The sequence below is a fragment of the Populus nigra genome, chromosome 7 (assembly GCF_951802175.1).
Source record: "Populus nigra chromosome 7, ddPopNigr1.1, whole genome shotgun sequence".
In the NCBI taxonomy this organism is placed as follows: domain Eukaryota; kingdom Viridiplantae; phylum Streptophyta; class Magnoliopsida; order Malpighiales; family Salicaceae; genus Populus; species Populus nigra.
The window spans coordinates 16,744,259-16,814,414 of NC_084858.1; the positions used below are offsets into that span (position 1 = coordinate 16,744,259).

General features: G+C 32.8%; 8 protein-coding genes and 2 pseudogenes across 9 annotated transcripts; 4 read left to right on the forward strand and 6 right to left on the reverse strand.

The window, feature by feature from the left end:
- The first annotated feature begins 2,237 nt into the window (after positions 1 to 2,237).
- On the forward strand, positions 2,238 to 6,805 carry LOC133699766 (proteinaceous RNase P 1, chloroplastic/mitochondrial-like). Its single transcript, XM_062123208.1, has 6 exons — positions 2,238 to 3,878; positions 4,260 to 4,349; positions 4,450 to 4,631; positions 5,691 to 5,811; positions 6,351 to 6,419; positions 6,519 to 6,805. Exons 1-6 carry the CDS (start codon positions 2,694 to 2,696, stop codon positions 6,615 to 6,617), a joined length of 1,746 nt encoding a protein of 581 aa, XP_061979192.1. The 5' UTR covers positions 2,238 to 2,693; the 3' UTR covers positions 6,618 to 6,805.
- An 8,838-nt stretch (positions 6,806 to 15,643) lies between these two features.
- On the reverse strand, positions 15,644 to 17,812 carry LOC133698714 (beta-carotene hydroxylase 2, chloroplastic-like). The gene is made up of 7 exons (XM_062121743.1): positions 17,325 to 17,812; positions 17,159 to 17,218; positions 16,995 to 17,066; positions 16,726 to 16,860; positions 16,366 to 16,491; positions 16,181 to 16,237; positions 15,644 to 16,078 (listed from the first exon to the last, which is right to left on the reverse strand). Exons 1-7 carry the CDS (start codon positions 17,724 to 17,726, stop codon positions 16,001 to 16,003), a joined length of 930 nt encoding a protein of 309 aa, XP_061977727.1. The 5' UTR covers positions 17,727 to 17,812; the 3' UTR covers positions 15,644 to 16,000.
- Positions 17,813 to 23,884: 6,072 nt separating this feature from the next.
- Positions 23,885 to 28,473, forward strand: LOC133700125 (probable polygalacturonase). The gene is made up of 7 exons (XM_062123680.1): positions 23,885 to 24,085; positions 24,157 to 24,273; positions 26,199 to 26,528; positions 26,901 to 27,024; positions 27,136 to 27,313; positions 27,427 to 27,497; positions 27,593 to 28,473. The coding sequence occupies exons 1-7, from the start codon at positions 23,885 to 23,887 to the stop codon at positions 28,282 to 28,284; spliced, it is 1,713 nt and encodes a 570-aa protein (XP_061979664.1). The 3' UTR covers positions 28,285 to 28,473.
- Positions 28,421 to 29,719, reverse strand: LOC133698292 (probable serine/threonine-protein kinase At1g01540; annotated as a pseudogene).
- Positions 29,592 to 30,858, reverse strand: LOC133700126 (probable serine/threonine-protein kinase At1g01540; annotated as a pseudogene).
- An 834-nt stretch (positions 30,859 to 31,692) lies between these two features.
- LOC133698568 (glutaminyl-peptide cyclotransferase-like) lies at positions 31,693 to 36,392 on the reverse strand. 2 transcript variants are annotated; one of them, XM_062121541.1, is made up of 11 exons: positions 35,965 to 36,392; positions 34,883 to 34,939; positions 34,741 to 34,776; positions 34,353 to 34,417; positions 34,077 to 34,140; positions 33,502 to 33,637; positions 33,116 to 33,213; positions 32,688 to 32,758; positions 32,524 to 32,551; positions 32,266 to 32,320; positions 31,693 to 31,988 (listed from the first exon to the last, which is right to left on the reverse strand). In XM_062121541.1, exons 1-11 carry the CDS (start codon positions 36,205 to 36,207, stop codon positions 31,882 to 31,884), a joined length of 960 nt encoding a protein of 319 aa, XP_061977525.1. In that variant the 5' UTR covers positions 36,208 to 36,392; the 3' UTR covers positions 31,693 to 31,881. The 2 variants fall into 2 exon arrangements, with proteins under 2 accessions (XP_061977525.1, XP_061977526.1); XM_062121542.1 differs by having other exon boundaries at positions 33,520 to 33,637; positions 35,965 to 36,388.
- A 7,540-nt stretch (positions 36,393 to 43,932) lies between these two features.
- LOC133698638 (heat shock protein 83-like) lies at positions 43,933 to 46,882 on the forward strand. Its single transcript, XM_062121631.1, has 4 exons — positions 43,933 to 44,231; positions 44,320 to 44,461; positions 44,700 to 44,980; positions 45,097 to 46,882. The coding sequence occupies exons 1-4, from the start codon at positions 44,094 to 44,096 to the stop codon at positions 46,645 to 46,647; spliced, it is 2,112 nt and encodes a 703-aa protein (XP_061977615.1). The 5' UTR covers positions 43,933 to 44,093; the 3' UTR covers positions 46,648 to 46,882.
- Positions 46,883 to 48,515: 1,633 nt separating this feature from the next.
- Positions 48,516 to 50,593, reverse strand: LOC133698499 (small ribosomal subunit protein eS10z-like). The gene is made up of 5 exons (XM_062121442.1): positions 50,458 to 50,593; positions 50,320 to 50,368; positions 49,141 to 49,423; positions 48,909 to 49,035; positions 48,516 to 48,800 (listed from the first exon to the last, which is right to left on the reverse strand). Exons 1-5 carry the CDS (start codon positions 50,458 to 50,460, stop codon positions 48,714 to 48,716), a joined length of 549 nt encoding a protein of 182 aa, XP_061977426.1. The 5' UTR covers positions 50,461 to 50,593; the 3' UTR covers positions 48,516 to 48,713.
- A 993-nt stretch (positions 50,594 to 51,586) lies between these two features.
- LOC133699063 (uncharacterized) lies at positions 51,587 to 55,557 on the forward strand. Its single transcript, XM_062122191.1, has 7 exons — positions 51,587 to 51,906; positions 52,378 to 52,476; positions 52,574 to 52,626; positions 53,211 to 53,470; positions 53,657 to 53,765; positions 53,905 to 54,978; positions 55,123 to 55,557. The coding sequence occupies exons 1-7, from the start codon at positions 51,839 to 51,841 to the stop codon at positions 55,248 to 55,250; spliced, it is 1,791 nt and encodes a 596-aa protein (XP_061978175.1). The 5' UTR covers positions 51,587 to 51,838; the 3' UTR covers positions 55,251 to 55,557.
- A 4,133-nt stretch (positions 55,558 to 59,690) lies between these two features.
- On the reverse strand, positions 59,691 to 63,735 carry LOC133698491 (protein REVEILLE 6-like). The gene is made up of 8 exons (XM_062121433.1): positions 63,380 to 63,735; positions 63,180 to 63,237; positions 62,426 to 62,549; positions 62,154 to 62,330; positions 61,965 to 62,069; positions 61,037 to 61,146; positions 60,861 to 60,920; positions 59,691 to 60,145 (listed from the first exon to the last, which is right to left on the reverse strand). The coding sequence occupies exons 1-8, from the start codon at positions 63,613 to 63,615 to the stop codon at positions 60,062 to 60,064; spliced, it is 954 nt and encodes a 317-aa protein (XP_061977417.1). The 5' UTR covers positions 63,616 to 63,735; the 3' UTR covers positions 59,691 to 60,061.
- Between the last annotated feature and the right edge of the window lie 6,421 nt (positions 63,736 to 70,156).

A 70,156-nucleotide genomic window follows, 5' to 3' on the forward strand; every position in this document is an offset into this window, starting at 1 on the left:
ATGATCTAGTGATCGTTCGTATGCTAACGCGAATATAGCAGTAACTGTTTTTTTAATCATGTTCAATTAATGTTAATTATAACAATGCCCTTGAGTACCCTTGCTATTTACAATAAAACCAATATAAAATGATAAAAAAACCCTTGCATAAGAATTATATTGTTTTTGTTCTTAAAGGCATCAAAGTAATTACATTATTTAAAAAAAATAAAAAAACAAAAATATCCCTGAGTATTAGCATTTTATTATTTTATTCTAGGGTTAAATAAGTAATTTAACTATAAAAATATAAAATGATTAACTTAACTCCATGCAATTTGTAAAAACACAATTGTGTTATGGTGAAATGACAACCTTACCCTTAATACATAGTTCATAGATTTTTTTTTGTTCAAGATTAATTTTATAATTATACTATTACATAGTAACAATATTTATTTTTAATTTAATTTAATTTAATAATCAAGTTTATTTCTCATATAATATCTCATATTTTAACTCAATGTTTTATAGCAAAATAAAATAAAACAAATAAACCTATATTAATAATGGATGACCTATGTCACACTCAAATATCGCGATAAATTTTAAAAATTTTCATTGAAAATGAACAAATATTTGACATCTTATTTTTTAGGAGAGAAAGTCTGGTTTAAGAAGTCATCATCTAGTATTATGGTCACTAGAAAGTAGAAACCTTAACTGGTCAATAGAGATTCTATAGTACGTCACTGGTTACATAAAATGAAAGCTATTATCACTCTTTAAATTTCTTGTCAAAGGTAGACTGTATTACTGGTTTTGTCTTAAATTGCTAAATATTTATTTTTTTTCCACTCTAATGGTCTTCCTATAATATTTTTGACTCTGATGTCAGTGAATATTTACTTATGAATATTTTCAACTCTAGTGTTGATAAATATTACGTAACCTAAAAAATACAATATTTCTAACTTTAGTTTCAGTGAATAAATCTACAAAATTTGGATTAAAAGAGAAAAAAACTAATCTTTTTACCTTTTATTATTTTAAATTGGATTGAATCCAGCTTAGCTATAGAAGTTGGCTGGACCCAACTAGCCCAACCTGATCAATGACCCGCCCGGTCAAAGTCACGGATGCATTAACCGATCACGCATGCTGTGCACAGTGCGAAGGGAATTAAAATAACCTTCGCACAGTACCCATGCAATCATAAATTGATGGGGCGGGGAGCTTACTCGGTCTGGACGAAGGCATGAAGCCGATGATGAAGGTGTGGTGGCCGGCTGTTCTCTCCTCCTCTGTTTTTTCTTGCTTTCCTCCGGTATTCCCTCCCCTCAGTTCGTCCTGTGCATGTCCCTGGTTTCTCTTTGTTTCATTCGTTTCCTGTGTGGTTGGTCCTTGTTCGTTCCCTGGTCTTCTGCTTCGTGCCCCTGTGTTCGTGCCCGTCTGTTGGTCCTGGGTTCTTCCTTTCCGTGAGCATGTGCAGGAAAGAGCTTGACAGGCTCGTCAGTAGACTTTTCCAAAAGACCATCCAGATAACATCCTTTGAAACTGAACTTCTTGAACGTTCTCTTCTTTGGCTATCCTGCTGCAGCAACACCGGTCTCAACGTCCCCATGACATGGAATAATATATACTGCTTGTGCAACATCTTCTCTTGAGAGGAATAAACCTTGAGGAGTGGGCAGGTTCTGTGAAGGATCTGGAGGCCGGGGAAGAAGAGAAGAAAAAAATAGGGAAGGGCTGATGGGGTGCGGCGGCTAGTATAGGTTTCGCCGCCCCCCTCCTTTTGTTTTAGTTAATGTTTTTTTTTTCTTTTTCTTTTTTGCAATGTCTCCCTATATATTCTTTTTGTAATTTTTTTCCTTCCCTTGGTTTTTTTTTGTTCTTTTTAATTGCCTCCCCTGTATTTATATATTAAGACATGTATTTAGTGTGAAGGAGTTCCATCGTGTAAAATAAAATTCTAAATAAATTCATTTTTTCTTTAAAATTTAAATTTGATTAAAAATTAAATTTAAAAGTGGATAATTAATCTTATTTTAATAATAAAGATAAAATGATAAAAATATATTATATTCTCTAGTTTTTATGTAAGCTGATAAATCATTATTTTTATTAAAATAAATTTTTAAATTTTAAATTTTACATTTTAAATCCTATAAAATTAAATTAAAAACTGACGGTTAAAATTGAGTTACAGCAGCATGTATAAAATCCAAAGGCAAAGGGATTATTCTTGCCTATGAAATCTCAAAAAAAAAAAAAGGGGTTAAAATGGAAAGGAACAGATACATTACCCCAGTCACCATAGTGCTCAGAGATTATCTGGCTCGAAACACTCAACCCACATTACTTGTCCTTTAGGATCCGGTTTTATCAAACAGCTGACGCAGCACCTTCTTCTTCTCCACAAATCCTAAATCCTAGGGTTTTTGGCTATGACAATCCAAATTCATGGATTTCAAAGAATCCCAGAACCTCAAGGTTTTCTCTTTCTCTCAAGTAACTGATTTTCTGATTCTGTATTGCATCAAAATTGAAACTTTAATGTTTTTCTCTGCTAAAAAATGAAGAAACTTTGCCTGCCAAAAATAATTATTTTTGGTTAATTTCTTGTAGTTTATGGTCGCTAATTTAGTTTTAATGATTGTTGCTTGGTAGAAACACAATAATTTGAAAGAGGAAATTATCAATATCTGTCTGTAATGCTGCTGTGTAGAAGCAGTACTTTTTTTGCACCTTCTTTTAATGCAAAAACCTCGCAAAATCTTTGCTCTTACTTCACTAAGAAAACCCATTTGCTTTCATTCTTTAAGAATAGCCCCAACTGCTGTAATCATAGTTATTTATTTGCAAAACACATAAAAGATTCAAACTTTATTGGAGCCCATAATTTGTTCATGAAGAAAAAGGCCACATTTTGCAACTCGGCAATCTCTGCGACATCGCAGAGTGATGAGAAAGCTGTGGGTGGGAATGTAGTTTCTAAAAGGTTGAAAAAGAAAGCGCGGCGAGATGCGCCAGAGGGAGTGCTTAGGTTTAAGCTAGATATGTGTTCGAAAGTTGGCGATGTTGTTGAAGGGCTTAGGTTGTATGATGAGGCAAGGAGGAATGGGGTTGAGCTTAATCAACACCATTATAATGTGATGCTTTATTTGTGCTCTCAAAATAGAGGTGAAAATGGAAGTGATTTGAAGTTGGCTTGTAAAAGGGGTTTCGAGATATTTCAGCAGATGATTATTGATAAAGTTCCTCCTAACGAGGCTACATTTACAAATGCGGCAAGGTTGGCTTCTGTAATGGAAGATCCAGAAATGGCTTTTGATTTGGTAAAGCAAATGAAGGGTTTTGGTATTATGCCGAAGCTGAGGTCTTATGGTCCACCTTTGTTTGGATTTTGTAAGAAAGGGATGGTTGATAAAGCTTATGAAGTTGATGCACATATGATTGAATCTGGGGTTGTGGCTGAAGAGCCTGAGCTTTCCTCTCTTTTGAAACTTAGTGCTGATGTAAACAATGCTGACAAGATGTATGAATTGCTGCATCGGTTGCGAACCTCTGTGAGGCAGGTTATGGAGTCAACTGTAGGGGTTATTGAAGATTGGTTTAAGTCTGAGCAAGCTGCAAAAATTGGGAGGGGGGATTGGGATGTGATCAAGGTGAAGGAAGGAGTTGCAAGGGGAGGGGGAGGTTGGCATGGACAAGGGTGGTTAGGGCATGGACAGTGGAGAGTGGTCAGGACTCAAATGGATAAGAAGGGTGTTTGTGGTTCTTGTGGTGAGAGACTTGCTTGTATTGATATCGATCCAAGAGAGACAGAAAACTTTGCTATCTCATTATCTAAGTTGGCTTTTGGAAGAGAGGTTAAGGCTGATTTTATTCGGTTCCAGGTATGACACCACTCCTTGTCTCTAACAAAAGGTTCAGTGAATGATTGATTAATTTAACACTTTTGGTTTCCACATCGCCACTACTTGTGCATAAAAAAGAGTTTCTATATGAGAACTTTAATCAAAATTTGCTTCATATTACAAGAATTGGCTCTATGGGTCTATGGGATCACTCTTATATCACTAGTTTGTTTATGAATAGATTCTTCTTCCCATATCAAAACGTCAACATACCACGTAAGTTGCGGTTATTGGATTTTTTTAAGAATAGTAGAATAGAAAATGATGGATGCTCACTTTGTATGTTTATTCTTAAGGGTAATAATACTTTAAAATAATTGCCAACAAGCTATAACTGATGTACGCAGTGAATTGATTCAGGAGTGGCTGCAGCAGCATGGTCCATTCGATGCAGTTGTAGATGGAGCTAATGTGAGTCTTATCAATCAACAGACTTTCAACTTTTCCCAGGTAAGTGGCATGTTGAGCAAGTTTTATGAGATTACATCTCTTATTTTTCTTCAGAGAAGGGTATGCTGTTGGGATGCTGAATGCTTCTTTTGTTTTGTAGCTTAATAATGTTGTAAATCGATTACATGATATGAGTCCATCCAAGAAATTTCCACTAGTTATTTTGCACCAAAGTCGTGTAAATGGGGGTCCAGCTCAGAGTCTTTATAACAAGAAATTGCTAGAGAGGTGGAAAAATTCTGGTGCACTTTATGCTACTCCGGCTGGTTCCAATGATGATTGGTGAGAGTGCATTTTATGAACCATATGATTTGTATTCATATGTACTTGCCTTGTTTTGCATGTTCTTTGCTATGAAGTCTGCATTGAAGACATACTAAGAACCAAAATCATAAAATAAGCGCACTCCAGTCTCTGTAAATATCAGCGAAGTAATTGCTACGAAAAGCTTCCACAAAATTACACCAAGTAAAGCAAAACAAAATTCTATTTTCTCTCATAATACATGTCTCATGCTGTGTAATTATTTAAAAGTCTTGTGTAACTCTCCATCTGGAAACACCAAAAGACTGCATATATGGCACAGTACCAGAAGTTCTTGCAATTATTTCCTCTTTCAAAACTCTCAACATATCAACAACCTGTTAGCATGAGCATTGGACGTCCAATCTCTCTCTCTCTCTGAAAACTTTATTAGCCCCAAAAAGAATGCACAATCACCTCTTAGTGAATAAATTTGGTTGCTGGAAAAAGAGAAGTAAAGCTCAACCAGAAGAATGCATCAATCTTTCTGAATAATAGCCAATGAAATACCACTCAATGCCCCTGAAGTTACAGGACAAAGACGCAAGAAACGTATCCAATCCCAAGAATATTGCCTTGGATGCGTGGAAATCCAAGAAAATTCTTCTTTCTACACTGTGTACTAGATGAATGATTTTTTATCCTCTATTATTGGAAATCTAAACTTGAATCTAGGATTTTCTGCAAGGTAATTATTTTTATTGATTGGAGTATCAAAGGATCAAATTTTGCATTAATTCATTCTGTCTAGAGGTGGGGTTTGGGTCCGTCCTAACAAGCGGAACTGCTATTTCTACTGCATGCCATAGGTTTTGGGAGATGGAAAGATAACAACTTGTTGAGTATGCAATGTTTTCTATTATTTGATATTTGAGGATTCAGGGTAGAATCTTTAAAAACCATCATCTTTCTTACCAAATTTCATGGGATAGAACTTTATAAAGTGTCACAACCAAGAGCTACGGTGCATCCTAACAATTTGTTTGGCATTATCTCCTTTGTAGTTCCTTTGCTGAATATGTCCATGTTTATTTACAGGTACTGGTTATATGCTGCTGTTAGTTGCAAGTGTTTACTGGTGACAAATGATGAAATGAGGGACCACTTGTTCCAGTTGCTAGGGACTTCCTTTTTTCCAAGATGGAAGGAAAAGCATCAGGTACTTCAACTCTCTTAGATGCATGTGACATACTTGTACCTTTTATGCTGTGCCGGTTCATAGATTTGCAAAACTAGCTTTGATCTGACTGACAAGTTGGGGAAACCTCTTCATTTCAGTTTATATGTTTGTTGCCTAAACTAGGTACCTTCTGGTGATAAACCCACGATGTTGTGCATGTTTGGCTTCCAAGTTTTCCTCTGGATCCATTTATTTTATACAGTCTTGTGTTGCTTGATCTGTTGGTTCATTGCATTCGGCTTCTTGTGGGGATACAAGTATTCCTCTTATTTTACAGCATTTCCCCCTCACATTTCTTAAGACAGCTACTGAAATTAATATAAACTAATACATGTATTCCATAAAAGACACTACAGATTGTGCCGAAGTTTACTTGGAGTTCAGAGTGTCCAGTTTGAGCCCTCCCAGGACTGTGACTAATTGAAGTTCATCAATAAAAACATGTTCTACTATAATTGGTTGTAGAATTGATAATGCCATGCATTATAGAAACTCATCTTTCTTTGAAAATTTTGCAGGTTCGGCTCTCGGTATCGCGATCTGGAATTGCTCTGCACATGCCCCCGCCGTATTCAAATGTTATTCAGGTGAGATGTTCATCCTGCAGTGTGCAATTTCAGTAATCTTTTGTATCAAAACACGGAATTTCTAAGAGATTTTGGTATATGATGGTATTGTTAATGCAGGAATCAGAAAATGGTGGTTGGCATGTCCCAACAACCACAGGCGATGATCTTGAGACTCCAAGACAGTGGTTGTGTGCCACCCGACCTGTCAAAAAATGATTCATGGTTATGCTCATCAGCAGGGACGGGTTCCATTCCTGGCAAGTATTTTTGCATGAACGAGCATGTATTCGCATCAGAGAGAGGGATTGAGAGATTTGTATCATACATTTTCACTCTTTTGTAATTTTTCGATCATTATATATACCATGTGGAATCAATAAGATTGCTTCTTGCCGTTTTATTTATGAATGTTATGTTCCCTCCGTTTAATAATGAGGAAATAAGAGACAATGGTAGGACGATGAGCACCCGGTAGTCAAATTGGTTCATGAAGATTTTCACTCTGCTTTGTCGAATATCCAGATGTCGACTCTTCCATGGGAGAGTGTGAAAGCAATGCAAGTAGATGTCGTGCTTTATTTTATAATAAATGAAATTAAATGAATTTAAAGTAACTTGCAAACCCTTCCTGGAGTCTGCAGTTTGTTCACGAATTATTAATAATGATAATATTTTAAACTACTAATCTATACTTTCCAGGCTATGTTGCAATTAACACACACACACACACACACACTACTAATTCTAGAATCAAACAGACAAAATAATGAAAGTAAGATTGCAACTAAAAGAGAGCTAGCATTTACTAATGAAAATTTATGTTTACAGCCTTAGACTCTCCCTCCAAATGTGATTTTTACGCAGAAATTTAGTACCAGAGGATCATTTAGAGCTTACAGATACTAATTGGATTATAAAGTAGAACCAAATAACCAAACTAACAGCCTCTAAATCTATCTATCAGCCTCTGATGTTACTGTTAAATTATTGTCTAGCAAGCTTGATTTGAGAGAAATAGCTCCGAAAGATGTAGTTCGCAAATTTGAGTGTTGATTGCTATTTTTCTTTTTTTCTTTTTTGTTATAGTTTGTACTCAATTTGTTGCTGCACTCTGTTGCGGGTCGGAAAAAAAAATTAACGTAAAAAAAGAATGTCAAGAAAAAAAAAATTGAGATCCAAATCATTGGTTTAATTAGTAAATTAAATAATATGATTTTAAAAAAAATACAACAACAATATATAAACTAACAAAAAAAATATGACAACAAAAAAAACCTAGAAAAACTGAGTTAACTTGCAAATTTCACAACCATAAATATAAGATTGAGATAATCTCATAGAAAAAAACACAGGAAAAAAGTTCAAAGACTAATTCATAATAAATCAAATGAGAACATGATAACTCCATAAAAATAAAAATTAAAAGAAAAAAGTTTAAGCTCAATCTCTAATAAATAAAATGTTGAATGATGAAAATTAAGAAAAAAAATAAAATTAATAAAAGGTTAAAAAAACTCGATCAGAGTCTACTCGGGTCAAGAAGCAAAATCTCTGACCTAGTCGTGATACTAGGGTGACTACGTTCAAAAGCAAATTAAATAAAATCATTAAGCTCAATCACTAAACAATGTTAAAAGACAAAAAAAAAGAAATTTAATTTAAAAAAGCAATGGAAAAAAATATGAGTCAACCTCGATTAACTCGCAAACCTTACAACCATGAGTATAGGATCAAGATAACACAATAGAAATTAAAGGAAAAATAAAGGTAGGAAGATCGATTTCCAATAAAATAAATGTTGAAGGATAAAATTTAAATAAATTAATTTTTTAAAAAAGAACTAAAAAAAATAAAAAGTCAACTCATGTTAACCTTTGAAACTAGTGATTTTGGTCATGAATCCGAGACTAATCCCATAGAAGGTAGACCATAAAAAAAAAGGGCAAAACTCTAAAAAAGAGAAGAAAAAATAATTAGTTTTTTTTTTTATAAAAAAACCAAGTAAACCCGGGAAAACTTCCTAAACATAGTCTAATATCTAAAACTTGCAACTTGTGAAATCCTGGATCTAAGTTCAATCAAGAAGCTTAAACCCTAACCAATTTAATTTTGAAGGATGAAATCGTGAAAAAAATATCAATTTAAAAAATTTATCAAAGTAAAAAAGATATCAATAACAAGAATGAAAATCAAATTTGATAGAAAAAAAACATATAAAGGATGAAATTGTAAAAAATAGAACAATAAAAAAATGATCCAAAAAAAAAAAATAGCAATAAAATAAATGAAGACCAAATTTGAAAGATTAAAAAAGATGAAAGAATAGTGAAATAGAAAAACAAATGCAATTTTATAGGTTATTTAAAAAAAGGTAATCAGAAGGAAATTGACCAACTATGAAGGAAAAAGAAATTGAAGAGACTGGTTTGGAATCTTAAAAGAGCCAACACTAAATTCAAGAAGGAAAGAGAGAAGAAAAAAAAGAAAAGAAAAACAAATGATAACCGATGTCAAATTAGAGGCTCGTCTTATCCATGCACCACCCCATTGCATAGGGGATGCCGAGATATTCCAAATGCTACCCCAAAAGATAACGATTGGTGGTCGGACGACCATGTACGCATTGTCCAAACAACATAGGAGTCGACCACATGCACCCCTAATTTTTTTAATAATATTTAATATATGTCAATCACAATAATATCTCTGAGTAACCTTTAAATTTATAATAAAACCAATGTAAAATGAAAAAAAAAATCGTAGTGAGAGAATTCTATTGATTTTGTCTTTAAGAGCATTAAAGTAATTACACTATTTTTAAAAATTAAAAAGACGAGAACACCCCTAAGTAATAGACATTATATATTTTTTTATTTTAGGTTTAAATTGTTAATTTTATTGTAAAATAAAATATAAAATAACCAATCTAATCCTATACAATTTATAAAAAATAATTACATCATGATAAAAATACCACCTTGCCTCCAATACCTAGTTTAAAAGTTTTTTAAGCCACAGACTATTTTGTTAAATCACTATTCTAATAAATAGTGGGCCAAAGAAAATTTCATCAAATCACTATTCTAATAAATAGTGATATCTTCCTAGAGCTACAATAGTTTCCCTTCTAGCTTTAGATTTTTTGTAATTTATGATTTATAGTCCTTTACGATACATGTCCCTCGCAATGCATCAAGTTGTGTTGTAACTGCCCACAATTATGCTTGATGGTGTTAAAAGTAATTTCAAGTTATAGTATTTATATTTTGATATTTAATAATTTTATGCTCACCACATTAAAAGAAACTCAAAGGACTTGTGCTTTTATTATTGCACAATTATTCTTCATTGTCTAACATCACTAAAGATTGGAGTAGTGATTTTTTTTTCAAACTTTTAATTTGATCATTGAAATTTATTTTGTATAATTGAGCCATTTTAAGCTCAAATTAGCACTCAAATGGATTATTTTTTGGGAGGAAGGGTTGAGTTGAAAGGTAAAGAACTAGATTTGAAAAAACAGGGAACATAAATGGCTACTTTGAAATTTATTTGAAAAATTCATTTTAGTACCCTATAATTTTTTAACTATTAAATGACATGTCCATTTAATTTTATAAGAAATTTTTTTTTGATATCAAACTTTATTTTTCTTATTTCTCAGTTCTTTTTATATGGGAGGAGAGAGGGGTTTACTGGATTCCGTGTAAAGAGAAAAAGTTGTTGCAATGATTTCAATCATCAAATGATTGATTTTTTTATCAAATAGTTCCATATAACGAGAGGAATTCAAATTAAGTGTTTTTTTTTTATTTTTATCTTGAACATGCTTTAAAATCCATATCTTAGCTTGTGAAAATTTTTAGTTTCGAGTTTATTTTAGGGTTTGAGGTGGCTTGTTTGTATTTTTGGATGTCATTGATTGATTTAACAAGGTTTTTAGGATGTATTTTAGATATTTTGGGTTAAAATGAATTTTTAGAAGAAAAAACAGTAACCCTGTTTTTTCGGCCACTGAAGTGGTTGGAATTTAGGGAGTTTTAGACGACACATCGTCTATTGTTTTCAAAATAAATTATGGTGGAAAAAATTATTTTCTTTTTTTATTTTGATTTTTTTAATTAAGACTTTTTAAAACAATTTTTAAGTTTGTATTTTACTTCTGTGATTTTTTCCCTTTTATTTAGCCTTTTTTAAATAGTGATTATTTTTTAATTATATTGGATGTGTTGAATTTTTTAAGTGGTTAGTGTGATTCATCTGTAATTTCTTATTATATTTTATATAGATTAAGTTTATTTTTAAAAATAAGAAATGTTTATTTTTTGTAATATTTTTAATATGTGCAGCCTTGAAAAATATTTTTTTTTCATTTTATTTTATTCAATAAATCTTATGTGTATGTCAATTTCTATTACAAATTGATTTTAATAAACAAATCACAACCAGATAAATAACTCCTGTTGTGATATTAAATATCTTGATGTACATTTGTCTCTCAGTTTTTTCAATTTTGTTTTAATTTATTGTTAATGACCTTTTTCTCATTTTTTACACAATGGTTCTTAATTTATTTAATTAGATGTGTGCATAAGTTTTTTGATTTACATTTAGAATTTTTTAATGTAAAAAACCGCGTTGAAAAATTCTACATGTTCAGTTTTTTTTATCATATATTGATGTTTTCAATTTGATCCTTAGTCTTTGGATTTTTGATTTTTTTTCCTTGACTTTTTTATAAAATTTTTATTGTTTTTAATTTTACAATTCAATCAATGTTTATAGTGTATTTTTCTTTTCATTTGGTTCTCATTCTTTTGATTTTTTTAAAATTTTTTTTATTGTTTTCAATTTAACTCTCAAATTAAAAATTTATTGTTATCCTTTAATTTATTTTTTATTTTGATTTTAACTCTGATTCTTTTAATTGCTATTTTTTATTTTTTAATTTATTTTGTGTATTTTTTTCGATTTCATCCTTCAATATTTCATTTCCTAAGAATTGACTTTCATTATTTTTCATGTATAGTGCTTATGGTCTGATGACTCAATTCATGGGTTTGAAAAGCTAATAGGAGCTGACTTTTTTTTGCTTTATTTTTGTTTTTGATATCATTGTTCGACAATGTTTTTTTGTTTTTTTTTCAAATCCTTTTTTACAATTGATTTTTGATTGTATCATCCATCTATAGAGTTATCCCGATCTCAAGTGCCAGGTCACAGGTTTCGCATGTTACCCTGCTTTTTCCAGGGAAATATTTCTTTTTTTTTAATAATTTTTTTGTTGTTGCCTTTTTTTTTATATCATATTATCAAATTAATCCCAAATTAACCCTATTATTGCATTTCTCTTAGTTTTTAAAAACATAATTCTCTTAAACATTTTTTTTCGAGTTAAGAAAAAATTATTCTAGCCCGTGGCATTGAACGAGCCACCATTCTAGTATTCAAACTCAATTAAAGTTTTGTTTATTTTAAAAAATCAAGAACACCATAATAGTAAAAAAAATTAAAATCTTTCTATTTCTTTTATTTAAAAAAAAGACATGAAAGTTTCTTATATTAATTAACATAATACAAAAACATTGTTTTAATTTAATTATAACTATATATACCGATAGATAAATTAGTAATTTTTTTTTAACCTCTTTTGGAAGACTCAAATCAGAATAAAATGATGTATTCATATTTGATATGACATGAGAGGATATCAATCCATAAATATCATGACTTCTGCTGAAGATTACGAGTAAGGATGGATTCAGGAGATTTTCCATGTAAGTGGATGCGACAAATATATATGGGGAGACAATATTCTTGCTTTGCAACCATCCAAATTTCGTTCATGGAGTCAACCAGCATCATAATTAACTTTCTGTTCATGCAAATATCCAACACGCCTCGACAAAGTCTTTCGGCATCGACAATTAACTTTCTCCAAAAGAAAAAAGAGCAAACCACTTAACCTTTCCTAGATTAATTCTAGTTTACAGCCCTGCACTGGGTTATAGTATATAGTTCGGATAAAAGAAATTTAAATGTAAAAAATAAATATTTAAATGATAGAGTGTGATCTGGTATAGTCATTAAACTTGGTATATATGTATGGTAAATCAATTAATCTTAAAATCTTTTGATCTGGTATAGCCTCGATCTACTTGGCTGACCCGAATGATCATTAGGAAAAATTTGAGGATGAAATTGATAAAACAAATGATGAAAGTTAAAGAAAAAAAATATTCCAACATAACTCTTTATCTGACTCGAGTTTAAAATTAAATATGTAAAATTTATCTCGATGTAATCCAATCGACTTGGATAGCTCAAAAACAACTTAGATGATCGGTAAAAAATATTTGAAGATGAAATTGAAAGAATAAACCTTTTGATGCAACTCTTTTGCTAACCTCAGATTAAAATTAAATATGTAAAATTTGTCATGATCAGTTATCTTTTAAATAATAGGTAAAAAAAATTAAGAATTTTTTTATTGAAAAAAAGGATGAAATCAGGGGGGGATGCCCAAGGTTTTTTTAGCATGTACGTGAGTGTTTATCCGAACTGATCAATTTAATATATTAATATTTAAAATAAATAAAAAACATCATTTTAATATAATTTATAATTAAAAACCACCGTATACCACAATACCTATTATAACATTACTACTGTTTAGAGAGCAACATGATTGATCAAATTGGAGGGTCATTGTTGGGCACCATCTTTAGGTGCATCTTTTCAGGCTAAGGTAAAAAATCAAAGTAAAAGTTGAAGAAAAGGTTATCGACCAAGGTAAACTAATCAACTTTGATGTCGGAACCAAATAATTTATAATTACATTGCTAATCAAACTGGTTATGGTTTGATCCAAAGAAGATATTGTTTTTTAATTACATTGCTAATCAAACTGGTTATGGTTTGATCCAAAGAAGATATTGTTTTTTTTTTTTTAACCTATATGATGTGGTGCTAATCCTCACAAACACTTGACAGGTATAAGATGATGCTGTCGTCGATGCATAGAAAATTTACGAGTCTCCACTCTCCACTAGCTACAAAGTGAAGCACTGCATGGGCCACTAATTAAGATTACATTTCTCGTATAGATATTGGCTGGAAATGTAGGGTTTGCAAGATGGGGCATCGGCGTGTGCTACTGCAGAGTTAACACGTAGCTTTGGAACCCCATTATTGGAGAAGAAAGGTCATACAATAATCATCAATGGAGGGGTTGAGTCATCGCCACACCAAAGCTTCGTGGGGGCATTACTTTACCCTAGTTTTGGATTCATGCCATTGTTTGCTTTCTTCTTCTTTTGAGATTGACATGAACAGATTCAAAAAAAAAAAAAAAAGTGATTGGATATCGTATATTTATTATTATGCAAGCCGTTAATGACAGGTATCAATGACCTCGGTGGTTTATTTATTTATTTATTAATTGTCGTGTTTAACCCCGTGGTTTAGAAGAATATTATAGCTAGCGAGTTCATGGTTTTGAGATGTTTTATAGGATGGAAATCTTTTGAATTCAACTTCAATTAATAAGAAAAATTAAACATTGATACAAGTTATAAGGAAAATAAAATACTATAAAAATCGTATAAGAGTTGGGCTAATCATTTTTAATAGAAATGAAATCTATTGGTATTCTTGTTTAAATGTAATAAAAACAATACAAATAAACATACTTATAATAAATTCCAATATGATAATATAATCAAATAATCAAGATCAATTACATAAGAATAATTGAGAAATCAAAATTGTTTCACCCTTGCAACACAAAACCATACACAAAATCAAAAGAAACAACTTCCCATTGAAGTCTATGGTATTAGATGTTTCTAAGTTTGTAGAAGTATAATAATAATTATTTTTCAAAGTATTTTTTACTTCGAAATGCATTAAAATAATATTTTTTTAATTTTAAAAAAATTATTTTTAAAATCAACACATCAAAACGATCTATAAATAAAAAAATAAATTTTTTTTCAAAAAACTTTTAAAATACAAAAACAAACAAGTCATGTCATAGTTATTTTTACAATATGTATTCTAGGTATATCATGTCTATCTAGATCCTATGAATTTCTTGCAGTGGTTCGTGACCTAAAAATCTCTAGCAGTTGACACCTGAGAATATTGAGATCAATAATGGAGTTGTGTCTCCTCCCACAAACAAACACTCATGCCCCATGGGGAAATCCCTTTACCCTATTTTTGGACATATGTCACCGTTCACTTTCCCCTTTTAAGACAATAAATAAATAAATAAATAAATAAATAAATAAATAAAAGGAGGACATCATCTGTAAGGAAATTCAAAAGAATGTGACAGGACATCATCATCTTTTATAATGTAAATAGTTCAAGAAAGTTTATCTGTGTTCTTGTAACTAATTACTCTTTTAGGTCAAAGATTTGATAGTGAAACATACTCGTCTGCAGTTGTATACACTGATTTTTCTAGTTTTTGTGCATGTTGGAGGTGGACGAATGAGACTCGAAGGGAGTTGGCATATGGGCCTACCCTATTTTTTTATTTTTTTTAAAACACAAAATTATTGTTTTTAAATTATTTTAATATATTAATATAAAAATATTTTTTTAAATTAAAAATAACTTAACCCATAGCTAACACAGATGTGAGTGAACGAGTCAAGCAAGAACCTTAACTCAATTATACGTACTAATATCAAAAATATTAGTAACAAATTTTTATTTATAAAAAACCATTATAATCTCAGCATTTAAAAAGAATTTCATTCAATATTTCTCATACCACGTTTACATTTCTTTTATATATATATATATATATATATATATATATATATATATATATATATATAGTAATACATGTGTGTTTGGAAATACGAACCAACTTGTATTTAAAAAAAAATTAATTTTTTTATATATTTTAAATTGTTTTGATATGCAAATTTTAAAAATAATTTTATTTAAAAAAAATATAATTTTAATTTATTTTAATATAAAAATACTTTAAAAAACAACGCAAGGGACTTCATAACTTGTCATCATTTTAGGCAAGATAACTTCATAACTTGTCATCATTTTAGGCAAGATAGAGCTGCAGGTAAAGTATTTGGTAAAGATGGAATTGAATGGTAGTTTTTTTTTTATTTTTTTTTTGGAGAATTAGGAATTGATCTTTGAGTTCCTTTTACTGCTACTTGGACAAAGAAAAACACAGTGGCAAGGTCAAGATTGGGTACTATAAATTAAGGACAACAGGAGCTATTCTCTCGTTTATTTCATTACAATATAGGATATTTGTACAAATTACACACAATTACAAGCTTAAGATATGTAAGCAGCAATGCTCAAAATCATTTTAGGTTCAAACATCTGAGGGGTGCTATAACAGTATGAGACATGCAATCTTTGCAATAATTTTTTTTTTTTAGTATATAGTCCCCCACATTCAATAGAGTCATCATCCTACATATCTAATTTCTTCCGGTGGGGTATGGAACTAGCAATCAAACTGAAAATATTTTCTCATATTATTGACTTGGCTGTGGCTCTAACATTGAGAATTGATCCAAAATTTTTCCCAATTTGGCAGATTTAACTAATCATAACCCCTTGGATGATTTGGTTCTCCTGTTGATCTCCCTTTCCAATTCTTCTTGGCCTCCAACTTCCTCAATTTCCTGCTCCACACACAAAAAAAAGTTTCAATTTTTCACGATTATTGGGGGTAAACCGCAACACAAAACGTAGCCTAAGCCTAGGCGAGGGTCCTAGAAACTCACCTTATGCCCTAGAAACAACCCATATGGGACGCCATTGAATTTATCTGAGTGGTGGATCTAAACCCAACGTCAAAATCACAACAAAGAAGGTATGATGATGGTCAAATTTTGGGAACACGTCAATCAAAGAATGGCACCATATGATGATCAAATAACAGTGACTGGTGTGCACATTATAAATTTACCTGGTGAGCTGCTGCTACCCTGGTGAAATATGGGACGTCTGCAATGGGCCCTACTGGAAATCTCTTGTGAACAAGACCATCATGGACAAACATATAGGCCATGCCGAACACTGTAATTCCTAGACCCTGATCAAAAAAGTCAACAGGAATAAAGGGTAAATTTGAGAATTAGGAAGTTGAATTTCTAGTCAACAGGAACAAAGGAAAAATTTGAGAATTAGGAAGTTGAATTTCTAGTCAACAGTCATACAATTAGAGAATTAGTTAGGTCCATTCGTTAGGAAGGAATGGAAATAAATTAATGATAATGTAGCAGACCAAGAAAGATTGGAGGGAGGAAGGAAAGACAGTGAGACTTACAGCACCGAAACAAAGACCAGGTACAAGGCCCTCATTAAAGAAACCATAAGCGACAAGGGAAATTGCCGGGACTGCATTGATTATGGCAAACACATCGTTTAGCTCAAATGGCCCATCTCTTGGTCTATGGTGAGACTGCAAGATAACATAAAAAACAAATCATTCAGAAAAGGAACTGAACCTGATTGCTTCTTGTATTAAGAAAACTGATCTTTATTGCATTTTCATGGAGACGAGACTGGCTGGGAGTTGGATGGCTTTAGCATTACCTCATGCATGTTCCACAAAGAAGCATGCCAAAGTTCTTTATGAGCCCATCTTGCCCAAAATTCCATCCCCACCTAAAAATAACAAAAAAAAACCTCAAATTGAGCCTCAAAAAACAAAAAGAAGGAAACCCAGTAAATAATTGAGAAAAGAAATTGATACTTACAGCAGCACCCACTGAAAGGGCAAATGTACCAAACATTTCAGGCCAAGACACTTTCCCTCCCTGTTACCACACACAAACAAGTTCTAGAGTCTATGGACATATACGAAAGACGGTCTAAGGATAATACAGGATTTGAAACGAGAGAACAAGGAGAAAAAAAAAGTACCTCGAGCCAATAAAACCTATAATAAACAGCCAAGACGGCCGTGGAAGTAATCCCCAAACTAGACATAACAGCTGCAATCAAATAAGTATCTCTTTCTCTTTGCTTTCTTGCCAATCTTTCAGCCACGCGAGGCGTCAAGATCTGGTTCTTGTTAACATCTTTAGGCTCTTCTTCTTGTTGATTCTCGAGATGGGCACTAATTGGTTTCGTTTGATCTTCAACTACAAAACAAACAGCAAAGCTTGTTTTTCTTGGAACTTTGAATCCATAGTGTAGAAGGTTTTGGTGTCGGATAAAAGGAAGGGAAAGTGAGGTTGTTGTTATTGGTTTTTGAAGGAGATGAGAGGTGAAGCTGTACCCGGAGGGCTTGGATACGGTGGCAGCGGTGATTCCTGACGCCATAATTGGTGGCTGGTGGTGTTAAGGTTTGGAGAGGGGGGGAAAGAAGGGGATTGTGGGTGGTCTAACGAAGGTGGAAATGGGGTTTAAATGGAAGACCATAAATAACTTTTTGTGCTTTTGTGGCTTTTTTTTTTGGAGTAAAATAAAATCTACAAGGTTAGATTTGCTACCATTTTTGTACTCACTAATTAGATGTTTTTTTTACTATTCATGTTTCAAGTTTTATTATTAATTTCAAATTCAATTAAACCATGTAAAAAATTAAAATAATAATTAATTAAATCATTATTATTTTATTTTTATTGAATACTAAATCATATACATTTAATTTGTTTTAATAAATATGATAAAATATACAGATTAAAATACAATAGTATAACAATTTAAATAAAATATCTAGAGTATTTGAATTTAAACATGATCAAAAGGATTTTAATATGTATAAAATGAAATTTCTTTGTATTTGATAATTTATTTTACTATGCTTATTTATTCTAAATGTAATGCTATTTTCTACAAGTATATTTCTTTCGAGTGTAAAAATATCAATTGGTCTACTATACACTAAATCTGTCTCCATCTTCCTTTTTTTATATATAAAATCTTTATGAAAACTTAATAATATAATTATATAAAATAACAATTATTTAATACACACACGCGCGCACTGATAAGAAAAAAATTTAAAAATGAAAGCTAAAAATATAAAACGTAATTTCGAGAGAAAGAAAAGGGTAAATGATAAGGAAGTGGAGGTTAAAATGTGGACATGAGGAAGATGACAGATGTCGGAATCAAACAGGAGAATACGAGGTCCTTGAACCGCCTCTGGATTGTCTCGGAAGCGACAGCGAATCACATGGGACTTATAATGGACTTCGCTCGCTTTTTATTCTGCCACGTAGCATCCAGTATCATCCCTAACCGCCACCCCCTTTTTGGGATGCTCTTGTCTGCTACTTGGCAAGTTTCAATTGGATACTTTTAGATACACATGTTCATTTTCTAGTCGTTTGTTGTTGAAACTTGAAACCTGGCATTTTATCTTCGACATAACCTGATAATTGCTCGCATTATGATGTGTTATGATAGGAGTGAGATATTTTTTTAATTTTTTTTTAAAAAATTAGGTGTGGGTTGTGAATGAGGTGTTTTTTAAAGAATAATATACTTGATGAACAATGATAGCAAACTCAGAATTTTTTTTTTAATAAATCCGACAAAGTAAAATTAAAAAAAAAGGTAAAAGTAAGAATGATTAGAATTAAAAAAAATCATATATCCCTACTATTATATGAAATTTTTTTTTATGTCATTATATATCTTAATAAGACTACTCAAAGATTACAATGAATGCAAGTTGTTTTGTTCTCTACGATGAACCTTCTATTTATGAAAAGAAAACATCTGAACTTGAGGATCCCAACGATACCAAAAGAGATGCATATTACTTTATAGAAAAGATAAAAAGTGTCTCATTTATTATAAACATAGTTTTTTTTTTCAAAATCTTCAAGTATAATATCCAAAAATTAAGAGGGTTATCGATGAATCAACATTTATTATTTTTTATTTGTTTGTTTGTTTGAAATTGTTCTCCAAAGAGCTGACCATGAGAAGGTTAAGATCCTTTATTCTTGGGCTTAATAGTCTGGCAAGCTGCCAGATCCATCGTTTCTAAGTTCAGCTAAGCATTAAGTCTAGATGTATGTGAGTTTGACGAGCTGCTAAACCTGTCGTTCTTAGACTCAATTAGATGTTGAGCTTAGACGCTTGTGGTTTCGGCGAGCTTCCAGGCCTATCGTTCCCGAGCACAGTCAAACGTTGAGTCCAAACCCTCCTGATGGATCAAAGATATTTTATTCTAATGAGATCATAAATCAAATATATTTTATTTTGATTGAACAAGCCAATCTTACCCTTACAAGAAAGAGAAGCACCCAGGGGCTATAAAGAAGGAAACAAAGATAATTACCTCAAGTTTAGTTTTTCTCTTTAATTACAAGGATCGATGAATCTTAAAAGTTTTTTCTAAAAATTATAATCAATTTCTCTCTAAACCAACACTATTTTAATTATTGAAGAGTCTAAATAGATAAAAGAGAGCTTTTATAGGTAATAACAGTGATCTACTTGCATCTTTAATGTGAAAAGAGTGAATTAAATTGTCAAAACCAAGACATTAATGATTTTATCCGAGTAAAGTATCGAACTTCAAGCTTACAAGATAAAACTGGACGTAATCAAATAACATTAAACTTTTTGATGCAATCTCTACACTATATTTGATCATAAATATAAAATAACCTTTTTTTTCTGTAAAGATTCTTATATATTATGGCTACGGAGTAATTGATAGCAATAGCTTTAGGTGGCCAAACCGGTTACAAGGAGCACAGGCCAGTGTTCCATAATTTTGCCCATTCCTTGATTAATTATTAAGATAGCCTTTATTGCCATTTCAAGATAAAAAAAAATAAGGATATTGGAAATAAAAAGAATAATTTTTTGTATATTTTATTTTAAAAATATAAAAAATTACATAAAAATTGTTATAAAAACAAATTAATTTATATTTCTGTTTCTATTTTTTCAATAAAATTTGTTTTTGCTTCTTTTATATTTATTTTTTTATCCTGAAAAATATCAACTAAACACAATTTAAAATCCCATTAATTCATTAGTCATTACTCGGTCCATTCTCAATGAATTATTATGTATACTGATAATTATAATTTTGCATTCTTTTGAATTTACTTGGAAATTAATTTAATTTCTTGATCGTGACTCATTAAGATTTCATGGATATAATTCTAATTCCACCGTGACAAACCAAGGAAAGAAAGAAAGAAAGAAACTTGTGGAGCTAGCATGTAGTTCAAAGATGCAGCTGATCTCTTAAAAAGCCAGGAATAAAATAAAATAAAATATAGGTTTTGTTCATATAAAGCTAATTTCATTCTTCTTACCAACAAATACTAAGAATAATACAAATAAAGTTAATTACATGAATTATCATACATAATCAAATGAACAAATGAAATGTTAATTAGTCTAGTGGTTAATTATACACTGTTATATCTCTGCAAAAACAAGAACACAAGTTCGATTTTTAGAAATTGCACTTATTGCAAAGGACAACCACAAATCTTGAACGAGACTAGTCTCATCCTTTAAAAAGGTGTGAGAATGTTCAGGTAAGAAAAAAAACATAATAAAATAAAAAATTGTGTTAATTAGCATCATACATGGATTCTACATGTTACTTATAAAATATTATTTTAACCAAATCAAATGTATAAATAAAAGGATGATTAAATTAATTAGATCACATTGCAATGAGATATGCTGACAACTAAGTTTCTAATAATAATTTTCTTTTTTAGAATAAATAGAGATATATTGGTTGTCTACGTAATTCTTTATAACGGTCCACGTACATTTTACTGTTTATCAAGGTAGTATCTCTTAATACAAGTGCCAACCACGTATATATTCCTCCACCATTGTGGAACCGAGTTTCTCAACAAATTAATAAGTTTAAAACATTATATTAATAAAATAATTGGAGACCCTCCTTCCTATAAATAAAATAAACCTACCTCCCCGTTAATGCTAGCCTAACCCATTAGCAACCAACAGTTATCAAACATTTTCTTCAGAAAAGTAAGGGGAAACAATTTTCACTTGTATATTATAACAAGATTCCATTTCCATCTATGAGAATATCGTTACCCCATGCATTTTTTCATATATAATAAGGTTTTTTTTTATAAAAAAATCATTAAACAAATTTTAACTTAGTAAGCCCTTTCAAAATCTAATTCAGTCAAGTTAAAATATTATATAGAAATTGACTAATTTGTAATTTAATGAAAATTAATTTGATTTTTTTTAAATTTAAACTTTTAAAAAGAAACATTTTGAAAATAATGACAACACATATATCGTACCTTGCACCTGATCTCGTGTGATGACTTCTTCTAGACTTGGACCAATATCGGCGTGACATCTATTCTAACATGGAGGGAATCAATCATGTAAATTTTAGTTCTCAACTCTGACTTGGGTTCGATAGAATACATGTTTTCTTAATCATTTATCATTGTTAACAATAAGCTAGTTGCCATTTTTCTCAAATAAATAAAATAAAAATCATAGATTAAAATGGAAATAACATTAAAACCAAAATGGGCCAACGGAAATTTCATTTCAAATTATATTTTATTGCAGAAAATAAATAAATAAATAGAAAGAAAGAAAAAAAACTAAGAAAAATAGACCCGCCATGCATGCATGCAAACGTGCATGACATCACCACTATACTAAATGGAACCTTTTCCTTAAAACTTCATCATAATTTAAATTCATACATTATTTGGTACCTTAAAAAGGTTTGACTGAATTTCCTGCATTGATTTTTAAGGAATTTCGTCTGGATTTCATCCTTAATTAATATTCATTATACTCAAAGTTCTCTCTGTCTATATAATAATAATAATTAAAGATTACAAATGGGAATTTATATACGAGGGAAATATATATATATATATATATATATATATATATATATATATATATATATATATATATATATATATTTCATCCTTCCTCTTTGTGCAAGAAAATTTTTATTTCACATTCCCTTCAGACATGGAGTTAGAGTTATGCCCTAAATCCAAAAAAATCTCATGTAATCTCTCTCTCTCTCTTTATTTTTCCCTCATAAATTCCCATTTGTAATATTTAATTATTATTATTATTGTTGTTGTTATTATTGTTATTATTATTATTATTATCAAGCTTTGATTTTCTTCTTTAACTTTTCTTTAAAAGTGAATCAAGATCTAAACTACTAACCAGGTTTAATTGCCGTACTGCCACCATGGACTTAAAGTTACTGATATAGTTGGTATTTTTAGAGGATAGAAAAAAAAACAAAAAAATCTTTCCATGGTAATTGCTCAAATTGTTCCATGGAGTGATTTTATTTTTCCTTAATATTCATTCAAACAAAACTGTATAAATGCTCTCCATTTTTTAACTAAAAAATGAATTAGTCTTCTCTTTTAACAAAATGGAGTTATGTCCTAGATGGAGACAGGATTTCCAGGTAGTCTCTAGTCTGTCTCTACACATATTCTCTAAAACCATATTTAATTTATTTCAAGAGAAACAATCAATTGCTCTTCCTCTTCCTTTCCTATTCTTTTCATTTCATTGTCATCTTTTCTTTTCTTGACGGGAGCAAGGGAAGGGAGATTATAACTCAGCGGTAGAGTGTAACCTTGACGATGGGCTACCTAATACCTGATGATTTATTGAATTTCGTTATAGACCATTTTCGTTCCTTATTATGATAATATTGAGATTAATTATGTAAATTTATTTGATGTTTTACAGTATGGGAGATAATTATATCGTTAGTTTTGATATTGGGATCACTTGGTTCAACACTAGCAGGCACTGGCGCCATAGAGTACCAAGCGATAAATTGTCGGAAGCACAGTGCAGTTTTGACAGATTTTGGAGGAGTTGATGATGGAAAAACATCCAACACAAAGGCTTTTTTAAAAAAATCAAGAAACTAAGCAAGTATGCACCAGATGGTGGAGCACAACTGATTGTGCCACCAGGAAAATATGGTTAACTGGGAGCTTTAATCTCACTAGCCATTTCACTCTTTTCCTACACAAGGATGCAGTCCTTCTTGCTTCTCGGGTATGACTCTTCAACCCCTATTAATCTAGAGCTTCAAGAAGTAATGGAGGAAAACTGATTGATGATCTTGACAAGCAGTTTTTGAGCGGTCATGGACGGTTTTGAAACAGTTCTTATACGTGGGGGGACATCAAAGTATGATCAGATCCTCTAGTGGTGCTAGAAATGTACACTTGGATTTTTCTTCTTGTTTTTTGGGTGTGAATATATTAATATATCTTGAGTCGTTGCACCTAGTTTTACACGGGAGTGAAGCCCTTAATCATATGTATATTGGCATCATCAAATTAGATTGAAAATTCTTGTTATTTCTCATGTATATGTATCTATAGGGTTTTTTCCTTGTGTATATATATGCACATCTACATGATTATATTGCCAGGATGAGTCAGAATGGCCAGCTTTCCGTCCATTGCCCTCCTATGGGGTAGGTAGAGATGAACCTGCAGGAAGACAATGAAGTATGCCTTTTGATGACAGGCTCTTATGGGTCACATCATGACGAGGGGTATGATCCGAAAGCATTGCCTGAGATCAAAGGAATAAACTACAAAGATATATTGGCTGACAATATCACCTATTCGGCAAGACCTGAAGGAATTCAGAATGATCCTTTTACAGGAACTTGCATCTCTAATGTAAGAATAAGTTTGACTGAGAAACCTAAGGAACTACAATGGAACTACAATGGAACTGTAATGACATACAGGGAATTTCTAGCAAAGTAACTCCACAGCCATGCGCTGCATTTCCGGAGAAAGGTATCGAGTGTCCTTTCCCTGAAGATAGACTGCCAAGTGAGGATGTTCAGCTCAAAACTTGTTCCGTTAGTAGCTAAAAATATACCACCATCAAGCAATGATGGTGATATTTCTCTTCGAGTAACAAATATAATTAACAGGCTGATGATCCTAAACTGTAGAAATGGATTTAGCATAGAATTCGTTAGTTACCACAAGTCACAAGGAAAAGGTTGATTGGTGAAAATTTTCTATCTTTCCTTTTTCCATTGATTTACCTACTGCTTTAAATGATTGTTTTAAATCCATAAATTAAAGTGCAAGAAACAAATTGATTGTAAAGCAAAACCAATGATTCAAAATTATGTAGCTATATATGACTCAATAGCCTCTCTACAATCTCTCTGGTAAGTATTCACCAGCGTGCTAGCTGCTGCAATGAACAACACTGTAATCTGATTCGCCTCATGTATCAGGAACCACAGAAGAGTACTTAGCAACAGACCCCAAATCAGCTAAACCAACACGTACAGCAACACTGCATTGAGTTGTGATCCCATTAGTCATAGTAGACTACCTGTCAGTTAACACCTCCTGATGATGGTCTAACTTTGAAAAATTCATTTTAAACTCTGATAGTACTAAATTTAACGGTTTTATAAATAAAATTTTTTTTGTCCATGTTTATACTAATATTTCATCTATGATTATTTTACTAACAGAATTATGAATAGAAACTGTCAATTTAAAAAATGCTCATCAATGATTTTTGGTTAGTTGATAAGTCTATTGTTAATAATTTTATTGATAGTTTTATAGACAGAATATGGATGCTCAAAAAAAATTTTCAGCTTCAATTTATCGGTATATTCACGACCGAATTGTACCGTAAGTAACCGCGTCTATAAAAGCTTTTATGTCATCTAATTGTTTGACTCTTTTTTTTATTTTTTTTATTCTGACTAGGATTTTTTAAGTATATACCGACGATATATTTCTGTCAATATTTATTAATAGATTTAGCAATTAAAAAATTCAGTCGGTAAATATCCTTGTAATGTACTAATAAAAAAAATCAGTTGATATTTCTATTTATATTTGCTAATATTATATAGTTCGTAATTTAAATATTCTGAAAGTAAGAGTAATGCTATACGAACAAACTGCTCACACAAACACACATGACAGTTAATATTTTTCAATATGGAGGATGAACCGTTTATCATTCAGTTCATGGGATCCATATATACTTCACCACTTATCAATGGACAAATCAATTTGTATGAAATTTTTGTACCTTAATGTAAAAAAACTACAATAATCTTCTTTGATGTCATTGAAATCAACTCGGGAGCTCGCTCCAGGATGGCGCAGGTCGACGGAGATTCGATGGCATCGCTCCGGTGGCAATTTTTTTTTCCTTTCTTTTCTTCCATCTCTTCTCTCTCATTGCCTCCATTTCCACACCAGAGCTGGAAAAAATAAAAATTTGTTGCCATCCTACGGGAGACAGGCCACGATGTTTTCACCATGCCATTTAGTTTTTTTTTTTTCCTTGTTAATGTTATATCCCATAACCGTATGACGAAAAATGAGATGTTACTGCTCTATTTGGAATCTTAAAGGATTAAAAAAAGGCAATTCCATCTTGATTACTCTCATCCACAAATATCCCAGAAACTCTCGGGGTAATTATTATCCTTAACATTCTTTCAAAAGGATCTCTATAAATTCTCTCCATTTTTGTACTGAAAGATGAATCCCATCTCTCACTTACATACACAAAATGGAGTTTTGTTCTAAGTACAGAAAGTACCAGGTAGTTTGTCTGAAGCTAGAGACAACATTTTCTCCTCTCCTCTCCTCTTTTTCTTTCCATTTTCTTGTATGACATGTAACATCTATTACCTCGGATCTGGTTTAATGCAGCGATTATCAAATTGTGATACACAATTTTCGTCCCTTGTTGGGAAAGGAAATGATAGAATTTTATGACCTTGATGATTTACAGGTTTTGCAGATTATTATCTCAACCGTTTTCATATTGGGATCATCACTAGCTTGTTCAACACTCGCAGAATACCACCAAAATACGGTAGAGTACAAAGCGATAAATTGTCGAAAGCACAGTGCAGTTTTGACAGATTTTGGAGCAGTTGGCGATGGAAAAACATCCAACACAAAGGCTTTTGAAGAAGCAATTAAGATACTAAGCAAGTATGCACCAGATGGCGGAGCACAACTTATTGTACCCGCAGGAAAATGGTTAACTGGGAGTTTTAATCTCACCAGCCATTTCACTCTTTTTCTCCATAAGGATGCTGTTCTTCTTGCTTCTCAGGTGTGGATCTTTCCTACTTAATTTTCAAAAAGAATTTATTGCATGAGGCCTTCTACGTACCATGACACCTTGCTCATAAAAGTGATGGATCCCACATAATTTAGCAAGGCTCCGGCTAACCTAACATCTAAATGTGTTCTCTATAGAGCAATATAATATTGATCTCATATTTAAAGAGAGGAATGCTTTGCAAAGTCAAGCTATGAACATGTTAGCCTGTACATTCACTTGTGTTCTTGTCGAACGTGAATGGCTGCGATTCTATGTTCATTTCCATCACAGCTGTTTAAAGCATTTCTCTCCTGTAATATGATTAATTCTTTGTAGCTATAAATCACTACATTTTGTATATTTACATGATCATATTGGCAGGATGAGGATGAATGGCCACTTCTCACTCCATTGCCCTCTTACGGAGGAGTAAGAGAAAACGCTGTTTTTGGAAGACCTGGTGGTCTCATTTTTGCTTCAAACGTAACCGACGTCATAATTACTGGTAATCAATATTCTTAAGGCATTGGTTTTAGATAAATTATGAAATATTATGCATAATTTTTTTTAATTTTTTTTCTCTAAACAATGGGTTCTCATGTACCGTTCTTGTTAGGCAACAATGGCACGGTTGATGGCCAGGGTGCAGTATGGTGGGAAAAGTTCAACGAGAAAAAACTGAAAAAGCTGGAGAGGCCTTATCTGATCGAGATCATGTACTCTGATCAGGTTCAAATATCGAATATAACCTTGATTAACTCTCCGCAATGGCATGTTCATCCTATTTATAGCAGGTTTGACCATTTTAATGTGCTAAACCTTGTGTAGAAGTTATGATAGTTTGAGCAGCATATTATGAAAGCAGATTGCATATAATTGTGTGGTTTAATGTTTTTGAAAAATGCAGCAATCTGTGGATTCAGGGGGTGACTATTCTGGCACCGGTTGATGTTCCCAATACAGATGGGATTAACCCAGGTGTGTGCTATTTTCGTATAGCAACATAGATTTTACTTGATGTTTGATGTAATCTTTCGGATTTATCGATGATGGCTTCTCTCGTTTTGTTTTAGATTCATGCACTAATGTTATAATCGAAGATTGCTACATCGTATCTGGGGATGACTGCATCGCAGTCAAGAGTGGATTGGATCAATATGGAATCAAAGTTGGGATGCCTATGAAGCAACTAGTCATAAGAAGGATAACATGCATTTCCCCTAAGAGTGCTGCCATTGCTCTTGGAAGTGAAATGTCCGGTGGAATCGAGGATGTTAGAGTTGAAGATATTACAGCCATTAACACTGAATCAGCTGTTCGAGTCAAAACCGCTGTAGGAAGAGGAGGTTATGTAAAAGACATTTTTGTGAGAAGAATGACCCTAAAAACAATGAAGTATGTCTTTTGGATGATAGGCTCTTATTCGTCACACGCTGATGAGGGATATGATCCAAAAGCACTGCCTGAGATCACAAATATAAATTTCAGAGATATAGTAGCTGACAATGTAACGATTCCGGGGAAACTAGAAGGACTCAGCGAGGGAAATCCTTTTACAGGGATTTGCATTTCTAATGTAACAATGACCTTGTCTGAGAAACATAAAGAACCAGCATGGAACTGCACTGATGTATCGGGAGTTTCAAGCAATGTGACTCCCATGCCATGTGCTGCGTTGCCGAAGAAAAGCATGGATTGTCCCTTCCCAGAAGACAAACTTCCGATTGAGAAAGTTAGGCTCCAAACTTGTTCTGCCACTAGCTAGATCATGCCCCATCCAGCCATTGCGGTTCTCCTAGAGATGAATAAAATAGGTTGAAGTTACTAGACGTTAACGAATTGCAGAATATTGTTTGTATTTTGTAAGCCCAAATAAGAGAAATGTGTAAAACAAATAAAAAGACTTGCAACTTTTGTGCAGTTCATCAGCTTAATATATTTTATTGATCAAGAAGGATGGATTGAATGGACAAAATTATTGATTTAACTCATGATGAAAGTGACTACAGATGAACAGAAAGTTCATAGCTTCATCTCTACAGATGAATAAAAGATGTCTACAACCTCTCAGAAGTCAGATTATCCATGATCTGTTAGGAACAAAATCTTCTTACACCGGCATGATTTTCTGGTGGAGATTAATCTTTCTTTCTTTCTTTCTCATGTGTACTAAAATCACCTTCACCAAATTTGGCAACAGTGTGACTCGCTGCTTTTTTCGACGAGATGAGCCATCTCTCCTTTTCGACGATCCTGCATCATATAATCGGACTAATAAACCCAACTGAAGTTTTAAGAAGACAATATTCTTATTTCTTACATCATCAAGCAATAAGTCGCGAGGCTCATGCATGTGGATCACATCTCCCATTGCAGGCCTCTGCTTTATATCACGATCAACACACAGCGAAGAGCGAGCAAAAGCATTCGTTTTAGTTCCTTGGAAGGTGGCATATCTGGCAATTTAGGATCCACCACAAGCGCAATTTGTTTATTTGCAATCATGGAAGTTAACCAGTCAACCAAATAAACCTGCAATGAATGACTAATTTCTATGATCAACGAAACATTTTTTTTATATACGGAGAGTAAAGTAAAACTAGCATCTTGAAGATAAGAAATCTGTACTTGAGGCCGATTGTGATCTACAGGAACTCTAGCACATATGATCTCCATGACAAGTATTCCAAAGCTGTAAACATCGCTCTTTTCACTCAGAACTCCAGCAGATTTGTCTGCTTGAGCTAGATAACTGCAAACACATCCTCCTTGACATAGTCAGAGCAAATTATCAAGTTCACTTACAGTAACCAGGGCAAGATTCCTATGTGGTAAGCAAGCTGATTCGAAGAAACTCACCCCGATGTTTCCATTGAGTGAATTGTTAGTGATCCCAAAATCATTTATCTTAGGATTCCACTGGCGATCAAGCAATATGTTGCTAGATTTTAGGTTCTGATGAATAATCTTTGGCTCGATATCTTCGGGAAGGTAGGCTAATCTTCAGAAGCAAAAGTACATATTATGAGCATGAACTAATAGAAGAGTATAAACATCTGAAGATCACAGAACTTACCCTTTAGCTATTCCTCGGATGATGTTCATCCGTATAGCCCATTGTAGAGGGCTGACTTGTTCAGAAAATCCATAAAGCCATTGATGCAGATTACCATTATCAACATACTCACTCACAAGAATTCTAAAAGAAGGGAGAAGCAAGCAGAAGATTGAGATAAATAACAATTTAGTATAGATTCTGAAAAGGAACTTATCAGGCATTCGGAAAAAAAGAAACGAAAAGTTCATCTCGTGCGACCTTGCTGTGAAGTCCTCAGCTTGGCAACTGATGATTAATCATTAGTTCATCAACAAACTACTCAAAATTCTGAAATGCACAATTTCTTTGTTTTCAGTAATCTAGCATGCATGATTTGATGTACTCAATAAATCATATATCTTCTAACAGAGATTCAAAATTAAGCACCTGTTACTCAGTAGCCTTTTTACAGCCACTCTGGTAGCATCCAACATCACGCCGCGATACACAACACCACAATTTCCACTTCCAATCAGATTCTTATCAGCAAAACCATCCGCAACAACCTCAATCTCCTTCAAAGCAATCCGGTCTCCCCTCCATGTATCAGGAACCACAGAAGAGTGACTAGAAACAGACTCCAAATAAGCTACATTACCACTCCATTGAGTTGTGATCGCAGTACTACTCGTATTAGACCATTGTTCAGATGACATCACCAGTTGACGGTCTAACTTTGCATTCTTCATTTCAACCTCCGAGATTCGATGCGACAAAAACCTTTTATCCATGGAAGGAGTAGCGCAAGAATTTTTAAAGTCTTTCATCGAAAGGGGGTTCGATAAGCGAAAATGGGGCTTGAAAGGTTTTCATTTTCGGCGACAGAGATAGATGATCCAAGCAACGATGATGACCAAAAAGAGAACAGTAAGGACAACAATCAAAGCAAGTATTAGAATCCATAATCTTATGCCAAAATATGAGGTGTGCTTTGATATCTTGTTGTTAACAGATGATGTGTTGCATGCCATGATTAGAGATTGAGAGTGAAGCTAAAGAGTGAAGTCCGTGCAGATAGAAAAGAAGCTGTTCTTGTTTTTGATATTTTTAGGACCAAAAATTAAGATTAAAATTAAAAAAAGAACAAAAAAACAAAGATAATGTAGGAGTTTGAGATTAGCTACATGAAATTGTATTTCAAATATTTGAAATATATTTGATCAACTAATCAAAATTTTTTTTTTTGAATAGCTGACTTTTAAATTAAACTTGCCACTTCAAAGAAAATCTTCATTATTTTTCATTTAATGCCAGGATAATATTAAACAAGTCATCTATACTATAATAATTAATTTGAGAGATCATTTGGTGAATAGAGTTGAAAATGTTAAAATTAAATGAAGGAATTGAAGCAGGGTAATGATTTATTTATTTTATCATGGCATTTTTTATGGTGCTTATATGAATATTCATATGAATGAATAGTGAAGGTTTTTTTTTTAATCACCGCTTTTGACTTGTATTAAATCAAGAAATTGGTTTGATTGTATAATTTTTTATATAATATAAATAAATAATTTTTCATTAATAGAAATACTCCAACACTCCATCTCTATCATATATATTTCATATATTGTATTTATATTTGTCAATTTAATTGAATGATTTTTTTATGTTAATTTTTGTTTTTTCAATTTTATCCTCAAATATTTTTTATCAAACAATTAGATTGTTTTTAGATTAATCAAGTAGAATAGATGATCACAAAACAATTATTTTTATATGATTTAATTTTAAACTCACTACATAAAAATTTAAATAAAAAAGTTTCATGATTCACATATTTTAAACCGGGATTTATAACAATATTAAAAAATTCTTTATCCAACATATTTTTATTTTTTATGTTATATCTTACTCGCAACTGATAACTCATTGTGTCGGACTCAAACCCAACAATTTAAAGGTGTTGTGGCAATCCAACCTCCAAGGACCATGGTGAGCACTAATTTACCACATCCAATAATATCACATCCCAATCTGCCTCCTACTATTCCCTCATTTGGAAATTAATGGCTTCTTGTAAAGTTACAGATTTATATGCATCATACCGTGTAGCTCCTAAGGTAACTCAAATGATATAATTCATAACAATTTCATAAAAAATCCCAGGAAGCAGAAGTGTTAGTCTCCAATTTGTGTATTTCCTGTGTGCCAGCCAAACTTTATTTCGAACCTCAAGTTCCTTTTCCTTTCAATAATCATACCAAAAGTTTAAAAATATGCTTTATGAGCACATCCAATTCAGTATTACTGTCTGAAATGTTATGATCTTGATGGGATGCAAAGCTGCACAATCACTCCAGTATCAAAATGTTTCTTTACTGGATGCAACTTGATTTCGTAGAGCTTTGGCCATAATTTTCCAGTAACTGCAAAGAAGTTTTGAACATGGAAACTAAAAGTTATATTATAAAACAAGAAATCTGCTACAATATGATTTCTTGTGGAAAACATGATTCAACATGATGAAGGTAATATAAGACATGCAGAAAAAAGGCATAAAATTGCATTTGGAAATGCAGACACTTCAGCAGTTAACTCCACCAGTTAGCTACAGCATTTATGTGTTCAAAATATGGACCACATAAAACATGTCAATGGGATTTCAAGAGAAACGGAAGAGAAAAAACATCTGCAGCAGCTTACCAAAAAGGCGGTTGTCATTGTCATCCCAAGCTATGCCATTTAAAACATCAATGCCCTATAATTCAGTGAAAAATCCAATACATGATTAGGAAATGAAAAGACTTCTGCAAACCCACAATCTATACAAGAAAAAGGAAGAGAAAATAATTGGAAATGCAGTTCCTTTTAAGTATTTCTTCCTTTCCATTTACTAAGGAAACAAACAGAGAGTGCTTTATATCACAAACTGATTTTAGAAATTATTTGACTATTGCTTACATTGTGTCCAGCTGCTATCAAGCCTTTCCTGTAAAACAGAAAAGAAAATGAATGATTCTGAAACCGTTGAGCAACATCACAGGGTATTAATTATCTCATGATCGGATTAGAACAAATATCAGAAACTAATAAACTATACTATGGAAAGCAAATTGAAAAAGGACCTTAAATTTGGAAGGAGAATCCATCCAAGCACTGCACCATCTTCCAGTGAGATTCTTGCAATGCAATCGGTCTGCACATAGAGAATAGAAGGTTTAGGCAACATTTGGAAGGAGAGTCTTCGCTAGCTTGCTTGGTAAAGTCTTTGCCATTTGTTTAAGATACAAATGCCTGCATTTGAAAAGTTCTTTGCTATCCTGTAGCTCAATCACTAAACTTCAGCCCAAAAACAGGGGGGTTGGGATAGAAGATATCCAAGGCAAAAAAAGAACCATTTAAATCTTAAATCACTTATGTTTAGTAAAGCAATAAATCCCTCCGTAGGGGAACTACAATATCAATGCCCTCACTGAAATGCCAGAAAGTAACTATTAATGGAAAATTATCCAATCAGTAACCAAATGAACACAATGAAGATCCAAGAACACACCTGCCAAACATTAGCCCAAATTTCATCATTCACGAACTCTAGTTCATTGAGATAGTGTACTTCGTGTCCATTATATCTGACAATTTGTTTGCTAATGACTGCAATAGAAAAGCCGAAACAAATCAGTGATAAATAATGTGAAATTTAAAAGGAACTTAAAAAATCAAGTTCATACATCAGAATTGGAGTTAGCACAAAGCATACCAAGGAAAAATGGCACAGCTAAGATAGGAAAGAAACAGGACACTATTATGAGCAACTACAACAATTGAGGTTTATGTGAACATCGATATTCTTGGGGGAAAACACCGTTGAAAATTGTTCAAAAGAAGAAGGAATTAAGAAATGGAACAACAAAAAACCACATAATTTTCAGAAACTGACACACTGTTTTATGCAAGAACCTTTCAATGTTTGAGGGTCAAGCTGATATAATGCTGAAGTCCCATCACTGCCGAACAAAACTTTTCCATTGGTAGCCAGTCCCCAACCATCTTCCATCCCATGAGTGAATTTCCCAATCTGCACTAAATAAAAATTAAATTACGAAATATCCAAAACTACAACCTTCAAGTCACCCCAAAAAACTGATGTGCGTGAGCAGGAAAGTAAATTATAAGCAAAAATAATGCACAAGCAATCAAGTATGGAAAATGCAGCATGATCGTTTTACTACAAGGTAAAGTTTGGTCTGCAGAGCAGTTTTACATGCAGTAACTAATCACAATTGTAAAAGCAACAACCCAAGATTGTAGGCATTTTGACAAGCAAACAATTTTAAGAATCAAAATTTAGAGCAAGACATTTCTACAGCATATTACCATAAAAATGTGGTTTGGTGATACCCAAATGAAAAACTAGAGAAAAATCTCAAAGATTCCAATACATAAATGTGTAAAAGTACCTATCGACCTTAATAAATAAATTTGTATATATCAAAAGTAAACAGTGAAGCACATACTTTGCTTAAATTATTTGGGTCATATATGAAACCGGTTTTCGTCAACCAAGTTACTTGGAACAACCTACAAAAGAAAATAAAAATAAGTGTATTAGCAATTTAGCATAATATTTTTTATTTTGACTACATAGAACTGAATATGCAAATAAATTAAATGGGAGGCTAAGCATGTATCGTCATTATGAATGCAAGTGAAAAAGCCAACCTTTGGCATATTTTAATTCAAATATATATTTGCTGAATCAACAAGAAAAAAATTGCAGCTGAATCACAAACCTTTGCTCAAAATAGGTTAAACCTTCCCCAAAATAAGAATCATCCATCTTCTGGAGAGCCTCAACCTGTACACAAAAAATAAAGCTTAAGGCCTAAATTAAAATATATGCCTTGTTATATAATTTAGGTATTGCTTATTTGTTGAATTAAATGTCACTGCTACCTCTGCCAACTATTCATATAAAGAATAAAAAATCACCAGTATTTTTTCTCTTGTTAAATACAATTTATCAGTCCACTTGCAGCACTAATAGCTAACTTCAAATAATTAACTCTCTTCTAACGCAGGCATATATGTTCAGCAGTTTCAGTTCAAAATGAAAAACCATGGAAAATGATTGTGAAAACATCTGACAATAAATGAGAAACCAAATATTAGAGCTCGTACCTTTCCAGTATGAAGAGCTACTCTGCGTACAGATGACTGAAATGATAAAGTTAAATAGACTGATCAGTAGTGAATTGCATCTAACATAAGTGTAATTGACAAGAAAAGAAAAGACACCGTGCAAAGTATGCAGCAAATTTACCTTCCCATAAAGGCCAGTTGATTCATATAGTGTATCATTTCCAGCATAAAGAAGACCCTGAAACCAGGAATGATGCAGTCAATAACCTGGTAATAAAGCACAGGCAATTCATACTCAAAGAAGAGAAGTCTCAATAATTTGGAATGGCTTTCTGAAATGTGTGCTTAGGGATCTCAATCGAATTGTTAAGGGAACAAAAAAATAAAAAATGAAATGAAACGCATGAACAAGACTTTGCTACATGAATGGCATCAACTCTTTCATGCCAAGTACATAAAAATGACAGCCCATTCACAGAAAGTCCCACAAGTTAACAGTCAACAAAAACTTCTGGTAGTGCCATCACCAACTGGAATCCCAACATGTGTTGGATCCTGCAATCCACCTAATTCCGGTCAAACAATGACAAAAACAAATCCTTAATACCTCACTCAAAAATGAATGACTGGTCTCCAATTTTGCTTGATGTAGCTCCGGCATAAATTTAAATTAACTATAACAAGACGAAAAACATATTTGAAATTATGATAATGATTGTGTTTTAAAATATTTTTTATTTAAAAATATATTAAAATAATTTTTTAAAATCAAAACATAAAAATAATTTAAAAACATAAAAAAATTAATTTTAAATAAAAAAAAATCAAAATTTTCCGCCATCCCCACTTGTATCGCAATACCAAACGGGGCGAGATAAAACATTTCAAACGAAGATCAAGATGATCAAATAAGGGACTCCGTTGCTCTTATATGAAACAAAGAGACGGCCCAAGAAAGAGTCACCTCAGTGAAAGCTTTTGGATCAGAGGGAACTCATTGAGTACTTGAATTGAATAGATTTTTGGAGAGTGATCAACACATGCAAAACTGATCAATATGTTCAAGGAAATCCCCAGGATAAAAATAACAGTTATACACATGACTGCTTGAACAGACAGACTTTTGGTGATAAAAGGAAAAGTTTGATCTAAGAAGAGACGATGGAAATATTGAGTAGGTTGTTAGCTCCCTTCTCATTCCAAAAATATTGATGGCAAAAATAAATGAAATCTTTGATTTCTTTAAGCCATAAAAGTACTTACCTGAGTGAAGGCACTGGGATCATGAGGGAACTCATTGATAACCTGAACCGAGTATAATTTAGGAACAGAGGCAACGCCACTCAAAATGTTCGATGAAATGCCCAACAGAAAAATAACACCAAAAATCATGACTAATGAAACAAAGACTGAAACTTTCTTGTAACTAAAAGTAAAAGACGGAGAGGGCATGGAAATATTGTTGGGCTTTTTATATGGTTTCTTTCTACGAGGTTTCGAAGCCATGGAAAGGTGAATTCATGGGGACCGACCAAGAGGACTTTTACGCTAGAAAAATGCGTTTGGTTTGGTTATAGAGTTGGTGAGTCTTCGCTTTGACGGTAACAATTTTGAAGTTTCTTAGTTAGGCCAAGTAGCTGACTCCTCAGATGGCAGATTCTTTCTTTTCGTGTGGTGATTGTATGATTGATAAAGTACATTTTGGTGCTTATAGTTTATCAAATGTTTTCATATTCAATTCATTTACTTATAAATTATATTTTCCTTGGCTTATTATATCTTTCTGGATAGCTGTTTTGTTAAATTTATACGAGTGCTCTTCATGGAAGCTAGGAGGGTTGCTAATAAAGCCTACTTGAGCCATTGGTGTGCTCAAGCTTGATTCGAAAGCTCATTTACTGATGGTTTTGGTTGTTTCTGCATTTGATTTCTTCAGAAGGGCCATGGACAGCGAGCCCGTTATCTTCGTTCCCCGGAGCCATCCATTTTCATCGAATGTGCTCCTGAAGACGACAGACTTGTTATTCAGTTTTACACTAAAAAGAAACAAAGTTTTGTTTTCCTTCATATCCATCCACTATTGACAAAAACCTGTAAATTATACCCTCACTAAAATAATGGTGGATTAACACAATGAAATGATTATTTTGTTCCAAAAAAATTAAGCCTTCTATTAAGGGTATGACAATCTTTTTCTTATAGCCTAAAAGTCGTTTTTGAATTGAATGTGCATGGATACCTTTCCATATTTTTTTTCATAAAAGTAAAATCACTCGATTATTTTTAATTTTTTTTTTTACTTGGCTTTAGGGTTTTTTTAATTCTTTTTTTAAAAAAAACTTTAAAATGATTCATTTACCTTTAAAAACATTTGTTTTGAACTGACATGAGATTTTGAGTCTTTTCTTCATGGTTTTTTTTAATAAACAAGTTGATAAAGGGATATTACGATAATTGAATAAAGATAAATATTTTTATAAAAAAATAATTCAATGTGCATTGCACAAGTCAACGTCTAAGTTAAGATATAAGGATTGTTTCAAAGGCCAAACGGTTGCCTCCCCAACAGCTTTTGAGCCATCTTGGTGCCTCCTGATCACAAGATGGTGTGTGTGATTAACTGACGACTAGATTGACGTCAATTATTTTTTTTTTTTCTTTTCCTTTTCTCTCCCCCATCGATTTTGGCACCCGCCCCTATAATTTTTCAAAGTAATCCTTCAATTTTCTTCCCTTCAAATTTCATCCTTATTCTCTTGATTACTATTTATTTTATTTGAAATAATTTATAAAATTCAAAATGTTTTTCAATTTCATTATTTTTAATTTTTTCTATTTATCATATTTGGTCTTTATTTTTTTAATTACTATATTTTTTTAATCTTTATCTTGATTTATTTTATTTTTTTAGTTTTATTCCTTATTGTTTTATTTCATTTAATTTTTAAACTAGATTTGGTCTTCATTCTTGTAATTATTATTTCTTTTGATCATTTTTTTATTTTATTTTTATTTTTCAATCTCATCTCTCGTTGTTTTATTTCATATAATTTTTATATCACATAGGGTAACCTAATCTCGTGACGTGAGTTATAAGTTTTGAAAATTAGCTCGATTTGACATTGGTTTTTTTAGGTTTTAAAAAAAATTGATTTTTTTTTCATTCTCATCCTTCGATATTAAGTTATTAAGCTTTCAATTTTGTGATTCTTGCCACTTTTCTTTCTACGGCATTATCTCAATCTCATATCTCGGGTTGCGGATTGTTGAGTTTACCTGGATTGACTTGAGTTTTTTTTTCAATGTTTTTTTAATAGATTTTTTTAAAAAAATTCCTTTCATTGTTTTATTCAATTTTTTTTATACAAAGTTATCTCAATTTACAATATCACGAAGATCTAATCTCTATCATGAAATAATTTCCAATATTAAATATGTCAGGACTTTTATGTAAATCAGTTTGAAACTTATATTATTCTTTACTTACTTGAATTTGTTTTATGATCTAAACATGTAAATTATAAACTCAACATACAAAAAAGCTCATATGAATCAGACATTCTAGTGTGAGAAGATATGGGAAGGAGATCTACATGCTTCCTAGGTTTGTAAATATGAACATTATATGATTAAGATGGTGGAATGAAACAAATACTATCCAAAACCTGATTTGATAAAAATTGGACACAACTTAGTAAATTATAATTATATTCATCTTTCTCGTAATGTGTAAAGGGTAAGGGATCAATGAGCTCAACATGTTGCTTAAAATCTATTACGTTATATATGTCAATCATATGAGATAATGAATTAGGGAGTTCACGAGGAAAAATATCTACAAAATCTTTTAACACTACACTTATCTCTTCAAGCAATTTCACTAAAGAGTTTCCTGAAACTTCCTCTACAACTAACACATACACAATATACTTTTCATTAATCTCCTTTCCAAACTCATTTGAACTTATTGTTCCAAGTCTATCTTCTTTCACATCCTCTTTATCTAAGTCATTAAGATCCTCAAGATTGGGTTCGTATATTTGATGACTATAGTCTTTCTCTCTACCTAGATATTTATGTTCCTTGATGACAATGGGTTTAGTGGTACAATGAGGTGCAATATAATCAAAACCTTGACATTTAGCACACTAAGAGAGTGTTTGTCTACGTTATTGCGTCTGCGTTTTGCTTAAAACGCAGATGCAACAATGTTTGGTAAAAAAAAACGTAAAATACTATTCATGGGTCCCACCCAATTTCACGTTTGAAACGCTGAAAAATAAAAGCAGGTTCTACGTGCTTCTTGCTGCTGCACCATACAACATCCCTCCACATTGTTCACTTTAGTGAACAATGCGCGTGCACTGTTCACTAAAGTGAACAGTGTTTGTTTTTTAAATCCTTTTTTTAAAAAAATCAGCATCCCTCCACACTGTTCACTTTTAGTGAACAGTGTAGAGGGATGCTGATTTTTTGAACAGTTGTTTTTTTAAAAATCTTTTTTTTAAAAAAAATCAGTTAACATTTTTCTTTTTCAAAAAATAATAAATTTTTTTTTAAAAAAATTAGTTTAAGGTGAATTAAATTTATTCGTACTGTAATCTCAGTTTTATTCCTGATAATATTTTACCTCATTTTATTGCACGCTCAAAAAATCATGGAAACTGTAGTTTTTGTTAGATGAATTTTATATGTAATAGAATTGTAGATAGTTTAATGGAACAATAATTTTTTATATATAAAAAGTATGATTTATTTCACGATGTAATAGCAATAGTTAAATCTACAATATTTAAATTAAAAACCATAAATATTAATATATATATATTTTTTAAATTATTTTATAACCTCAATTTCAAAAGCACTCTTAACCAAACACATTAAACTACTTTTTGTTTAACCTCAATTTCAACCACAGTTTTAACCAAACACCTATTTTTTTAAAACCAACGTCAACTAAAAGTACTTTTTATAAAATAATTTTTTTCAACCCACAATCACAACAGCTACCGCAATACCAAACACACTCTAAATCTTTTGACTCATCCTAGACACTTCATCAATGACTCGTTTATTGTTATCTTTTTTATAAAGTTGGGCACTACTAGGAATGACTCTATCAAGTGAGACACTTAATAAAGAACTAATATTTCCAAACTGATATCTAAACGGGGTACTACAAGGTCTTGATGTTTTGTCTATTCAAACCTTTATAAAACCTATTTAGAGTTATGGTTTCTTCCTCTTTAACTGAACATTTCATCTTATTCTCATTAAATCGCACTATATATTCACTAACAGACTTGTTCTCTTATCTAAGATGATTTTATTGGTCTAAAAGATTTGTTCTATAAGATTGAGGTGAGCACTTCTCTTGTAACTCTTGCATCATCTCAATCCAGTTAGTAACAAGAGGGTCACCTCTCTTGACCAAATAATCTTTAACACTTTTCTAGTAAAGTTAAGTGGCATCACTAAATTTTATGTGACCATTAAAAGTGGAAGTCTTTATTTATTAGGTCTCATAATTCTCTCATCAGAGTTATCATGGTTAGAGTAACCCAAATAGTAATTATATTGGTGATGGTCATGATAAACTTGCATATAATGGTTATTGTTGTAATTTTTACTTGTATTAAGGTGTCTTGTTTGAAAAATCACTAATAATTTAACTCTTTTAGACAAGTTGATCATCTAGGTTCACATAAGCTATATTTTCCCTTGAATGACTCTAAAAGTATCTAATAATCGAGTTTATGGTAATTGTAAACTTAGGATTGGATATTATAGGACCACTATGCAAATGAGTGTAAAGAAGTCTAATTGAGATCACTACAATTCTTGCAAGTAAAAATATAATAAACAAAATAAAGCTATTTTTTTTATTATGAAAGATAATTAGAATATACTAAGAAAATTTCAAGCTTGCAATGTAGATCTTCTAAGTGTAAGTTATTAATCAAACAAAAGTCACAATATTTTACCATTTTCAATAAGCTTCACAAATAATAAAAATGACTAATAATTAAATTTGAATGGCAAAAATATAAGAGTGTAATGTAATATAATATTTTTTTTCCAAGCACATAAGATATTATAAATGATAATTTAAATAACAAATGAAATATTGAAAAATTAAAATTCAATAAACTGAAGAGTTGAGTGATTTATCAATCAAAATACTTAATTATGGTAATAAACCACTTGGATCACACAAAATATTATTGATCTAATACATATGATATGGTGTTGTATTTGCTGACTTGTTGATGATATTATTTTTTTACTATTTACTTTTATTTTTTAAAATCAATTTAAACTTATAACCCACTAAATAATAAAATTTCAATGAAAAAACATAAATTAAAATACAATAATAAAACGAAATAAAATTTAATAACAAAGGTTTGAACATGTTAAATCTCTCAACTAAAAAGTAGCAAGCTGGGCTACCAGCGTGACATGTCATGATCTTGGTGGGATGCAAAGCTTCTCAGGAACTCCTATATCAAAAGGTTTCTTCGCTGGATACAACTTGATTTCGTAGAGCTATGGCCAAAATTTTCCGGTGACTGCAAAGAAAATTGAAGATGGAAAATAAAAGTTGTCATATAACAAGAAATCTGCTACAATACGATTTCTTGTGGAAAACATGATTCAACATAACAGAAGTAGTTTATGAGATGCAGGAAAAAAAAATTGCTTTCGGAAATGCAGACACTTCAGTAGTTAACTCCACCAGCAAGCACAGCAATTTGTATGCAGAAAATCTTCTCACAGAACGATGAGATTTTTGGGTCATAATGTCAATAAAGCATATGAAAAATATGGACCACATAAAACATGTCAATGGGATTTCAAGAGAAACAGAAGAGAGCAACCATCTGCAGCAGCTTACCAAAAAGGCGGTTGTCATTGCCATCCCATGCTATGCCATTTAGAACATCAATGCCCTATAATGCAGGGAAAAATCCAGACACATGAATTAGGAAAAGAAAAGACTTCTGTGAACACACAATCTATACAAGAAAAACGAGAGAGGACGAGAAAGTAATTGGAAATGCACACCCCAAAAGAGGGTTTGGTGCCTCAAGTCCGGAAGGGACCGCTGAGCACACCGACCCAGGGTCTGCATGCCTCCCATTTGGAGGGGGATCACTACGGGAACTGCAAACCTTTCTAAAACTAAGGAATGCAGCCTGTGTGGTCCTGTGGCAGGTTCGAGTCATGCGGGGTCCGGTCTCGACCCTCGTGACAAGGAGATGGGTTGCCAAGCCCAAGCTCCAGAGTTCATGGCCCGCCCTGCTTTGTGCTTGTGCTGGTGCATGAACGCGGGCCTACCCTATCCCGCGACCAAAAGAGCCTTAGAGTTTGTATAGATATTTCGGCTTAAGGGTAGAGTAGGACGTATGTTCTAGACTCGAACATTGTGTGTGATATTCAGAAGTCCCAGAGCAGAAAGAGAGACATTTTTAATAGAAGAAGCAAGCAAGATGGGAAATTCCAGCAGGACAGGACAACATTACTCGTGATAATTCTGCAAACCCAGTCTATACAAGAAAAATGAGAGAGGAAGGGAAAATAATAGGAAACAAAGAAAGAGTGCAGTATATCACAATCTGCTTTCATAAATTATTTTTTATAATGCTTACATGATGTCCAGCTGCTATCAAGCCTTCCCTGTAAAACAGTGAAGAAAATGAATGATTCTGAAACCCTTTAGCAACATCACAGGGAATTGATTATCGCGTGATCAGATTAGAACACATACCAGAAACTAATAAACTATACATAAGGAAAGCAAATGAAAAACAGAACCTTAAATTTGGAAGGAGAATCCATCCAAGCACAGAACCATCTTTCTGTGAGATTCTTGCGATGCAATATGTCTGCACATTGAGAATAAAAGGTTCAGGCAGCATTTGGAAGGAGAGTCTTCCCTAGCTTGCTTGGTGAAGTCTTTAACATTTGTTTAAAATACAAATGCCTGCACTGGTTTAAAGGGATACAAGGGAAGGAGAAAAGTAATTGCTGTCCTGTAGCTCAATCACTAAACTTAGCCCAAAAACTAACAACGGGAAATTATCCAATCTGTAACCAAATGAATATAATGAAGATCCAAGAACACACCTGCCAAACATTAGCCCAAACTTCGTCATTCACGAACTCTAGTTCATTGAGATTATGCACTTCATGTCCATTATATCTGACAGTTTGTTTTCCAATGACTGCAATAGAAAAGCAAAAAAAATCAGCAACAATGCAAGGTTTAAAAGGATAAAAAATTGAGTTCGTGCATCGAAATAAGAATCTTCTGGAACAAAATTATTATCTTGTTTTTCTTTTTTTCGGTTAAATTTTTTTTAAAAAAAGAAGTCAGCAATTTATTGAAATTTTAGACATTCTAGAACTAAAAAGAAGCCATCTCAAAACATTGAGTACCAAAAATACCCAAGTAAAAGAATAGGTTCACGTTCCACAGTCCATGTTTCTTCAATTATTTTTATTAAAATTGTTTTTCTTATTATTTTTTAGAGTTAAGTTAATGCTGGGTTAATTTAGTAAAAATAAATTAAATTAATTTTTTTAATTTAAAATTCAATTTATATAGGGCTCGGAATTGTAGTGCAAAATGTTTTTTAAAAATATTTTTTTAAAAAAAATATATTAAAATAAAAATTTTCAGATTTTTTTTATTTTTATATTAGTATATCAACACAACATTAAAAAAAAATATCAATTTAATAATTTTTTCTAAATTAAAAATACTTTTGAAAAAAACCTACAAGCAGAAACAAAAATTATATCACTTCTAAAAACTTGTTTGATATTGTGATAATAGTTATTTTTTAATGTGTTTTTTATTTTAAAATATATTAAAATAAAAATTTTTATTTTTTTAAAAAATATTTTTTATACCAACTCCTAAAAAGAATCTAAATAAACAAAAAAAAATTAAATAGAAAAAAATCTTCTTCGTTTTTTCTTCCCTAAAATCGCTTTTGCACCTAACAAAAAAACTATGCCTTAAAATCACAAGTTACCGCCTGCGAAAGTTGCCTGATTAACAAGCGTGAATATTACAAAAAAGCGTGAATAAAAGAAAAAAGAACCTTCCGGTCCAGACTTCCTTAACCAACCAGAACCTTCTCAATTCCCTCCAAAACCATCCAATCCTTCCTTTTACGCCGTCGTTACCTAGAACAATCCAGACCCTTTCAGCTTCCACGTTAGAAGAAGAATAACCTAGAAGAACCCCATGAACCAGTATAAAAACCCGAACCAAGCAGCACTCACATGTCGAGAAAATACCATAATCAAAAATCTTTCTCTAGCTTCGTTTCTGGCTTTCTTGCTTTCTTGCTAGCTTTGTCTGTGTGCGTGTGAAGATAATGGCAGACGTAAAAATGGGAGAAGCAGAGACCTTTGCATTCCAAGCAGAGATCAACCAGCTCTTGAGCTTGATCATCAACACATTCTATTCCAACAAGGAAATCTTTCTTCGTGAACTTATCAGCAATGCCTCTGATGTACGTTCTTTCTGTTTCATTTTTGGAGTTCTTGGTTTGGTTTCTTGATTTTGATGGTACTAATGGTGGTGATTTGGGGTTTGTGTAGGCGTTGGATAAGATTAGATTTGAGAGCTTGACGGACAAGAGCAAGCTTGATGCACAACCTGAGTTGTTCATCAGGCTCGTACCTGATAAAACTAACAACACTTTGTCCATCATTGATAGTGGTGTTGGCATGACCAAAGCAGGTCGCTATAAAATCCTTCTGACCAAGTTTTTTCTTTGAAAACTATGATCTGGGCAAATGAAAATTTCGTTTCATGATTTTGATTATGAGTTTTGGGACTTGATTCTGAAGCTGATTAAAATTTAGAGTTAAGAGTGAAATGTGGTTTCTTGGTATGGTTAGTGGTAGTATTAGAGATATTTGATTTTGATTGATATGAATTGGGGAGACTTATTTTTTGAGTTTGTGAAATATTGTAGATTTGGTGAATAATTTGGGAACAATTGCAAGATCGGGGACGAAGGAATTTATGGAGGCATTGCAGGCAGGGGCTGATGTGAGTATGATTGGACAATTTGGTGTGGGGTTCTATTCTGCTTACCTTGTTGCAGAGAGGGTTGTGGTGACTACTAAACATAATGATGATGAGCAATATGTTTGGGAGTCACAAGCTGGTGGTTCTTTCACTGTTACAAGGGATGTTAATGGAGAGCAACTTGGTAGGGGTACTAAGATTACCCTCTTCCTTAAAGAGGATCAGGTAAACAAAGCATCCTAATTTAATTGATCAAATTTTTTTGTGGATTGATGCTGTTGTTGGCTTGTTTGTGTTTGATTTGATGTGCGGTTCTGACTTTTTGATGATGGTTTTCGTAGCTTGAGTACTTGGAGGAGAGGAAGATCAAGGATCTTGTGAAGAAGCATTCTGAGTTCATCAGCTATCCTATCTATTTGTGGACCGAGAAAACGACTGAGAAGGAGATTAGTGATGATGACGATGATGAACCAAAGAAGGAAGAGGAGGGAGATATTGAGGAAGTTGATGAGGAGAAGGAGAGTAAATCCAAGAAGAAGAAGATTAAGGAGGTTTCCCATGAGTGGCAGCTCATTAACAAGCAAAAACCTATCTGGCTGCGCAAGCCAGAGGAGATCACCAAGGAGGAGTATGCCGCTTTCTACAAGAGCTTGACCAATGATTGGGAGGATCATTTGGCTGTCAAGCACTTCTCTGTTGAGGGTCAGCTTGAATTTAAGGCTATCCTCTTTGTGCCGAAGAGAGCTCCATTCGATTTGTTTGATACTCGCAAGAAGATGAACAACATCAAGCTTTATGTCAGGAGGGTCTTCATTATGGACAATTGTGAGGAGCTTATCCCTGAATACCTTGGATTTATCAAGGGTGTTGTTGATTCTGATGATTTGCCACTAAACATCTCTCGTGAGATGCTTCAACAGAATAAGATTCTCAAGGTTATCAGGAAGAACCTTGTGAAGAAGTGCATTGAGATGTTCAGCGAGATTGCAGAGAACAAGGAGGATTACCAGAAGTTCTATGATGCTTTTTCAAAGAACTTGAAATTGGGTATCCATGAGGACAGCCAGAACAGAGCCAAATTGGCTGATTTGCTCCGCTACCATTCAACTAAGAGTGGTGATGAGATGACAAGCTTGAAGGACTATGTCACCAGAATGAAAGAGGGGCAGAAGGACATTTACTATATTACTGGTGAAAGCAAGAAGGCAGTGGAGAACTCTCCATTCCTCGAGAAGCTCAAAAAGAGGGGCTATGAAGTGCTATTCATGGTTGATGCTATCGATGAGTATGCTGTAGGCCAATTGAAGGAATATGACGGCAAGAAGCTGGTTTCTGCTACAAAGGAAGGGTTGAAACTTGACGATGAGACAGAAGAAGAGAGAAAGAAAAAGGAAGAAAAAAGGAAGTCCTTCGAGAACCTCTGCAAGACCATCAAGGACATTTTGGGAGACAGAGTTGAGAAGGTGGTTGTCTCTGACAGGATTGTTGACTCTCCATGCTGTTTAGTGACTGGAGAGTATGGCTGGACAGCCAACATGGAGAGGATCATGAAGGCTCAAGCATTAAGGGACAGCAGCATGAGCTCTTACATGTCAAGCAAGAAGACTATGGAAATCAATCCTGACAATGGCATCATGGAGGAGTTGAGAAAGCGAGCTGAAGCTGACAAGAATGACAAATCTGTCAAGGACCTTGTGCTGCTGCTGTTTGAGACTGCTTTGTTAACCTCTGGCTTCAGCCTTGATGATCCAAACACTTTCGCTGCTAGGATTCACAGGATGTTGAAACTGGGTCTTAGCATTGATGAGGATGAGGCTGCTGGTGATGATACGGACATGCCTGCTTTGGAGGAAGATGGTGCTGAGGAGAGCAAGATGGAGGAGGTGGACTGAGCTCCTAAATCGTTGGTTTATTCTTGCTGTTGACAGTACCTTTTGATGGGTCTGGTTGTAGATACGAGGCAAGCGTCTGTGATGTTACTTGAGAGAAATGGTCCCTTTCTAGTGTCTTTGCAAGCGTCTTAGAGTATCGTGTCTGTTTTGAGGTCATATGGGGTGTCTGCAAATAGTTTCCACCCATCTGTACTGTTGTTACAGCATGAATAGATTCTGCTACTTTCTCCAAAAATATTTTTATTTAAATTCTTATCTATTAAATTGTCTACGCCTACCCCAGCAGGGGCATGGTCTTATTATTGTACCAGTCTATTGTTGGTGTATTGTACTCCATTGACATGCATGATGCATCTGTTCCATCAATTTCATGAAGGATGTTACAAGGATAGCCTGGAACCCGTATAGCATAATCGTTTCTTGAGTCAAGGTCACCTGATGGGTCGGTCATTAGCATCACAGATTACGCGAAAGATACAAATGCAATTAAGCCCTTGTATGCAACTGGCATACAGGCGGTAGCATGAGTATTCTTTATATTAAATAGTGAAGATGCTTGTATGATGCTGCAGCCTGCAGATATAACAATGGACTTTGATTAGAGACCTACCCGTCAAGTTGAGTCTTTTGGTGCGGATATTCAAAACAAGGCCCCTGTTTAACTAAGCTGACTATACGATCTCAGGTTCGACAGTCTAAGTCAAGTCAAGGTTGTCAATTCCGTTTCGGTAGGTGTTTCGTTTTTTCAATTGAAACGGAATGTTTCAGTTTCAGAGTGTTTCAACGTGCCGTTTCGGGGTTATACTGTATATATATATATATATATATATATATATATATATATATATATATATATATATATATTCAACAAACATAATTCAAATTTAAGATAAATTAATTATAAATTATACAATACAAACACAATGCCGAACAAATATAATTTCAAAATTTAAAATATTTTTAAATAGTCAAGATTAAATAGATCTTTAACTTAAAGTAATTCAACTTAAACAAAATATCAAAATATTATGAAAGTAAAATGTTTTAACACAAATATTTTAAATATAAAGTTAGATCAATGTTATTAAGGCTAATGAAATCTAAAGCATCCCTTGTTTTGCTCAAATTCCTACAAAGTATAAACATGAAAAAAACAACATGAATATAAACCATATATATTAGTGATAAATCTAATTTTAAAAAATTAATATCATTGTTAATGAAAATAGTAATAATAATTTTCAATGTTATTATTAATATCATTGTTATAGAAAATAGTAATAAAAAAGAGCTTTTTATAATTGGGTGGTTTAATTAATTAAATTGAATAAGGTTCAATTTGATTCAATGGCTTTTCAAGAGCAGAACGGAACATGTGGAATGGAACCAAAACGTTTCGGGCGGAATTTAGCCGAAAAATCCGGAACGGACCGAGATTTAAAATGAGATGAAATTTATTCCGTTTTGTTCCGTTTTTTGAATTGGTATAGAATGTTTCGGCCATTCCGGACGGAACGGAACAGAATTGACAACCTTGGTCTAAGTTTCGCGGGCTTTGTTGACATTCTGGAAGCTAGAGCTCGGGTGTAGACGAGATCTCTTATGATAAGCTTCATGTTAATCGGCTAATCGAATAGGCAGTTTCGACTCTAAAGTTATAAGATGATCTGCTGATTAGCACCACCAGGGCACAAGAACAAGCTGACTCTTTTTACTGGTTTTACAAGAACGCTATAGCAGAGTTTTTGTACCCAAAAATGCAGTAACATAACCCCCGAAGTTATTCTGTGTACCTTAGGCAAATAACACTAGTAACTCATGCCCACGGTAAGAAAACAGCCACGATATAGTAAGCAATGAAATGATGGTAAAGCAGAAAAATCTCTGTTCCATTTCATCAAATAGCAAACTTTATGCAAGATTACTCGAAAACAAACAGCCTTGGTATTCTAGTCTCAAGGTTGCAGATTGCTAAGAGAGCTGATAGAGAGCACAAAATAAATTCCTCAACTCTGAACCGATACATTTGGTAAAGACAACAAAACTGTAAGAGACATGCTATGCCTTCAAGCAAAACCAGGAGAACTAGATTGAGCAGCACCATAACCTCCTCCTCCACGTCCAAAGCCAGGCCTTCCACCAGAGCCAGAGCCCTGCAAGTTCCAAGCATGAAATGGAATTATAAAGAAATACAGCTATTCTGGTAATCGTCCCTAATGGATATTAGGGATTTAGGGTAAATGGTATTAAATTGAAATTACCCTAAATGCAGGCTGGTAATCTGCCGGAGCTCCTCCCTTCTCACCACCTTCACCCCCTCGAGGACCCCCACGATAACCATCACGGTCACCAAATCTAGGACGGTCTCCTTCAAAGCGAGGTGGACCTCTAGAAACCCAAACAAACACCACATTTCAATTAGTATATTCAGAAAAAAATGAAAGGGTGAGAAGAAGACTCCAATCAGCAAATTTTCAGAATAGTCTAAATTACCGGGGACGGTCACCAGGTGGGCCTCCAAATGGGCGACCGCCAGCAGGCTTTGCCTGTTTCTTCAAGGTAGCAGGAACAATTTCTGATGGAAGATTCAGGTAAGTCCTCAAAAACTCAATCCCATCATTGGTAAGATACCAGTAGTAGTACATCCATGCAAATGTCTCACGTACATATTCCTTGGATTTGAAGCTCTGCATGAGCTTAATAACCTGGAGATTGGGAACATCAATCTCTGGGTGCTTTGCAAGGTTGAAATCTTTTTTCGCATAGCAAACTCCCTCTACAGATTCAAGAGAAAATCAAGGTAAGTGCATGCAGGTATATCATACAATATGTGATTACGATAAACCTCATTAGTCCCATTAAGTTAACTAGAAAAAATAACAAAACTTCATTATTCAAATTAACTGATTATGTCCAAAATAAACATAACAGGTAAAGGTGCAACAAATAAAATTGACAAAGATACTCAGCATAGTCTAATTTTATATTCCAGCTATTGCAAACAAAAACCATAACAGCAAGAAACAAAGCTGCAGTTTTCACTTAACCAGAACAACAATCCCTCTAGTAAAATTCCCCTAATTTCAGCAGATCACTAGTGGCCAGGGTGTATTTTATATCCTCCATGAAACAGATCAAAATGCTTCTACTTGTCTTTCCATTTCAATGGTTTGACGACACTAACACAAGCTCTAGCAAAAACCATTAAAACCTACAACCCTAAAAGAGAGAATTAGCTCAAGGATGAGATACTGGTTGCGTTTTAGTTAAACTGTCAGTGCTATAAGACCAGGGAGAACAAAAGACTAAACAAGATGTACCCTACAACAAGCACTCCCAAAAAAAGAGTCCATCTTATATTTTCTAATCAAGTTGTCATCCATTTTAGAACCATTGCAGAGCTCAATGTTTTAACTTCAAGCTTTACCAAAAAGCCCAATACACACGCACACGCACACAAGATGCATCCACAAATCATTTTTGTAGATTCACAAACTGTAAGAAACTGACTGAAACTATTTGTAACCCTAGTTGTCTAAAGCCACAACTAGAGCTAGACATCCAAAAACCTGAAAAATAACAAAATATCTTTCATGGGTTTTCTTTCTTGGTGACTAAATTTGGATCTAAATCATAAAAAGCAAACAAAAAAGGTAATAAAAACAAAAATACCTTGAAAGAGGTACTTGGAGATCTCTCTTCTGTTCTTCTCTGGGATAATCTGAAAAGAGTGAAAGACAGCATCAAAACAGTCAGTACCTTAAAGTCTAGATATTGAAAAGAGAAGACACGGGGAGACAAGGGCATTACCATGGTTGCTAAACTGTAAGCCCCTTTTGTTTTTTGCTGCGGAGACGATGGAAGCTCTCTTCTTTTGATAGAATGCAAGGGGACTTCGAAACCCTAGAGCCAACGATTGTGTTTTTTATATGGGTTTGGTTCTGGGCTGGGTAAGCGGGTAACCCGGATTCTATTTGAGATTAATTTTGATATGGGCCTTTAATTGGCTTTTTAGAAGTCCAATTTTAATTTATAACCTTTTTTTTTTATTTCTTTCTTAATTATTAGCGTATTTTTTGGAATTGCATTTATGTTTCTTGTTAGTCTGTGATCTAATTATTTAATCACCGAATATTTATTTTGAAAGCTTATACTATAAGTTTTAATATGAGCTTATACTTTGAATATTTTTATAAATAGTTTTAAAATAAATTTATTTATTTCAAATCATAAATGACACCAAGACCTATCCTATATTTCATTGATATTTGTTTTTTTATTTTATTTTATTATCTCTTGAGATGTTAACTAAAAATTACCTTATTACTAACATAATTAATATCATCATTAATTTTATCTCAATCACTTAGGTTTTGTTTCAGTGCAATCTAGTTTTACCATAAAAAAATATTGTTTTTATGTTTTTTCATCCGAAACACAGGTTATTGGTGGACTCTTTGCCAATTGGCTTTTAGATAGTGTTTGAAATACAGTTTAAATATTGTTTAATAAAAATTTAAATTGTTTTTGTTTAAAACTAATTTTTTTTATTTTTTTATTATTTTGATGTAATGATGTTAAAAATAAAATTTAAAAAATAAAAAATATATATTATTATATTAAAATATTTCTAAATAAAAAATATTTTAAAAACAATTATTATTACAATAACAACCGTTAGCTTAATAAACATTTATCCCTATTTAAAAAATAAATGGTCGGCATATTTGTCCTTAAATTCATGTATAATCCACGTGTTTTCATGTTAAATTAACAAAACCCTCATTTCTTGCTTCCTTAATCTTTCTCCCTTTCCTTGTACTGACTTCACATTCTGTACCTACATCCACCGAATCAAAATCTGACACGTCACTTATTTCAATAATACTCTGTTACAACAGACTGGCACTGTGTCGGTGTCAGTCTGAGTACTTGGGCTGCAAGTTTTCTTCCTTCTCAGATTTTCCTTCATGAATTTTTTTCTGCATCCAAACACACTTTTCATGCTTTGAAAAACAATCCAATTTTCAAAGAAAATCTCATTTTTGGTCTTCAATCTTAAAATTACTGGCTTCAGTGTGTTGATAAAATGGAGCACATAATAAAAATAAAAATAAAAAAACAAGAAAGAAAAATGATTTTTTAAGGATTTGAAGTCACATTTTATAGTTTATAGTTTTTTTTTTAGAAAATGAGTACAGAGATTGAAGACGTTGCAAAATCAACATCAGATGATGATACAATTCAAGAGTTCCACAAGTAATTTTAGTTCCTCTTTTTTTTTTAAAAAAAAAAAGTTATTTAAATGCTGTTCGGTTGCTGAGAAAATGAAAGAGAAGCAGAGGAAAATGTTTTTGTTTCGTTTTGTTTCTCTGTATTGTTAGCAGTGACAAAAAAGAGTGGTGTTATTTGTGTGGTAAGAGTTTATGAAGCAGTGTTAATTTGTGTTTGGTTGCTGAGAAAATTAAAGAAAATTAGAAGAAAATTAACTTTTGTTAGTGTTTTACGAAATTATTATTAGTGGTAGTGTTTGTATTTGGTTGCTTAGAAACTGAAAGAAAATTTGAGGAAAATGAACTTTTGTTAGTGTTTTATGAAATTGTTAGTAATAAAATGGAATTTATGTAGTGTATGTGTTTGGTTTATGAGAAAGTGAAAAAAAAATGGAAGAATTCTAATGAGTTGTTTCATATAAATGATATGTTGTGTTTGTGATTTTTTGTGGAACAGAGAGACAAGATATGCATATAAGAAAGGGTTTCTTTTATCATTAGCTGAAATTGATGAATGCAAGAGGTTACCAAGTGGGTTTGATTCATCAATTTTATGGTATGTTAGCATAATTTGATCTTCTTGCTTGTCTCTGGTTTTATTGCTCTTAATTAACTTGATTTGATTGTTGATTCCCCGTGTTTCTGTCTCACAGTGAACTCAATGCTGCAGCAACTACTAGATCAACATATCTGCTTTATGATTCGGGTACGTGATTAGAGATGATTTGTTGTGTTTTAATGGTAATTATGTTTTTGTGTAATGTGGGATTTAATTACTTGGACTGATTTAGGTATACCACAGCCCTTTATCTTGTGATATGTAATGCATGTATGGATGAAAGTGATTTCTAGTGATATGTAATGAATTTATGTACGCTGTTAATAACTTCACAAAAAAGATGATCAAATTATGCTAACATGCCGTAAAAGCAATGCGTGATGATATCTGTTTGAGACCAAAGGTATGTTTGTTAAGGTTCATTTATGTAGTCTGGATTACGATTTATTCTAATAATGGGTGAAGATTAATGATTGCTTGATGCTTTAATTGATGTGGAGTCTTTTCAAATTCAAGTTGGAGTCCTGATTCATTCATCAGAGAAAGAATGGGGTTCCTTACTTGTCAAGGTTCAAGGGAGTTCTATGTTTGGTCAGCCATATATCTGCATCGATCTTTTTTATGGGTGTCATTGAATTTAATTGCCTGTTTTGTGGGTGGCTGCTAAATGAAAGCTGAGGTTGAGTTGAATTTGGTGCAATGTTGAATGATTGGTATCATACATAATGCAGGCCGAAGGGATGGCATCCAATCTCTCGATTCATGGCTGAATCCTGCTAATGGACTGCCACAACAGAATCCTGCTAATGATCATTCACAGCAGTATCCTGTTTATGGACATCCACAGCAGAATCCTGCGAATGGACTTCTGGGAAACAGGTATCTTCTTAGAGCACCTGTATGTGTAGCTGGGTCATCCGCTCAAAATGTTCGAAGTTTTAATCTGCTCAACAAAAGTATTGCACCATATCGGCCTCCACACCTTTATAAGGTATGCTTTGGTCTGTACATTTTTATTCAGTGCTGATGTAGAAGGGCATTTGATAGCTCAACATCACTTCCTAATTACGGAAATGGATATAATGCTAATTGCATTTTAATTTTATGGTTCAAAAGATTAATAAATTGAAAGAGCGATGTCTGGGATCTAGTGAAAATCATGTGTGTTCTCTTTCAGATGAACCTTCTTTCTGGGAGAGAGAGTAAAGATGAAAAAAATGGGGAAACATTTGGTTTTACGGAGTGTCCAAGACTTGAGAGTGCAGAAGGTGAAAGGAGGGGAAGAGGTAAATTGTTCTCCTTAAGCTTTTCCATGCAGTGGATTTCCTTCTTTTCATTTTATAATTGTGGTTTCTTCCCATAAAAGTTTACGAATAAGCCCTATAAATTCTAATGTACCTTTTTCGGAGTCACCTGAATGGACAGGGAAGGAACATAAAAATGGTGTTCAAGAGAACCGAAAGAATATTTCAGATGAGCACAAGGAAAACTTGGACCCAGATGTTGCCACTCTCCTGGATGATTTCAGAACCGAGAAGAGGCTTTTCAACAAGTGCACTCAATCAGAGGAATGTGCGCTATCATCAACACCAAGTGATGCAAGCCCTTGTTCTTCCACACCAAGAACTATAATCAGCAAACTATTACCCCATGAGATGATGAGCAAGTGCAACGAATCAGAGGAATGCTTGGTGTCGTCAAATAAATATGATGCAAGGCCCTATTATTCCATGCAAAGTTCTATTCTCAGCAAACTGTTACCCCATGAGCTGATGAGCAAGTCTCCTGAGCAAAGTCTTGAAACAAAATCCAACAAAAAGGCTAAACAACACGAGGTCACAAGTCTTCAGTTAGTCTCTGATGAAATTTGTTTGCCTGATGAGGACAGTTTGATTACTTCTGATGACTTCAAACTACCAATGGACTTGGTGTTATTACCTGAAAGTAACGTGACTGAAACCGATTTGTTTGCTTCTAGTTCAAGAATGCCGGGAAATGTTTCTCAGATGCTAGCTGCTTTAAATGTCCCATTGGATGAAAGATCTCAATCCAGCTTGGAAGTTCCTCCTACCTGTTCTGGTTCTGACAATATAAATGGCTTAGATACTTCTCATGGAAATCTGCGTGCCAGGCAAGAATTCCCACAATCCCATCATTCTCAGACAAACCAAAGCAGCGCTTTGTTCTGTCCTTCAGACTCTCAAAGAGCTCGTAGGAATAAATTCGAGCCCCATTTGAAGAACCTTTCTTATAACCATCCTCCTATCAGCTATATTCCTTTATATGTGCTTCCCCTAGACCCATATGATGCATCAACCAGCTTTGACATTCCTACTATGCAACCTTTGCCCCAGCAGATCCTAGTTCCTGCTGAATTTCCTCACCAAGTAAATGGATTACCAAGGGGACTATCTTATCCCCCCATCAACGGAATGGCTTCTTATTCTCCTCTGAACTATTGTCATCAAACTTATAGGGGCCCTACAACGACAAGTCCAGGTAAAGCACACGCCTCTTCTTAATCATATCAACTTCAAACAAACTCCTATTTTGTTTTATACATGATTGTAAAACATGGAAATCACTTTGGACAGTGATGTGTTCTATTTCCATTGCTATGTTGATAGTGTCTTTTGTTTTCAGGTTCTCATGTAGTTGCAAACAGTGATCAAGCTGCCATCAACAACAGGCTTCCAGAGATGGAACATATAACCAACCAGATGCATCCTGGTTGGCCATGGACAGGGAGTGTTCAACAATTCAGCCGATAGTTACTGGAAAGCATCTTCTCATACATGTATCTCAAGCCATGGTATGAGAAACTCGTACTTGTAAGAAGATTTCTTTAGGAATAGATTGATCCGTAGGTATGATTCCATTTTGAGCCAGTATTTGAGGAAGACACCAGATTTAGTACTACGTCCTGAAACATAAGAGGGTACATATTTCAGAAACAGAAGGGTAGGTGAATATACAGATACAATTAGCTCGCTTTAACATGCTTGTTAATCGTGAAGACATTTGCATGCTCCAGGTCACTGCAGACTCGAATTCGAGTCTAATACTCATTATCATCAACTATGCCTTCCTTCTGCTGTTACATTCAACACAAAAACCTTGAGAAGATCGAACTTGTAGCTCCAGCATTAACCTTAAACCTAAGTCTGTGCATCTCAGTTACCGATCGATCAGCCAAAACTTTATCTGTATGGTATGTGCTTGATAGGATGGGGGCATGATTTTCATGAGATAGATACTTAAGCCCCATAAGAAAGCCATATGAGGCCCTGAATTAATAAAGGCAAAGGTGCATATGACATCTATCAAAGATGCTCGGAGGCCAAATTTGGGGGACCTTCAAGGCTGATCAAGGGAGTCATGTTACCCAACACATTTCCCTCAATAAATCCAATATCTGCAACCTAAAAGTTCTGCTGCTAATCTAGATTTATGTTTGTAAACCAATGGTTTACTTGTCATTCTTGTTTAATCAATCACTATATTCTATATGGAGCCCATGAGCGCTTAGCCGACAACCCTAACCTGGCCAAGAGAAGGAAAGCTTCATGGGGTCAGCACTTCTCATCATTAATTACACCCCTCTCCTTCACACGAATGAGAGGACACAAATGTAAGGAAGGAGAAGTACCATCTTGAGGTGCGAAGAACAGTGGGAACACGGGTGAGATGAAAGAGTTGAAGAATTCCATTTCAAATGAACAAGTGAAAAAGAAAAATTTCGATCCTTCAAGTATTGGACTACAACTTCATAAAAAGACCATGCATGTAGCCAAATAATATACATATACCCTACTGAGCAAGAGACAGTAGAGTTTCAAAGATAGTGTTGTACCCTCGTATTGCGAGGGTGCGAAGTCACAGCAGCTATCTTTTTCAGACGAGGGTCTGAAAGGTTTTTTTAATTAATTGATTGAGGAGTTATTATCTAGTATTACAGTTACTGAAACCTAACTATTTTCTTTTTTTTTTTGAGATTTTAGCTTGTAGACTAATTATGTAAAAAAAAAATATTAACATCGACAGAAACGGGAGGCCCTGCAAGAAAATATTTTTTTCAGCCTCTCCTTTAACGATGTTTATAATTTTAGTAGTAAAATAACTTAAATTTTAGCCTTTTAGAATACTTCTTTTAATTTAACCCCTCTTAATTTTATTTTTTTGCTCTACCCCTGTCCATAACACATCTTACATAAGTCCATAATACATCTTACATAAGATAAACTATATTTTTTTTTTTTTATTGTTTGTTATGGTCTGATGATATCTATTTCTACTTACTTACTATGACGGATTTGCTACGATGAATAAACCCTAGTTTTCTGGGTCAAGGACTCAGTTTAGAAAAGTGAAATATCCTCAATTATTGTTGAGGCATCTTTCGAGGTGAAACTAGAATTTTTGCTACTGCATCATTCCAAATAATATTTCAAATGAAATTCCTTGTAAATTTTATTCTTATGTTAGAAGTGAATGAATTGTATTATTCATAATAATATTCTGGATATTAACCTCATACAATTTTTTTTATCCTTGTATTAAACTGAGTAATAAAAATATTATCCCTAATAATATTGATAATATTTTGGATATTAATCATTTTTAAGTTTTTTTTATCCTTATATTAAAAGTGAATAATATTTATTATCCCTAATAATATTTTGGATATTGATCTCTTTTAGGTTTTAAATCATTATATTAATAGTGAATAATATTTTCTTACTAAAAATAATTTTTTTTAATATTTTTTAAATATAGGTCAAATTCCTTTGGAGTTTTACAAACTTATTGTAAAATTCATGCATTTTTTTTAAACATGCAAACATATTTTAAATTTTCTTAAAAAAAATACTCAAATAACTTTAGGATTTTTTGGCCATGTGCAAGAAAAAAAAAATTTATTTTTTCTTAGGCTTTGTTTGACAAAAATCTATTTTTTCTTGTAATAAAACTACCTAAAATAAGCTTAATAAGTGTTTGTCAAACACATCCTTAACTAAAAGACCCTTTAACAAAAACATGGCAAACCAAACAGGTTATTAAAACCGTTTGACCCCAGATATTTTTTTTCCAGGTTGACCCGACCGAGTTGATCCGATCGGGTTGACCTGAAATTTTTGGTTTAACCATAAACCGATCTAAAAATCTTGTTTGACCCGAAAACAAGCCAAAAACAAAACCAAAGTAAAAAAAAAAAAAAAACAGACTAAACACCCAAAAAAACATAAAAACCAAAAAATTCTTGAACAAAATAAATAAAACACCATACAAAAATGAAGAACATCAAAAACAAACATGAACCTAGCAACTTGAGTTCCAAAACAAACCAGATTTGGTAAAAAAGAAGGCACATACATGTTGGAAATCATACAAGGATCAATAATCTAAAATCAATTCACTTCGATTTTAACTTAAACATCACAATTTTTTCAAAATGAGTTTCGGTTTAAAACTAAAATCGTAGGATTAAAAACCATAAAAAAAAGTGTTATTGATGACAATAAACCCTAGATTATCTAATAATCATGCATAAGAAATGAACTGAAATTGGTCTAAATCAAAGGTCTAAGACAATGTTCTTCCTAATAGTACGAAGAACATTGTCTAAAAACCCAGAAAAAATACAGTCATAAGGCAGCCATTACCAAGCCCAAAAATGGGCATTTTTTGCATCTAAAGTATGCTTTCTTTATCCTAATAAGTCACAATATCAGACACAAACATATTTGGATAAAAAAAAACATCAAAACATCAAAACATCAAAATCAAGCATGAGATACCACATCCAAAAACTAACAACCTATAACAACCTACATGTTCATGCAACATGGATTCTAAATTAGTTTTCTGAACCCATTTTGTATATGAACAAGCTTAACAAGTTAAGGATAAACACTCTTACTTTAACATGCATTATTTAAGTCAAACAAAAACTAAAACAACATTATATGTTAAAAGGAACTTTAAAATAAGTTCATTAAATAAAAATCACATCAACAAAGAAGTGAATGCCACATTGTTTATTGAGCATTCAAACCATTTTTCTATGCTTATAAACATAAATATAAAACAAAAAACAACAAAAGCAGGCCACTAAGGACCTACTTTTGGATCATAAAAGTATACCTCGAATAGCTTCTTCTTTTTTCTTCCTCTCCTTCTCTATAAGCTTAGGGGTATTTATAGGGTTTTGCAAAGATTTAGAAAGGTTTTGAATATATTTTTGACCTTTTGATCTTAAGGAAAGTATTGTAAACCCTTGATAAGGACTCATTTCATTTACATCCAATCTTACTTAATTTGAAGGTTTCTAGCTCTATATTTATGCATTTGAAATTGTCAACTCAATCAGCTAAAATTGTAAAAAATAGAGGCTAATCGACCGAACGATGTGTCACTTACCTTCTCTTCTTTAAATCTGAATGACGCGTTGTTTATGGTTTTTGATTTGGGATTGATAAATTTCAATTGAATTCCTATTCTTTCAATTTTTTTAAATGTACCCATAGTTATATTCAGAATTTTAAATTCATGCAAATTTCACCCTAACAAACTAAATTATCAGCCCCTAAGTTAATCTTCTTTTTCATTTTGATCTTTAGTTCTGAATTTATTTATTTTGACTCTCAATTAACCAACAAACTTTCAATTTCTTCAATCTACCCCTTGATTTGATTAAATTCAACCCTACATTCACATGTCTTTTATTTGGTCATTGGTTTTGAATTTTTTTAATCAAGTTTTTGATTGTCCATCAAACTTCAATATTTATCAATTCAACTCTTGATTTGACCAAATTAACTCCTAAAAATTATAATTCAACCCCCAAACTTCAATTTCTTTCAATTAGAGCCTAAATTAATTTTAAAAATCATTTTTTTTATAATTAAACCCCCATTAAATTCAAATAAACCTTATAAAAATTCTAATTGAATCCCTGCATTCAATTTTGAATTTTTCTCCTCAAATTAATTTTTTTTTGCCAATAAAACATTCATCAATTGAAAATATGCTGTCAAATTTTTCAATCTCATATATTTAATCTTCCTTAACCAGTCTTCATCAATTTCTTGAGCATTCTAGTATGTTTTTCTCACTGAAATATTTTTATTTTCTTCCAATTTTTTTTTATTTTTTTTCTCTTTATTTTTTTTATTGTTTGTATTGTGCCCTAAAATGAGTAACAACAGATAGGATGAATGTTGCTTACATGGTGACAGTCAAAACTTGTGATTTGGCACTTTACATGCTGGCCATGAGATCACTATACACTCTTGAACTATTTATTATACATTATTATGGATTTTTCCTTTCCCATATATACATAGGAGTAGGACAACAGTTACTACTTACAAACTCTGCAATTGATGGCCTAACAAACAGGTCAAGCTGGTGACAGAAAAACTGAAGCAGATGCCTTTAATAGCTGGCATTAAAGCTTTCCGATCGCTATCTTTTTCCTGGCATACCAGCTAATAAACGTCGGTAATAGTTGTCTGAAAAACAAACATGAAGCACATGCAACAACGCTGAAATATTGTTTGATCTTGTTTCCCCACCAAAATTAAGCAACATTCATTGATTGGTCAGCATTACTGTTCGCACCAATGGTTTCTGAGTCGATCTCGTGGGAAGAGAGCAAGGTTCTCTGCATTAATAGGATAGAGCACGTCAAAATACAAGATTCAATTAGCTGGTTTGGATACAACAGTATTTTTGGAGAACTACATTCGGGGACAAAAGATACTAGTGATAAAACAGGCCATGGGCATTTGAAAAAAATCAGTTGGCCATCTATCTGAACAGCTAGACCCCACCTGTGGCAAATGAAGGAAATAGAATGGATGGAGAGGCCCATTGACTGATCATGGCCTACAAACCCATGGTCGGTTATACGTACTAACTAGTTTCTTTCTTCGACATGATTTATCTTGTGAGCTATTTAGGTTCCGGTAGGTCCTACAGAGATGAAAACAGGAAAGGCCAGTTTGCTATCTGATGCACGACACAAGGTCTAAACTCTCAAGTACACTTGGTGTAATTGCAACAGATAACATTGCCCCATTGAGCACAAGATATTTTTCATATGGTGCCATGTTTCATTATTAAGTGCATGCACAGACACGAATACATGATATTATAACTGATGCACGACACAAGGAGTGTCTAAACTCTCAAGTACACTTGATGTGATTGCAAAAGAGAACATTGCCTCATTGAGCACAAGATATTTTTCATATGGTGCCATGTATGTTTCATTATTAAGTGCATGCACAGACACGAATACATGATATTATTAAAACTTGAGCCGACGAAACAGCAGTAAGCAATAAACAGAATTACTTTTTTGAAAGGGCACTTACATGTTCCTCAAAACTTGGGCTGGTAAGATTGAGTGAGAGGTTTCTCATCAGCAATAGCACCTGCAAAGAAACCACGAAGAAAAATAAATGAACTTTTAAACAGTGAGAGATGTGTAGTGCACAATAACCTTATAACAATAGAAAAACAAAATGGTAGAGGTTGGGCACAAACATACCGTTTCAACATCTATAGGGTCCATTTTCTTAAGATTCTGCAATTGATCAGTAACATTCGGATCGAAAACACTGCCGATGAAGCCATATACCTGAGAAAAGTCTGGCAAAACTGCAAACAAAGGGACAGTGTGAGTGATAAAGACTGCGCAAATGAAATACAAAATTAAAAACTAGCATAAAGAGAGAAACTCATCAAGGCTCTCTATGTAAAAAAAAAAGGGTAAAGAGGAAAAGGTAAAACAAAAGGAGAACATAGATGTAAAAATGCAAAAACATCTGTCTTATGCAGAAAGGTCTATCTTCATGGTAACTACTTAAACATTCTAACTGAATGACAGAACACAATTAGACTGCATCCATCTATATAACCCTCTAATAAGATGCGCTGATGCACCCTGTGTAAGGGAGCAACCTAACAGTGGCAATCTGATAAAACATTTGGCATGACAGGAATAGTATATAACTTTCAGTCATCAATGAGAAGATACAGGAAAAATTTCAAGCAACCAAGTATTTGTCACCATCCAGCTCTATGACCGGTGATCATTTCAAACTTGAATGCATGGTAAAAGTTCAGAATGCTGCAAGGAGATCATTTACCATAAAAGGAAAAAATATCCTTATCAATGATCTCTACAAAAGAAAAGTATGAATGGTCACATAAAGTCAGCAGAGACAGACATCAACAGTATAATATCAACATGCATGTTTGTGCATGCACACACTTAAGTTTGGAGAGCTGTCATATTTAACACCATATCTATTTCTTTAAGCTTTTGACCTTTATCCACAAAAACTGCATTTTGCATTTTAGCCTAACTTCAGAAATTGGACATGAATCTAGTATTTACAGTGTCGAATATCATTACTGCATTAAATTGGTAGTACACAGATTATGGTGTTGAAGAAATGAAACGAAACCCTCACCTCTCATTGAATGACCATGATTCCCTTGCTCAGCTGTTTTCCCAATTGGTTTTGTTCTTGGAGTACTCTCAGTGCTGCTGCAACAATTATTAGCCGCTACTGGTCCTGCAAAGTAATGAGGAAACAAATATGACCATGACTTAATTTAACAACTATGCCAGCAATGTTTATAAGGTTGATGTTCCTAACCTTTTGTTTGGTTTGATAAACTAACAGTTGGCACATTGTTTGTCCAAGAAGAAGCAACAGCAGCACTAGCAATGGGGTTCATAGGTATTGAAGACGAATCAGGCCTTAAGACATATCCAGGTTCAAGGGGAGCAGACGATGATTGAAAAGCCTCTGATGGTTGTGAAAGCACTATGGCTGCCAAGTACAATACATGCAAGTCAGGACTACATTGTGCTGTTTATGCATTGATCTTGAAGGCACCGAGAATACTAAATAAATGCACTACTCACCATTTTTTGATGCTTTTTGAGGATATGGATGAGCAGCCTTCCTTTTAGGCCGTGGTGGAGGCAAATGTTCATTTGTTCCACTCTTTTGAACCTTTAAAAAGTACTTCTGTGCATGACTTCGTATCTGCAAAAATTCCATTTCAAAAGTTTCTCATAAGTACCTCTACTTTCAGTCTCCAATGTTCAAAAACACAAAACTGGACACAATTTTCATAAATACAAGACAGACTGCTTAACAAGCCTCTAAATAATTCAACAGCAGAATTCATCGAAACACAAAAAATACCACACATAAAATCCATGCTTTTCATACTAACCATAAAACTATATAGCAGATCTCTTTAGCAACCAAAAAGAAAAAGCAAACATCATTTTTCACAACTCCATGGCTTTACACTACTCTTTGAACCCCTAACAAGAATCGAGCCCTTTATCAATCTTTACAGCTCCAAGACAACAAAACACTAATCTTTCGAAACCCCTTATACAAATCAAGCCATTTTAATCACTCCAAGGCAACAAAACACTAATATCAGAAAAACCCTTATTACACCATACTTAAAATCACACAACCTACTTAACATGAAACTAACACTTCCTGAAACTTAACCCTAACACAAACTTTTAACTCCAAATTATTAACCAAAAAAGTAATTAAATAAAACGCAAGCGCGAGCGCAGAAACAACAAGTTAACCTCCGCCAAATTATCAAAATGCAATTAAATGCACACATTTCATATATGTAGACAATACCTGAATAATAGTCTTTGAGCCAATAAAAGCTCCAATCTTTTTCCAATCTCTATCAAACCTGACACACAAAACCAATCAAAACAAGAACAAAATCCTCTCAATTTATCTCAAAATTCAAAATTTCTCAAAAAAATAAAAATACTACAAAACCCTAATTAAACAAATGGGTTATCATCAAACATCAATTAATAGTTACTTACAGCTGAAGAGCTTCGAGAAATTTGTCATGTTCCGGTTCGCTCCAACTCTCTCTGGATTTGGTAATCGTGTAGGGTTTCCGGATCTTCTTATTCTGATCCTCCGATGTTGAAGAAGACGTCGTTGTGGTTGTTGGCGGCGTTGTTGTTGTAGGGAAAGGTGAGAGTCCAGGTAATGCTGCCATTCCAGTTGGATCCAGATAAGATCCGTCAGCCGGGTTCGGGTTTTTTGATACCATTGAAGCAGAAGAAATGGGTTTTTGGTTTTGGTGGGTTTTTTTCCGTGTTTTGAATCGATGGGTTTTGTATAGAGAGAGAGAAGTGGAGGAGATAATTGGATGCTGTGGCGATTTTGGGGATTATGGTTGAGTGGCTTATAAGAATACGCCACGTATGTACATGTAAAATGCTGGTGTGCTCAGTGGACTTTTTACCACCAACTCATATCAACCAAATTTTATAAGGTTTAATTTTTAACTTTAGGGATTGAGAGATTTTATTTTTAACATGTTGAATTGAATTTAATAATAATATTAAATAATATTTTATAATATAAATATTTTTTATTACCTTAATTCTTTTTTATTCGCACATGCATCTATACTAAACTAGTGTCATTTGTTTTCAATCAATTTTTTTTTATCACAACTTATTTTTAACTTCGAACTAGAAATAATAGTTGAAAAATAGATTTATTTATTTAATATTTTTATTTGTAATAATAAAAGTATCATCAAGTCAATTTTTATATATAAAAAATAATTTTTTTAATAAGATATTTAACAAATTGCTTAAGTTGTGTTTAGTTGATAATTTCGGATAAAAAAACAAATATAAAAATAACAAAAATATATTTAATTGTATAAATAGAAACAAAAATATATTAATATATTTATTTATATAATATTTTAAAAGCTCCGTTATATCTTTTTAAAACATAATAAATAAGAATACAAGTCTATTTATTTTAACTATCTCCTATTTTTATTTTATCTTTTATCTTTAAATATTATATATAACAAGGACAAACAGTCATGATTAGGCTAAATATTATTATTGAAATGTCATATTTAAGGATAATGTATTATATGATTAGTTTCATAATGTCGGGAGTCTCTTTTAAAAGTGAAGATGGTAATTGCATCTTAAATGTGTGTAAAATTAAATTCATTTATTTTTACAAATAAAGGAGAAAATTATGCTAAATTATTGTCTATTTAATTACATTTTATTTTCCAAGTTGTCGCGTGTGTGTGACATCATTACGATAATTTTCTTGGATCAGGATTATCGAGAATAATATAAATTAAAAAGACAATAAATTCTTATCATTTATTAGTAAAAGAGAATGAATGGAAGTCACCACCTAATATTATAGTCACTATAAACTTTAACTGGTCTCAGAGTTCAGGTAAAAAGATTGATTGAGTAAAAAGAATATATTAGCACCCCAAGCATGCCTTACTTGAGGTAAAGTGCATTACTTATTTGTTTGGTATAAACTAAGATATTGTTGTGTTTTCTAACTATTGGTCTATCTAAGGTTTAAGAAAAGCTATTTTCATTATAAAGGTCTTTATCTTATCAGGTTAAAACCTAACCATTCTAATGCAAAACATAAAAAATAAAATAAACTGTTTTTTATTTAATATCAGGAATACGTCTTACGTATAAGTTTATAATCTCGTATATTAAAAAAAATTTGATTTTTTTTAAATGTAGATCAAGTTCTAATGGATAATCATAAACTTGTTATGATATTCTTTGACTGATTCTTGTGTTTTTTTTTCAAAGTATGATAAAAATGCAATTTCTTTTATAAAAAATAATGTATGCATGAAAATTTGACCATATATATATTGTAACACCCCACCTCACTAGCAAGATATTGTCCGCTTTGGGCCTCCCAGTCCACCTAAATCCAGGGCTTCCACCTAGGTTCCCCTCACGGTTTTGTTCTTGGCAGCCACGCATGGCTCCAAAACGCGTCTTTCAGAGTAGCGCAGCACACTCACCCTGTCAGATACTGTCCCCTTTGGGCCTCCCAATCCACCCATTCTCAAGGCTTCCATCCAGGTCCCCCTCAGGGTTTTAAATGCGTCTTACTAGTCAAGGTGAGCATGCACTTATAAGGCCCTGGCTCTGGACGCTCGCTTCCGATGTGGGATCTTACAATCCCCCCACCTTAAGACGAGTCGTCCTCGGCTCTGATACCAAATGTAACACCCCACCTCACTAGCAAGATATTGTTCGCTTTGGGCCTCCCAGTCCACCCAAATCCAGGGCTTCCACCCAGGTTCCCCTCACGGTTTTGTTCTTGGCAGCCACGCATGGCCCCAAAACGCGTCTTACTAGTCAAGGTGAGCATGCACTTATAAGGCCCTGGCTCTGGACGCTCGCTCCCGATGTGGGATCTTATATATATATATATATAAGGGAGTAATTGTCAAACACATCCTTAAACCAAATTTCATTTAGCAAAAATATTGCAAGTCAAACAAGATTTTAACCCTTTGACCTAATTTTGACCCAACCGAGTTGACTTGAATTTTTCGGTTTGACTATTAACCGAACCAAAAATCCTAATTTGACCCAAAAACAATCCAAAAACAAAAACAAAATCAAAGTCAAAAAAATAGATTAAACAAAAAAAACACAAAAAATTAAAAATTAAAGAACACTGAAACCCAACCTAACAATGTGAAACCTAAATCAGACTAGATACGGTCAAAACAAAGGCACATACATGTTATAAATCGTGTAAGGATCAATAATCTAGTATCCATTCACTTCGATTATCACGTAAACATCACAATTTTATCAAAATAGGTTTTTGGTTCAAAACTAAAATCCTAGGATTAAATGCCATTAAAAACTTATTGATGCAAATAAACCCTAGATTCTTTAATAATCAAGCATAACGAAGGGTTTTGAACAAAGAAATGGACCAAAATTGGTCCAAACCAAGGCGCTAAGGCAATGTTCTTCCCAAGACACATGAAGAACATTGCCCAGAAACCCAACCATGAACCTAGCAAAAGGCAGCCACTATCAAGCCTAGAACATAACATTTTTTACTTCTAAAACATGCTTTCTTTAACCCAACATGTTACACCACCATTGAGGAACCTTGGTGTGTGAAAACACGAAAAGAATGTCAGTTCTTGCACAATTATGTTTCAATCATTGTTGATAAAATTGCTCACTTTTAAGGCCTCGCCGGAGCAATTATAACATCATCATCACTTGAGACCATTGAAGTTGGTAGAAGGGGTACACATCTTTTATTTGGATCCAACCTTACTCAATTTGAAGATTTATAGCTCCAAATTTATTCATTTGAAATTTCCAACTCGATTAGCCAAAACTATCAAAATAGCTCCAAATTTTTTTAGTTTATAACACTAACTAAACATGAATAGTTTCGTTATAGTATCCATTCTAACTCAGATGGTGTTTTGAAATCATGGAAAAAAAAAATAAAGCAATGGGTATGCATTTATACATGATCAAGTGATCTTAAAATTCCATGAATAGAAGATATTAGATTGGTGACCTACGCCATGTTACGGGCGGGACCTAACTTTTTTTCAATGTAAAAAAAGATATTTAGGTGATGTCAATATTTTTAAATAGGCAAAAGAAACCTGTACGCCATGTTACGGGCGGGACCTAACTTTTTTTCAATGTAAAAAAAGATATTTAGGTGATGTCAATATTTTTAAATAGGCAAAAGAAACCTGATAGTTGAGTTATTAACTTCATTAGATTCAATAATCTTGGTTACTTTGACAAAATAATAAAAAAATAGACAGCAACAACAAATAAATTAAAAAAAAAACTTGTCCACGTCAATTGAGTTAACTCACAAAACTCGTGACTTGGCACACAAAATCAAGATAACCTCATAGAAGGATGAAATCATAAAAAAAAAAATCAATTGTAAAAATAAATCTAAGAAAAAGACAAACCAACTTGGCCAATCTTTCAAATATGTTACCTGAGTCCTAGTCATGCCATAGAAGAAAAACCTAAAAAAATCATGAAATTAAATTCTTGATCAACAAAATCCTGATCAATAAAATGTAGAGGAATAAAATTAAAATAAATTAAAATAAAAAATGATAAAAAAACAAAATAAATAGTAATTAAAAAAATAAGGATCAAATCTGTGATAAAAATAAAATGAAATAAAATATTAAGGGATGCAATTGAAAGATAATTCAATTAAGAGAATGATTTTAAAAAACATAGAGAATGAGGACCTAATCTGACATGTAAAAAAAATCAAAGGATGATGAAATTGAAAGAAAACTCCAATTCCACGAGCTATTCAAAACAAAACAAATAGAAAAAAAAATAAAGAACAAATTTGAAAGAAAAACATATAGAAGTACTGCTTTGAAAATGTGCAGGGAAAGCGCTGAAATTAATGAGGAGAAACAAAAGAAAGAAGAAAAAAGAAAGAAACGGTTGTTGGCAAAAACCTAAGATCTTTTGGTCACACGCGTTGCTTAAAAATGGAGGAACCATTATTGTGAGGATTAAAACGCCACCACGAAAGCCAGAGTTTAGTTGTCAAACGATATCATGTCACCTGAATAGTACAGTCATACCCATGCAATGTCTGCATGATCAACATGCGCAACTCACTTTTTAATATAAAATAATATTTTATACATGTTAACCCTTAATCAAACCCGATAATAACAAAAGAAACCATAAGGAAAAGACCACAAAACACATTGACCCAAGTTAAAGTTAATTTGAATTCAAGGATAATGTAGTTATTTTATTTTGTTTTTAAAATTAAAAGGTTGATCAAATGATATATTAGTTATTTTATTGTGCAAGAAATAGCAAAAGACCATTATATCCCTGCTGCTAAGGCACAATTTTCTATTGATATAATTTTACCATTCTAATCAACAATTACAATAAACATATAGCTCCATTAAAATTGCTACAGTAAAACATACGCGCTTTTAGTTTCTTTTAATTAAATTAATGGAATGAAAACAAGACCTCGATGGGCACCCATGTCCTAATGGCCGGACCTTCGAAAGGGAATAAAACTATTCCATAACTATAGAAGGAAATATCTGAAGAACAAAATTGAACTGGGCATGTGGTCTTCCTCATGCCTTGTAAAGCTCTAATGGACACATTCGAAGGTGGGGGACAACTGGACAAGGTGAACCTGTGGTGGCAATTTGTAGCATAGGAGATATTTCTGAGTTCATTACCTCATCTTGTCTTCTTATAGCTTATTTCTTTATTTATTTTGAAAGAAAAAAAATATCTCAATGAAATAGGTAGAAGGCTAAGCAGAAAATAAAGAATATGGCTTTGTTTGTTATATGGTGTAGTTTGTGTTTTATTCTAATTATATATTTAATAATATTTGATTAATTAACATACATTATAGTTTTATATGGATACCATTAAAAATTCTTTTCTTGAATGCTTAATTAAAAACAAACTATAATTTATAATTATTCTTAAAAATTACTTTTTTAAACCACAACGGTAAAAAATATCTTAATATTAAACACATATTGTACGCTACAAAGTTTAAAGATAATTACTTATGTGACCCGCGCTTTATTGCGGGTTAGATATTTTTATCTCCTATTAAAAAAATTATATATGCTAGTTTCTTCGACATATTTTTATAGCTAAATTTTTTTTAAGCAAATCAAAAAGTTTATATATATATGTGTGTATGAACTAAATAAAAATTATTAACACTAGCTAAAAAAAATCAAGTGATAAATATAAATCAAAATATTTAATTTCGCAAGATGAGATATGCGAGTTTGTGCGCATGAGCCTCTTTTTATGTTGCATCTGGGGCGGATGATATTTTTTGTAAAAAAGAATCAGACGATGTGTTGCCTAATTTCTTCAAAATCCAGCCACTGTAATGGCCGAAAAATCAGGCCAAGTGGTTCTTTGACTCAAAAACTCTTTTTTAAAAAAAAATTTGACCCAAAACACTCAGAAAATATCTTAGAAACCATGGTAAACCTATTCATAGCCTATAAAAACCTAAAAATCATCTCAAAACTCGAAATCAACCTGAAACAAAAACTTCCCGAGCTTAGATATTTTTTATGCTATTTCAAGGTAAAAAATTCATCTAATATGAAATCTCCTCATCAAATGAAACACTTTGATATAAAGATTGAACGTTTTGGTGGCTTAAATTTGCATCAACAATATTTTCTCTCTCTCTATGACTGAATCCAGCGACCTCTCTCTCTCCTCTCTCAAATCAAGAATTAAAAAATAACAAAAATAAGTTTTTATACCGAAATAAAATTAATAAAATATTGAGATACTGAGCATTTGTAGTTTCTAAAATATAAGAACCAAACAAAACCTTTAGTATTGACTTTAAAACCATCATTTATTTATATCACCTTTTTTATTTTGATCTCTAATCTTTCAATTTTATCTGTAGCCACTAAATTTTATTTAATTACCCTTGAATTTGGCTTAAAAAAAAATGCAATCGCATGAAAGAAAGTCTTCATGATCAAATTGATTTTTTTTTTTTTGTATAACCCATCAATAATAATATATGAAAGGATAAACAATGCAGCTTTCACAGGGAAAAACCCCCGCCTTTTTAGTTTTCTGCTTAATTAATGTTGGAGTCCGCATAGCAAAAACAATAGAGGAGACTTGAGAGCCGTGGGGGCAGAGAAGAGCCCTTGCCACTGCCACTCCGATCCCAGTAAAAATCCCCTTTCCTTTCCACTGTGGAAATCACTT

Bases quoted from the DNA above. Each gene is read 5' to 3' on its own strand.
- LOC133698568 (XM_062121541.1), bottom strand. From the start codon at position 36,207: ATGGCTTCGAAACCTCGTAGAAAGAAACCATATAAAAAGCCCAACAAT. The intron at 34,777-34,882 runs GTAAATTTGCTG...TTATCATTTCAG, and splicing joins CAACTGGCCTTTATGGGAAG to TCATCTGTACGCAGAGTAGC. The intron at 32,321-32,523 runs GTAAGCAATAGT...ACTGAATTATAG, and splicing joins TGATAGCAGCTGGACACAAT to GGCATTGATGTTTTAAATGG.
- LOC133698491 (XM_062121433.1), bottom strand. From the start codon at position 63,615: ATGGTATCAAAAAACCCGAACCCGGCTGACGGATCTTATCTGGATCCA. The intron at 62,070-62,153 runs GTTAGGAACATC...ATTACTTTGCAG, and splicing joins TTTATCAAACCAAACAAAAG to GACCAGTAGCGGCTAATAAT. The intron at 61,147-61,964 runs GTGAGGGTTTCG...CTTTGTTTGCAG, and splicing joins TCATGGTCATTCAATGAGAG to TTTTGCCAGACTTTTCTCAG.
- LOC133700125 (XM_062123680.1), top strand. From the start codon at position 23,885: ATGAACCTGCAGGAAGACAATGAAGTATGCCTTTTGATGACAGGCTCT. The intron at 24,086-24,156 runs GTAAGAATAAGT...AATGACATACAG, and splicing joins CAGGAACTTGCATCTCTAAT to GGAATTTCTAGCAAAGTAAC. The intron at 27,314-27,426 runs GTTTGACCATTT...TGAAAAATGCAG, and splicing joins GTTCATCCTATTTATAGCAG to CAATCTGTGGATTCAGGGGG.
- LOC133699766 (XM_062123208.1), top strand. From the start codon at position 2,694: ATGCTGCTGTGTAGAAGCAGTACTTTTTTTGCACCTTCTTTTAATGCA. The intron at 5,812-6,350 runs GTACTTCAACTC...AAAATTTTGCAG, and splicing joins GATGGAAGGAAAAGCATCAG to GTTCGGCTCTCGGTATCGCG. The intron at 6,420-6,518 runs GTGAGATGTTCA...TTGTTAATGCAG, and splicing joins CGTATTCAAATGTTATTCAG to GAATCAGAAAATGGTGGTTG.
- LOC133698714 (XM_062121743.1), bottom strand. From the start codon at position 17,726: ATGGCGTCAGGAATCACCGCTGCCACCGTATCCAAGCCCTCCGGGTAC. The intron at 17,219-17,324 runs GTACTTTTTTTT...GTGTGGTAACAG, and splicing joins ATAGGTTTTATTGGCTCGAG to GGAGGGAAAGTGTCTTGGCC. The intron at 16,861-16,994 runs GTAATGCTAAAG...GTTATCTTGCAG, and splicing joins CTTTGTGGAACATGCATGAG to TCTCACCATAGACCAAGAGA.
- LOC133698499 (XM_062121442.1), bottom strand. The intron at 49,036-49,140 runs GTAATTTAGACT...TTGGGTTTCTAG, and splicing joins CCACCTGGTGACCGTCCCCG to AGGTCCACCTCGCTTTGAAG. The intron at 48,801-48,908 runs GTAATTTCAATT...TGGAACTTGCAG, and splicing joins ATTACCAGCCTGCATTTAGG to GGCTCTGGCTCTGGTGGAAG.
- LOC133699063 (XM_062122191.1), top strand. From the start codon at position 51,839: ATGAGTACAGAGATTGAAGACGTTGCAAAATCAACATCAGATGATGAT. The intron at 51,907-52,377 runs GTAATTTTAGTT...TTTGTGGAACAG, and splicing joins ACAATTCAAGAGTTCCACAA to AGAGACAAGATATGCATATA. The intron at 53,471-53,656 runs GTATGCTTTGGT...GTTCTCTTTCAG, and splicing joins GGCCTCCACACCTTTATAAG to ATGAACCTTCTTTCTGGGAG.
- LOC133698638 (XM_062121631.1), top strand. From the start codon at position 44,094: ATGGCAGACGTAAAAATGGGAGAAGCAGAGACCTTTGCATTCCAAGCA. The intron at 44,232-44,319 runs GTACGTTCTTTC...GGGTTTGTGTAG, and splicing joins TTATCAGCAATGCCTCTGAT to GCGTTGGATAAGATTAGATT. The intron at 44,981-45,096 runs GTAAACAAAGCA...TGGTTTTCGTAG, and splicing joins TCTTCCTTAAAGAGGATCAG to CTTGAGTACTTGGAGGAGAG.